Source organism: Eutrigla gurnardus, assembly GCF_963514095.1.
Source record: "Eutrigla gurnardus genome assembly, chromosome: 14".
Lineage (NCBI taxonomy): Eukaryota > Metazoa > Chordata > Actinopteri > Perciformes > Triglidae > Eutrigla > Eutrigla gurnardus.
The window spans coordinates 3701372-3772904 of record NC_139937.1 but is presented as its reverse complement, the minus strand read 5'-3'; the positions used below and the strand labels follow the sequence as shown (position 1 = coordinate 3772904).

Sequence of the window (71533 nt, the reverse complement as noted above, 5' to 3'; positions counted from 1 at the left end):
CGGGTTATCCTATCTCACTGCTGCGTGTCAGCGTCCACGCTTCCTTTGTCTGCTAATTCAATAAGGAGGCCTGAATTGGAGACGTCGTCCCCGCTCGCCGCCCGTACAATCGCCGACGTGCACGTGTGCACCGGGGAAGGGAGAGATGGAGAGATCAGGGCGGAGGCAGGTCCACCGAGATGGTCCTTTAATTAACCACAGTCTTTCAGAGAAGACACACACTGAGGCTCACGCTGCCGGGGAGGAGAATACTCTGCTCGGGGATGAGAGGCGTGTCGGCGGCGAGCGGTGTGCAGAGGGCCGCGGGGCTCTGCGGTGCTCCTGGACAGTCAGGTTAAAGGTGACTATCAGACCAAATGGGCCGCGGCTTTACTTTAACTTTACACACAGGCTGAGTATACGGCAAAAAGCAGCCGACAAATGACTTCATTATAAACATCTCGCCAAGGGCGCTGCTGCTGGTGTTACTGCCAGCTGATTGCACCGAGGTCCCAGGTTCACTTCTTCCCTTTGTGCCTTTGAGCGTTTTTCTCACTACCCCCCCCCACACACACACACACACACACACATTTTATCTAAATCAACTTCTGTCTCTGATATGGAAAGCCAAGGTGGAATTTCATTAGCATTTATTATCAAATTGTTACAGAGGAGGAAAAAAAGTAGAGAAATTGAAAATGGGCACCCTCCACTCGGAGAGAAGAATATCAGCTCAAATGCATTCGGAGCAACCGTGCACGCAATATTAGTTTATCTAAAATGAGCGGGAAAATAATTTTCTCACATGCAAGGGAAAAGTAATATTGTTTACAGTATTGCACCACAACCAAATAACCTGATGTTTTCCGCTCCCATTACTTTATGCTACTTCACGTGTAGTAATTCTGTCTGAGGCATAAATTCACTTGACTCTCACGGTTATTATTTCACACTGTAAACTTAAATCGTTGGCCTGGAGTTTTTATCGGCGAAACACAATCATTGATCCTCCTCCTGCGAAAAACAACAGTGTGTTTTCCTGAGTTTTCATTTTGTTTACGTCTTTAATAAGTGCAGTCGTAAAAATGCGAGTCCCTGCATTTGCGGCTGCTCGTCTTAGGGGCCAAGTAAATTCTGCTGAAGGGATAGATCACGAAATGAGATGTTTTTAAGGGCCGTCTGGTAGCCAAATGTAGCTTCCACACAGACAGGATCCACTGCAAGATGGAGAGCGAGAGAGGGAAGGTGTGCGTGACTGTGACATGCGCTCTCGTGCACCTAAAATGTGGGTTGATTGGTGCGTTATTTTCTAACATTAATGAGAAAATCTAAACACGCTTGCCGAATTGCTCGTTAAAAGGAAATCTTGAAAAGGCAAATGCAAATAAACAGAGATTTATCTGCAGAAGAGCAGCGACGTGGATGTGCAGATTCGGAGGCATGTGGAGACGCAGCTAAGGCAACACAAACGTACAAGGTCTCCCTGTGAATGGTAGGAAGAGGGATAAGCCCACAGTGTGTTGCAGCAGACTGACACTACATTCTTAAGGATCCAGCAGCAGAGCCATGGACCCGTGAGGACAGAATTAAAAAAAGGCAGCCTTCAAAAAAAAAAAGAAAAGCGGAGGAGGGGGCGAATTTTCACTTGAATCGAGATAGAGGCGAGGAGTGAGGGATTAGGAGGATAACAAAAAGGCCAGCGGACTGTGTGTAAACAAGAAAGGGGGTTAGAGAAGGATAGAGGGAGAGAGCCAGTTGGGAGAGTGAGCGAGAAGGAGAGATTGAATGGTGACACTGCTACAACACAATGGGGTCAGGATGAAGAAGTGCTCCTAATTGAACCAGATAGAGGAGAAGACAGAGACGGAGCTCTGGGAAGACCGAGGGAGGACAGAGACGGAGAATCCTCGGCCGTGCAAGGCTCGAAGGTAGAGGAGAGAAATGGAGAGCAGACAGCGGTACGCTGGACGGAGGAAGAGGAACTAAATATGTCCGACAAGTTGTGCAAGCAAAGGTGTCGAAAAGATGGGTTTCGGAGCCACCTTGACTTCACGGTAGGGGTCTGATGGGGGGCTCAGAAATACATTCACCACATACTGAGAAACATGAGAGGCCTGTTGAAATAGCTTTTGTGGACATAAATAGTTTTTTTCCACTTAAAAAAAAAAGCTGAGCGGTGGCTGCTCCCAGTATGAGAAAGAACACCATCAGGCAAAGCTCAAAGCAGCAACACACCACCTATGAGGTGAAACCCTGAGGAGCCTCACATTTTAACAGGTGGAGAATTAAGAGATCAGAAGAAATTACCACACACACACACACACACCGACCAGCACGGAGGAAGGAGGTCTTACTGTATGTTGGTGCTGTTCCAGTACACGGAGTGCCTGTTGGCTGACACCGGGACCACGTCCGCCCAGGTGAGACTCGTTAGCACCCAGAGAGACAGCACCACCAGAGCCATGCTCCCGGCTCCTCTCTCGGCCTCCGTCCCCTCGCTGTCTCCGGCCTCTCTCTCGGTCCCTTCACCCCACCAAGCAACGCGACTCAAACATCCCAGCAAACGCCTAACAGACGGGAGAGGGGAGAACACAGAGCTTCATGCATGCACACAAACGGACACGTTCAAAGACCATAAGACTTGCTCGGGTTTTTAAACTGTTGTAAAAGTCTATTGTGGTGTGACTGAGGTCCCCCCGCCCCCATAAACCAGACTACGAAACCCCCTTCCAACAAATCCTGGGGGGCTTCAAACAAGGGGGTATGTGGAAGTCCTTATTGTGCGGGTCCCCTTTAATGATCCAGCTGGTCCTCTCTTCTCACCGGGAACTGCTGCTTCTGAGCCCGCCAGGGGAGTGCAGGAGGCCGGTACGGGGTCCAAGCTGGAGGTCGGTCTCCCCGCGGGCATGAAACGATCCTGTCCGCCGCGGGAAAGAGTTACTGCTGACGTGAGGAGGGGAATTAAAGAGTGGGGGAATGAAAGATATAAAGCAAGTCCTCTTCTTCTCCTTCTTCTTCTTTTTAAACACTGTTCTGTATCTGCGTTGCTGCAGCTTTTTTCTTCTTCCAAGGATTCGCGAGGTGCAACGCACGCGCGCGTAACTCAGCTCTCCAATGTGCGCAAACAAGAAGGAGCCAGCTTCATGAGGTCTCCAAGACTCTATCCGACAACCATCGTTTACGGTGAGCAGCCTGCCCACCCGTCTCCCCCCTCACTCTCTTTCTCTCTCTCTCTCTCTCTCTCTCTCTCTCTCTCTCTCTCTCTCTCTATCTCTCTCTCTCCTCCCTCTGCTCTCTGTTTGGTAGGCAGCGCTCGTTCACTTCTTAACTCCGCCCCCCCGTGAGCGACAAAAGCGCATTCCTCCAATATTGTGGCCGAGTCGCAGCACATCAGGCATCACTGCGACTTGAAGTTCTCTCTCTCTCTCTCTCTCTCTCTCTCTCTCTCTCTCTCTCTCTCTCTCTCTCTCTCTCTCCTCTCTCTCACTCTCTCTCTCTCTCTCACTCTCTCTCTCTCTCTCTCTCTCTCTCTCTCTCTCTCTCTCTCTCTCCGACCTCCACTGCCGGTGTAAAAGTAGAAAGCTTTGAATCCCCCCCATCTGCCAGATACGTCTGCAGCCACCATCTGCAGCCTATTTTTCAACGCAACACCCCCTCCTCCTCCCCAGCTACACGCACGCGCGCACACACACACTTTTGGCATTTTTGTTACAAACACATAAACTCTCGCATGCACATCCATCCACCACACACACTCACTCAGTGCAATACAGTACTATTATCATGTCCAATCCTCTTATTGCTGCAGCACGGCGACACGCATGCTCACGCGCGCGCACACACGCGCATGTCCATCCACCGTAAAGGAAATATACAACCCGCAGCCAAGGTTCACGGTAATGTAGTGAAGTTTTGATGAAGCAGACGTGACTTGCTTGGTTTATTTTTGCAAACCGCCCCATGAATTAAATTTCACTTGGAGTTGGAGTTACGTTATGAAAACAGAGTTATGCGCGTGCACGCGTGACGTGGTTCGTCTTATTCCTGTGGTTCTGCAGAACGAAGAGAGGAAAAAACAAGCTCAGTAATTTGCCCCCCCTGTCACCTCCACTGCCACAAACTGTGCATCTGAAGTGTGTGTGTGTGTGTGTGTGTGTGTGTGTGTGTGTGTGTGTGTGTGTGTGTGTGTGTGTGTGTGTGTGTGTGTTTAACAGGCCAGACAGGGAAAGAGACAGGAGGAGGGAGTGAGAAAAAGAGAGAGATAGCAGAAAGGAGAAAGATTGTTACAGTTTTCTTGCCGCCTGCTGGGAATGAGTTGGTTAAGGAGAAGTCAGAATGATTTATTGGGGGAAAAGGAGGGGAATGGGGAGAAGGAGAGCAAGAAAGAGAGTGAGATGAGATGCCATCGGGGAATCCCTCTGTCTTCTCCAGTCCTTCCACCTCTCTCATGAGCTGTCCATTTAGTTCCCCCTCTGTCTCTCTTCTTCCTCTTCTCCTCACTCTATTTCCAATCCAAACTTTTCCCCCACTCTTTGATTCCTGCTACCCCGGCTCTCGCTCTGTCTTTTGTTAGCTTTGTCTCTGGTGGTCTACCTGTCTGCTCTCTCTCTCTCTCTCTCTCTCTCTCTCTCTCTCTCTCTCTCTCTCTCTCTCTCTCTCTCTCTCTCTCTGTCTCTCTCTCTCTCTCTGTCCGTTACAGCAGGCATGCAACTTTTTAATGAGCAAGTCCTCCTTTGCCTCCTCTCTTGGCTCCTCTGTCTATCATCTTTCCTCGGCCCCTCTGTTGCTGTTGTTGTATCTCTGTTTATCACACACTGCATTGTGTTGTATGAGCTGCACTGTTAAACACCTGGTACCACTAAATATACAGATATAAGCACGTAGAAAGGTACATGCATATTTTATGATTCAGCCAGAGTGGTATCCATGAAGACTGGATCTGTCCCAAAACGATGTCATGAATGTAATATCACTTTTCACAACATTATAAAAGATGAATAAATAAAATGCAGAAGGAATAGTTTGACATTTTACTCTGCTGGTGCTTTTAAACTTGCATACAAAATGCCAAACTGGAGGCTTCATCACCGGAACCAATGGTGACGTCATGATGACCACGTCTTACATCTCACAGTATGTGGTGACATCACTCTTATATGTGTCCATTAAATAGGAAGCTCCTTAGCTAAGCTTAGCTTAGCATAAAGAATCAGCTAGCCGGCTCATTGCTGTTAAATGATTCCTTATAGAGAAACATCACTTTCATAATCAACCGTCTTCATGGAAGTGAACGAGGAGGTTCCTTCATGACCTTTGATAAAATGCTCCAAACTCAAGCTTCACTTACATTTACTGGGCCTTTCGATCACATCCCACAGTCATCGTCGGACAATGGAACTTGTGCAGGTGTCATGTGACCATGTCACATGATGAAACTGGACCACTACTCTTACCATAGACCATTCTTTTATCATGCAACCAAAGTTGTGTACTTCAAGTGTTCAATAGTCACAAAATATGATGAAAATCTCCAGAATTAGTGAGAAGGTGCAACTATTTGATCACACAACTATTTACAGAGTGTTATGTGGCTTGTCAAACAACAAGGAAACAAGATGTTTAAATGTCTTTTAATGAATTCATAATTACTGGTATTATTCCTGAGTACCACGGACATAATCCCATTCACCTCCACGTGTTCACCTCTATGGTAGCGGGGAGGCAGTGGGAATCACTCATCTATATCTACATACCCGTAAAATGAAGTGAGGAAATGTCTTTTTGCCATTCAGGTGAAGTGACCCTTCTAGTCCCAGCCTACAGAGCACGGATGACTGACTGCACGGTGTCTACAGGGGGCCGGTTGTAAATATAACGTACGGCCACATTTGAAAGGAAACTGTAAATCATGTGCAGGAAGACAGCGCTGTAAATCAAGAGATTTATTTTTGAATAACCAAAATTCCACTTCTCACTTTCCCATTCGGTGTCTTTGAAACAGGCGCTGACACGTTGGCTTCCAGCAAAGGCTCCTGTCAATTCTAATCACCCAGGTTGGATTTTGCCAGCGTGGGTCGCCGTGCTATTGGATTACTTTTGTATTGGGGTTATTATGAGAAACGACCTCGGAGCTGACTGCATGCGGTGACACCAGGGCTCTTATGACATTTCCAACACAGAGCCAGCCAACAACACATCTGTCAAGTGCTCCTTTCTGCAACCCCGAAATCTAATCGGAGCTTTCTCATCGCACTGATAATTGGATATTAGGCCCCTATAGGATCCCGCGGCCCTCTCCGGGGGCCTGGGAAGGAAACAATGCACGTGTGAATTTAACAGGACCCTTGCATGGACGCAAACATCATGTAAGTATACAGTAAACAATTTAGATTTCTTTGGTACGCTTGTGTGTGTGTGCTGCATTTCAATGGCATTCTTGAACCGGGAGTCTCTTTCTCACTCCGCCTCCCGCTCGCTCTGTGTCTTGGCCTGCTTCGCTGTTCACTGTTGTGTTAGTAAATTGTACTGACACTCCCCCCGCCTCCTCTCACTCCCTCACCACCTCTGCCGCTCTCCCTCCCTCCCCGTCCCTCTCTCACCCGACTGACTGACACGAATTTTCAATCTCTCTGTTTACCTTTCACTGCTGTGCCTAAAACAACACTGGTACAGGCTAAGAGCAAGGAGGAGAATGGGGGGAGGGAGGGGGAGGGATGTAGATGGAGCTGAGTAGAGCGTCGGAGGAGGGAAGAAAGAGGGAGGAGGAGAGGTGCCACTAAGATTGGATGGGAGAAGGAGAACGGCGAGGGGAGGGGGGGATGCACGAAAACGAAAAGAGGTGCAAAAAGAGAGAACAGGGCTTTCTCTGTGTTTTGGTTGGAGAGGAATCCGAGGGGGAAAGAGGAGAGAGGAGCGAGGGGTTAAGGGAAGGAGAAGAGGAGCTGATGCTTTTGAACAGTCACGCAAACGGAGCCAGCGGAGGGGACGGGGGGGGGGAGGACACGGGAGGGGGGGGAGGAAATGAAAGTGTGGAAGGGAATGTAAGTCAGAGTTGGGAGAAAGAGTTAGATGGGGCACAGAACATTAGGAGTGCAATGAGATATAGAGAGCGAGGGGGAGAGAGAGATTTATAGAGGTGCAGAAGGAGAGAGAGGACAGCAAGAGTGATGTGGAAAGAGAGGGCTTTTTTTAAGAAGACAGGAGGGATGGAGGAAGAGAAAGAGAGAGAGAGAGAGAGAGAGAGAGCTCAGAATAGATACGCTCTCAACGGTATGAAATATTGAACGAAGGAGGCCGAACACAAGGAGGGGCGAGGAAAATGGAGGGACTGATAAAGACAAATACAATCGTTTTGTGTGTGTGTGTGTGTGTGTGTGTGTGTGTGTGTGTGTGTGTGTGTGTGTGTGTTTTGGAGACGGAGAGGAAGATGAGAGAGAAGAAGAGTAGGTGACAGGAATATGAAGAATAGTTGCTCCTGGCTGGAGACGAACACACACTAAGGTTGCTTTGACTTTAGATTACTCCCATGTGTGGAGGAGATGGAGCGGGATCTGGTGGCGTCGGAAGATATCACACCGCCGAGTACGTTTCATCACTACTCGCACCACACACACACACACACACACACACGCACACACACACACACACACCCCTCCTCCTTTGATCTCACTCCTCACTGATCTTCTCTCCTTCCATGTCAAATATTTAGGCTGCATTTGGCAGGTTTGACGAAAATTACCATGGAGAAATGATTTTATTTATTTAACTTCCACATCAGAAGTCAGTGTCAGTAGCTGCGAGAGGACGATCCCAAATTTCAAGAGGCCGGCCGGCACTGATCCAAAAAAAGGGGGAGGGGGGGATGGAATCTGCTGACTTTGCCATTTCAGACATTATTTTTAATTCGGGAGAGCACTGTTGATTGATCTTTGAAAGGAATGTGTGCACATGAGCGATTTGTTTGAAAAACGAAATGGGGAGGTACAGAAAAGTTTAGATGGTTGAAGAAGACGCTCCACACACACACACACACACACACACACACACACACACAGAGACACACACACACACACGGCTCCAGGTGGTGAGTCAACACTCTCTCTGCCTCCGTAATTTGCTATTAAAACATCAAGATGATGTTTTATGTCTCTTTTTGGATAAATAAATGCATTTTTGTAATTAATTCAGTCCTGCAGGGATTCCTTATCTCCAGCTACGCCCGAGGGCTGTATCGTTTCCTCGTGGCATTGATAGAAATATCCGACTAGCATCGCACACAGAGGATGAGGCACAATTGCAAATCTCTCCATTTAGCCGTCTCTCTCTCTGTCACTATCACACTCTCACACAAAGACCTGTATTCACTTACTCTGCATTTTTTTAACCAAAGATCTTGACATAAATCAGATAGAGTGCACCAGTGAAGGGAGAGATGAGTTTACAGTGGCTGGATAGGAGAGAAAATGAGGGCTGCAGCAATATCTGGTATAGGCCTCCTCTGCTAAAGCATTCAAATTCTGAAAGGCAAATACGAGTTTACAGACCCTTAAAAATATTATAAATCTACTTTTACCACATAAATACGGTATATTAGGCCGATTAAACATACATGAGAGCATTCTCTAAAATACTGTGTTTACTGAGGTGATTATTCACCTACAGAAAGTGACATCATGTCCTAGATCAGGGTCGGCACTTTTAATTTACCACTACGATACCTGGACTAACATTACTCACTGAAGGAAAGCATCCTCTCACATGGAGTTATGCTCTTGCAGAGGAGAAACTTTCCCAGATCACACCATATGCAACACGTATGGACTCATGGGTGACAAGTTAAAGGGGGAAACATAACAACACAGTGTCTTAGTTAGGTGTCACCAGAGCTGCAAAAATGCTGCCGGGCTTCGAAGAAAAGGCAACAAGTGACTTATTGATCTAATTAAATGAGACTAACTACAACATATCTAGACAGAGAGTCTATATAGAGTTTTATATGAACTATGGAAACAACTTTACACTTGCAAAACTGAACTGAGTTGAACTTATTATTAAATCATTTCAGAGATTTTCATTTGAATATATGTCTACAACACATAAGCTAAATGAGGGAGCAAGGGAAAATTAAATGAATGTCTTCAGATTAGTCTTCAGTGACCCTACATTCCTCGTGAATGCCGGCGTTGTCGCCCTGGAGGAGACCACATCATCTCGTCATATCACAGCACGACAGCATGTTAATTGTGTTGTGCAGTTATACTTGTTGTGTGCTTTTATTACTTTTATTTTTATTTTGTGTACCTAATTACAGACCAAGGATGTAAGAAGTGGAGGCCACTTAAGAAGGTAGTTCGTGAGTGTGTGTGTGTGTGTGTGTGTGTGTGTGTGTGTGTGTGTGTGTGTGTGTGTGTGTGTGTGTGTGAGTGTGTGTGAGTGTGTGAGTGTGTGCATTGCTGCAAGCGTGTGTATATGAGTGGTGAGGCTTTGGGGCTGTTTAGACAAATGTTCCTGACGCCTCATATATCCCGAGTCTCAGTCCTGTATCAGCCCCCGCGAGTGTACTTCTGCAGACGGCACAGAAACACTGAAGACAGCAGGAATACACCGAGAGCCCCCCCCCCCCATGTGGAAAAGGAACGAGTGTGCAGCTGCCACTCGTTCTTTGTAACATCTACATTTCATCAGCATCAGGGGCGGCACAGGTGACGCCGAGCCCAGTGGGCGGCGAGATTAGGAGAGTGGGGAAAAGGTTTAACTTACACTGTCATCTAAGGTCAGATTTGCATTTTCCTTTTATTGTTAAAGGTTAGGCATTCCAGTGGCTAAGCTGATCTGAGATCAGTGCCTAAAGACACCTTCCACCCTCCAGGACGGCTCCTCGGAGCGTCCGACGGTGACATCACATCTGTGAAGAAAGTCGACAGTGGGGCGTTTTTTGTCCAATCTGGGCAATGATTGGTCGACAGCCGGCGTCCTCTACAGCCGTATCTCCGTTGCATCTTCTTTCTTTGCCTCTCGCCTGTAGCTTCCTCTTTGTCATTCTATCTCAATCCCCTTATTTCTGCCTCTGCTGCTATCTCTGTCGCCCTACTGCTCCCTCTTCCTCCTTCCTTCCTCATCTCTATCTGCCCGCCGCCTCTCTTCCTTCTGCTCGGCCGCCGCGAGGAAGTGCTGTCAGGTGAAACCCTGGTAGATTAACCTCTGACCCTCAGCAGGAGGTGAGACCGATTGGTTTGTAATTGCTATCAATGCAGCGTGCGCGCGCGTGTGTGTGTATTTTCTCCATTTGGCCAGTATGATGGCTACCTCGGTCAGCACAGGCAGCCGACAAATTTTCAGGGTGAAATGCATTCTGGGATGTGATGGTGCGTTCCGCGTGTAAGTGTAGTAAGTGGTGTCCGTACCAAAGAGGATGAGAAACCATTTTCTGCTGCTCTCAGCAAACAGGCGCTTACTGCTGTGTCCGGCGCATCAGCACGTATACACAAACATGTTAACACACACACACACACACACACACACACACACACACACACACACACACACACACACACGTAGAACACAAAACATAAATACAAATAAAACATTTTCTCTTATACCAATGTTGAATGGCACCTGATCAGTGGACCTCCCCTGCAGCTCGTGTGATTGGCTGCATGTGTGTCCATGTGTGTCTGCCTGTGTATGTGTGTGTATACGTGTGTATGTGTGTATGTGTGTGTCCATGTGTATGCATGTGTGTCTGTGTGTGTTTGTGTGTATGAATGTGTATGCATGTGTGTATGTGTGTATGCATGTGTGTCCGTGTGTATGCATGTGTATGTGTATACATGTGCATGGATGGGTGTTGTGAATCTGGGGCTCTGACTCCCTGCAGTCCTTTGTCACATTGACTGACTGCTGAAAGGCTGGAAGCGGGTCTAAATGACGGCAGGTCCTCCATCCATCTGCAGCTCGCTACAATAACACAGTACAGACGGCTCATCAGCAGCTCCGATCTGTAAATGCACTTCACACAGCCCCCCTCCATCCCCCCCTCCTCCTCTGACTGCCATTCAAACGACGCCTGAACTCCAATCGGTCCTCATGTAGCCGAAGTACAGCCAGATTTAGTGACACCCCCCCTTCCTTGTTTTGTTTGCCTCGTGTCGTCCTCAATTTGTTTGAGATTTACCGCCGCATTTATCGCCTTGCTGTTCTGGAGAGATGGGGAAATGTCACTTGGCCCTAATGTATGACTAACACGGAGTGGCCAAGTATTTCCGGCGGTGTCGCAGCCACTTCATGAGCCTATTGATGAAATTAATGACCAGAATGACTAAATGGGCCATCACAATACATGGCTCGGGAGACTCCAGGGGTGGGCGGGCTTTTTACGCCAGACAAGCACTAACACAGTCAGCTGCAAGAGAGACAGAGCGGGGAGTTTTTTCAAGGTGACGCGGGGAAGAAAACAGGAAGGGAGAGGAATGCACACGGCGAACGGATGGAGAGAGAAAAGGGGGAGCAAAAGCGAGTGGCAGGGAGGAAGGGGAGGGGAGAGGGGGATCGTGAGTAAGTAAAAGCAGGTCTGGTCCAGGTGGGGTTCACACAGTCAGTGTGTTATTTTAGGAGGGCAGAGGGAGGGAGGGGCGAGAGAAAGGGATGGATGGAGGGAGGGGAAGATGAATGTAGTTAATTAAGACGAGCAGGCGGAGGAGACAGTGTGGAATTACACAAACACTAATTAGAGTCTTCGTTAGGGGGCACGAAACGAGAGCAGCACATCCATCATAGCAACCCTCCATCCCTCTTTTCTTCCCTCCCTTCTTCACCTCCCTTTTTTCCTGCTGCTCTCGCCTTTTGCACGGCAACCGCATCCTCTCTCTCACGATCCTCCCCAAATGCCCACCGTCTCCACTCCTCCTCTGCCACTTTCCATCCCACACTTCCCTCCCTCCATCTTTCCCTTCTCAATTTCCCCCCATCGATCCCATCAGCAGTTAACTAAATAGGTGTGATTTAACATGGAGGATTGAAATCGAAGCAACCTGTGCTCTCCCCTTCCTTCACTTTGATTTCGTCTCTTTATTGACACATAATTCCATCTGTTTTTATCGCAGCTCCGGGAAGGATTTCATCGCCCCTCTCCCACCTCCCTCTATATGTGCTGACACACACACACACACACACTGACTGTACTATGTCAGCACTATTTTTATTGTTTCACCAAGCCAGTCAATGCCTCTTCTAGTCTGGCTGCTCCACTCCTCCAACATACAGTATACACAGCACTGTAAACCACTTACCTCTTCTTATCTTGCTTTCTCTCTCTTTTTCCCTTTTACACACAGGCTCTGAGCACTACTCTTGTCCTCTTTATGGCTTCACTGTCCTCCTCTGGCTCATCCCTCATTCCCCGCTCTTTCCGAGGAGCAGATCAGCCTGTCACTGTTGCCGTCTGCATCCCTCTCCCCTCAGGAGACCACCAGGGATGGAGGGAATGATGGTGGATATGTTTGGACGGAGCTGAGGGTGGTCCACGCATGTTCTTGTTTCCTGGCGTACATTTAGCAGAAACACCACCATACTGATTTTACATGTTAGCCTATTATCTATACGTTGCTACTGGATACAGGATCCGAAATGACGAGTTAAATGTTTTAATCAGCTAAAATGATCAGTAAATAAAACTCTTTTTAAATCACAGTTGTATTTTTTATATTTTTGGGGGACATTGTTCCTCTACCGGGGACTGGACATGGAGACGACAGAAACCGAGGGAGCGGAGACAGAGATGAGATGGGGGAACGAAATGCAACACAGGTGCTTTGTCGGATTGGAAGTGAGGATGTTGCAGTTCATGGTCAGATGAACGCAGCATCACATTGTTTTTCTCTAAAGCAACGTTGTGTTTTTACCTCTAACTTTCTTTATGTCGGGTCAGACATGGTGGCTATTTGTATGCTAAGGAGCATTTTTAAAGATCCTCTCCAGACATATTTTAATACTCACACAAATGAAGAAATTAATCTGAATTTCATGGAGGTTTCTCCCCACAAAATTACTTAGTTCAAATTATTTCAAGGGACATTTATTCCTTCTCCCTCATTGAAAAATCCATAAAAATGCAAATAGTTTTCATTTTGAACATTCGACAAGATGTCCACTGAAGAGTTCATTCTAAGTGCACTGGATGCTTCCAGTCTCCACATTACACTTGACTCCCAACGTAGTTGTAATGTCACAAAAGCAGATGTGACATTTGTGAGCGGAGTGGGACTTTAAAGTTTGCATCTTCTGCAAGTTATTTATCTTGTGATGCAAAGGGCAGAAAAGTGAGTGCCTTGGTCTCTCGCTGCGTCCTCCCTGAAAGCAAAAGAGCACGGTAACAAGCTGAGGGTGTTCATTTGCAGGAAGAGGTCTGATCTGATAACAGCGGCCACATGTCATGACTCAAGGGATCTGTAGTTTCTCATGACATCAGAGAGGGGGAACTACAGCGGAACATACAGGTTGATTTAAAGTGAATGAGGTGCTACATCTGTTTAACCAATAGCAGCTGTGGGCTAATAGCAGTCAACATAGCATAACCAAATACATCAATATTGTGAAAGTAAATTTACTATTTGACCCCTTCTGCTGAGCCAGAAGAGTCAATTTAACTGAGTTTGCTTAATGACATGTTTACAATATTAATGTTCTGAGGCAGGAAGAGTGGAGGAGGACTCCCCACAGCCTGCAGCTCCAGACTCAGGTCAAAGGTCACAGTGCGCTCACAGTCGGAGCCCACTAACAAGCTACTGTTTAGCAGCCTGTCATGTCTCAGTGACCCCCGAGCATCTACTGTACAGCATGGGGATGCACTCAGAACATAAACAAAACAGAAGCTGCCGGAGAAATGGAAGTGATGTCAAGCTGATTCAACGGAAGGAAGACTTACAGAAACACTATTACAATTAAATTCCAGTACCATATATACTTGGTCCCTGAGGAGGAGACGCTTCATCATCTAGTGTCATCGTGTCTTCAATTTCTCTTTTTCTTTCTTTTGGTTAATGATGAAACGTATGTGCTCACTAAGAAGGTGAGCATATTAAACGCACCTGCTGAAAATCAGCATGTTAGCGCTGTCATTGTGATACTGCGGTGAGCGTTTAGCTCAGAGCGGCGCCGTGCTTAAGTACAGCCTTAGAGAGCTTAGGAATGGCTTAAATCACATTGGGATCAGTGTAATATAAATGTGCTTGAGTGACACGTACATGAGGATTTCCTTCTGCAGCCACACTAAATAACATTCCCAGAGTAAAACCAACTAAATCGTTAGGTTTCATTGGCTAAAAAAAGCTTGCATTGCTGTTGAACATGTCCTCGGGCACTTTGAACGCCCTTCACAGGTTAGCTTCTATTATTTATGCGCCCCCAGGTCGCCAAGGTTGAAATCCCCTGTTATCCACAGTCAGCGGGGACGCTGCAGCGGATCACCCAGGAAAACCAGCAGCTTGAGCGTCTCCTGCCTTCTATCAGGCACAACGGCAGCATGCTGATCTAGTGTGAGACCGGCGTAGTGTGGTCCATCGCTGCACCTCCTGGAATCCCTGCAGGTGAGAACCAGGGAGAGACGGATTCCTGAGCATTTGATTGAGCAGCAAACAAGATGAATAATTGATATGTCGGTCCTCACACAGTACACACACAGTACACATGCAGTACACACACACAGTACACACACAGTACACACACAGTACACACACAGACGCCGAGCAGCGACTTGTCTTACAGCTGCGTGCAGTCACCAGCCTCCCAGGCTAAACTAATCCTCCAGGAAATGTAATACGTGATTCAATTAGATTCAATTAGCGGCGGTGCCAGCTTCCTCCTGTGTACGACATGGTGGTGGTGTTAGTGTGTGTGTGTGTGTGTGTGTGTGTTTGGGGAGGGGGGAGCAGTCTAACTACAGAGCTGAACTAAGCCCCAAACCGTTTACCAATATCAGGTAACCTCACTCACATCTCCTTCCTCCAGCGTAGAAAAGTGTCCCCGCTGAAGAGAAAAGACCAGAGATGCATGCAGTCAAATGTCAAATAAAAGTGGTAAATTAAGATTCTGATGGCGTTGAATCAAAAATCATGGGAGCTTTGCATTTTAAAAAACACAACCACAAAAATTAGAAGCACGGGTCTAACGTCGTGCCCTTTCCATTATTCATCGTCCCGTTTGCTCACTGTTGTTTTCGGCGCTCACAGCGGTTTCTACGGGTTTCTACAGGTCTCGCCTCAGAGCCTGAAGTCTCAACACACAAACAGGAGGCGGGGAAAGAGCCCTGTAATCCAATCGGAGGGGACGAGCAGGTGAGTGTTCCCCCTCATTTGAATCGCCACTCAGGCGTTCAGTTAGAAAGAATGAGCATTAATGATTCATTGAGTCAGTTTAGGTACGATTCCTCACTAAGTACATAGTGTTCTCTGCGACTGAAGTCTAATTTGGGACTACTGCAGAGAATGAAATTATCATAATAATCATGTCAGCCGCAAATTGCAGGCAAGAAAAACATTTTGTAAGTACTTAAAGGAGACAAGCTGTCACATTTGTGACTTCTGACCGTCTTCAGACAAGTTGAGTCTTGATCAGCTGGTTTCTTTTTCTTTAACCGTACCTCAAATTACCTCTCAGCGGGGACATAACTAAATTCTATTTTCATACATTATAAAGTCAAACACTGACAAAATACTAAACACTGTCCTCGGAGGAAGCTTGTTAAAAATGACATAATTATTCTCAGACATGGCAAATCATAATTGCTTTCTTTTTAAGATGCATGGAGTGAAATAAAGCCCATCTCATGTTCCAGTGGGGGAGAGACGGAGGAGAGAGAGAGAGAGAGAGAGAGAGAGAAAACAAGAGTGTTACTCTTACTCTCTTTATTGCTCCATCTCTCTTTCACGCTTCCCGAGTCTGTCTTTGCCCTGAAAGTCTCACACCCAGGCACCGGATCATGAACACGGCGTAATACACAACATGTGGATGGGAATAATGAGTGTGTGAGTGTGTAATGATTGATGTATCTCTTCTCAAATTAGGCATTTAAAGATGAATGGGGTAGAGAGAGGGAGCATGCATGAAGGAGAGAAACTTAAGACCTAAACCATTTAACCCTCTAACCTGAAGCCATCTCACTGTCACGCTCATGTGTGTCTCTATGTTGCTGTTGTCTCTAGTTCAGTGCCATGGTCAGTGTATATATATATATATATATATATATATATATGATTATGGTGATATTGATAATAATAAACATTGAGTAACCTGTATGTTCTAGACTACTGAGCAGCCTCTATTGGTATTATAAATCTATCAATTGTTGTTTTTGATTCATCTTTTTGTACATTAAAATTGTGGAAATTTGAATTCAATTCGATTCACAAAGGAGGAGAAAACCCTCACTTTCTTTTCGTCGATTATTAAAAAAAACTTCTGTAGACTGACTGATTTTTCTTTGGCATAAAATAATCTTTCAACTCTCAAGATTAAAATGATGAACATCTACAGTTCCATGTAAACTACATCTGCTCGGGAAACCCCTGTGATACGATTAAGAGCTGCAGAACAACGTACCTTGTATGTATTAATGTATTACATATATTAATCAAATATACAGCTATTCATACACAACTTGGCATACCATACTGAAAGATAAGAAGATCACTGAGCAAATGATAAAAAACATCAGAATATAGGTGAGGATGAGATATATTCTTTAATAGGATGAAAAGGTTTCTGGGATTCTGAGACACAGCTCGTTCCAACTACAGAAACAGAGATGAGGTTTGGTCTGAGAGTGGGACCAACCATGCAGGTTTAAGTGAAGCTGCACGTATTCCTCCACCTCCACCTCATGTCGTTGACACAAGTGACACAATGAAGTCTCAAACCCATAACCTAAACGTATCCTAAGCAGGTATAGAGCATGTTCACACATGAAACGTGACAAAGTGACATCAACCCAGAATAGGAGTGTCTGATCTGTGAGTGTGCTGCAGATGCTGCACAAAGAACCAGAGGAGCTGATCACAGCTGTGCAACTTGAAAAGAGATTACAGATAGGAGGTGAGACAGCCTCGGAAAGATCTGTAAAAACAAACTAACAAACAACAACAAAAACACACTCACACACTTTGGTTCCTTTTATAGAAGTTAAACTGGCAAGTCACAGTTTCATGCAGTAAAAGATTCATATATAGTCCATATTCCATTAGTGTGTGAAATTGGGGCGTAGCATCTGTTTTCTCTGGGCTGTCTGCTTCCACCGGACAGATTTTTATCTTTTTTTTAACTTAATTTTCAGCTTTTCGCAGTAGATGTTCATGTATTTGTGTTTTTCTTTGGCTATAAATCTCCTGGTCCAGATGGTGAGGGTAATGCTGAGGCTTCATATCCAGCTCCTCGCTGATCATCTGTCTCACCATCATCACGCCGACATCCTGACATCCATCAGTCCAATCGCCAACTGTCTGCTCTCCATCTTTCTTTAGCTGAAGCCACAAACTGTTGGGGAAACGTTGCATCGTTGCCTTGACGATTGATTTGCAGTGATGGCGAATTAACCCTGATTGGCCGGCCTGTCTCTTGGTGATCAACGTGGACGAGGCCAGGCGTCAGAGCGGCCTGATGAGTCTCTCATTATTTCCCCTCGCCACTTTCTTCTCCTCTCATCCTCCACATCAATATATAATGCCTCTCATTGCATCTCCTCTCCCTCTTTCCCTTCTGCTCATCAAATCCCCACTTTCCATTCCCTGCTTTCCATTTCCATGCTCTCTCTCTCTCTCTCCCCTCTTCTGTCTCTCTTCTTTCTCTCTCTCTCTCTTACTCTCTCTCCCCTGGATATTTAGTTTGATTTATTGCCTCTTGTTGGAAAGGTTGGCGTTTTAATAACTCAGCTCCTCTTCACCCCGAATGAAGAGAGAGAGAGAAGAAGAAGAACTTTAGTAAGCACAAAAATGAACGCGCGGACAGACAGCGAGGTTTTTCTAGTGCTTTTCTTCTTTTTTTTTTTATCTCCCCCAGCACTCTCTCTCTCTCTCTCTCCGACTCTTTCAAGTCTTCCGGTTTCCTCACACAGCGTTCACTCCGGCTGAGGATATAAAAGCTGAACGTGCAGCCGGAATGGATGTCAATGTGAGCTCCTCTCTGATCTGTGTGGAGAGGAAAAAAACACACAGACACGCCACGCACAAGCCAACAGCTGTAATGGACCGGGGGATGAGAAAACTGACAAGCACATAAAAGATGGACCATCTGGTTTGAGGGAGAGGAAAGCAGGAGACCAACAAAAAGAAAACTTTAAGTGGAAGATCAATGATGAGAAGAGGGGCAGCACTCTGGCCAGGAGACAGTGATTATAAGGGAAAGTGGAGGTAGAGGTGTGAAATCAACAGAAACAGGCTGGAGAAATATGTTCATTGGGCCCAGAGAGCATGAGGAAGATGGTGAGAGGCACACTGGGAGATTTCCAGCACTGAAGCGAGCCTTTATTTAGCCGGCGATTATTCACGCTGGTCGTTAGAGAACCATATCACTTTCCCTCATTTACTGAAAGACAGCGAGGAGGGAGAATGAGAGGCCGATCATTAGGAGAGATCACTTTTCACCCCTCTTCTGCAGACAGATACAGTCTCAGAGTCCACATCCTCCAGCGATAAGACAATAACCGGCAATTAATAATTCAAATCACGAGCCGCCATATTGAAGCATGGGAGTTAACAAAACCCGTCGACGGAAACTTTACACTCACGTTCATTCGGTTTTCCGCGTCTGCAATGGGAGATAAATCTTACCTGATCAAGGTAATGACGCCGCCTCAGCAATAGGTCGAGCACATCGTCTGCTCTTTTCCAGCATGTCTCCTCTTACAGCCATTCAATTAAAGTGAATGCAGAGTTAATTACAGAGCATGAAGTGGGATTATTGGAAAACATGCACGCAGTTTCCCATTTAATTAAATGTTTGCAGATATTCGTAGTAAAACTGTCAAACATTGTGATGGAAGAACAGCAGAAGAGAGGCAGGGTTTTATGACACACAGATCCACAAACACACACACACACACACACACACACACATACACACACACACACACAGTGTTAGTGTCCGCAGTAATAACTCACAGGAAAAATCGTTGATGGGGGGAGAAAAAATTCATTGACATGGAAAAAAAAGAAGAAAATCTGCATTTTTACCATCAGCCCATAATTCGAAGTGGTCCAGCCTGTTTTGAATGTTTCCTGGGGGAACAATTAACTTGCTTTTAGTTGCTTCCACATAAGCACGTCTGCCAAGTCCCCGTCAGATCGCTGCCCACAGAAACACACACTGACAGTCAAAAGATTACACACACAATCCCGAACGCATGCACTTAGTGAAGAAGGCTACGAGCACTGCGGCGGCGAGGCAGGAACACGGCGTGCAGGGGGGTTAAAACCACCAAAAATGTAATGGAGTTCTGTTTGTACGACACTTGTACCTGCCAACTTTGATGCTCCCGCTACAGTGGATCCACTTAATGTAGATATCTACTGTCACGACTTCACATCAAACGCTTCACTGTCACCGCTTTAGCTTTTCTATATCGCCATCTAAAGCAAGCGTTTAGAATTAAAACACACAAAGTGACTCGTCTGCGTTGGCCTCTCCTGTCAAAGCACACAGCTGATATTCATTTATTCTCTTATCTCATTCAGAGCCACATGACTGTGCAGGTGAGGAATTTCTCCTCAAAAGGCTCTTTGATGAGGTTCAACCCTCGATGTGACGGACAGTCACTTCCACCACGAGACTGCCCCGCCTGCCTGCCTGCCTGCCTGCCTGCCTGCCCCGGCTGCCTGCCTGCCCCGCCTGCCTGCCCCGGCTGCCTGCCCCGGCTGCCTGCCTGCCTGCCTGCGCTTATGCATGTAAATGGAGATCTCATTTTTTTGGCACCGACAAATGGAATTGTTTCTTTGTCGACACCGGAGCGTAGAGAAGTCACAAAAAAGTGGAGTGCCTTGGCAGTAAATGGATCAAGACATAACCTTCACTGCATATTTGGCAGAATATCAAACTGCATGCGCAAACAGCCGAAGCCTCGTTCATCTCAAAGTTAATTTTACTACAGAGGGTTCACTCGGTGCATCGGGGATGGATGGGAGGAGTGAAGGGACAGACGATACAGAAGGGGATAGAAAGGTAGAGGAGAGGGGATAAATGGTGGAGGTGTTCATGGGGGGGGGGGGGGCTTAGAGAGGATGGCAGCGAAGAAACAATAGAAAGAACAGAAGGACAGATGAATATGCAGAGCAGGCGGCATGTCCTCCTCTTCTTCCATCTGACTCTACTAATCATGCACAAATGCTGTGAGGGCAGGGGAGGAGAGACAGGAAGTAGTTGACAGTCAGTCTGACAACCATCCTGAAATGATTTAATCATCTTATATCTTATTATCTTGGGCAATAAAGTTGATTCTGATACTTTGATGTCAAAATTGGGATTTTAAGCAACATGATGTATCTTTGGAAGGAAGAAATACCACATTCTCTCTCTCACCAATTAAAAATCCTACAAAGGGAGTGTTGCTCTGTTCATTCCGTTTCCACTTGGTCTGACATAAAATACTTCTGTTGGCAAAGTTAGATAAACATCTCTGTGACCTGACATCATTTAGTCAATTTGCCATCTTTTCACCTCCTCTCTGCTAGAACTACTCTTCCACTTCTTTGCAGCATTGAATATTATCTGGTAATTGTCATTTTTGGCCACAGTGGGCCCTCTCCAGCAAAACAGAAACATATTTCTATGCACATTTTGATGTTATGCATTGGAAACGTGCCTCTTTCGCATTCATTCTTTTGGCGACATTTCAAAAGATTTGCTGAACATTTGCCCGACAATTGACTGGAAACGCGATTTCCTCACATTCAGGTAACTGTCTCGTCAAAGAAGATGAGAAACTATGCAAGCATATGAAGCCAGCTTTGTGTACATGCCAGTTGCAGTCAGCACCAACAGAGTATTGAAGTTTGATTCCCGCCTCCATCAAAGACAGACTCAGACAAGGAGAACAGAGTCAGTGGCTTTGAAAGACGGACGAACAAACAGGAAAAAAGAGAGAAAAGCCAATAGAGAAAGACAGAAAAGTAGATTGGACACCGTGTCTGCGATGATGAGGAGAAAGAAGAGACACAGTCAGTTTGATCACATCTCGGAGTGTTGTATTGTGAGGTACCACTTACACAGTCAATAGTAATGGATAGCACACGGCGTAGCAGAGGCCTGGCCTTCTTTATCTGCTTACATGTACGTGGCCTCAACAAAAGCCCCGATAGCTGCATTGAAAAGCTGTCCGACACACTCGACTCTCATCTATCCTTTACAAGTGGCAGCTATTAGTCATCAATGAAGTCGAAGTGGCTCCTCAGACAACAAAAGAGAGAAATAAAATGAGGGGAAAAGACACAGATGACCATCAATACACAGGAGTGAGAGAAAAACAGTAAACACATAGAAGAGAGGCAAAGGGGCTGTGAGGGGGGAGAAAGAGAGTGTGGCGAAAAGCATTCAATAAACACGTCTCTATAGTAACCAAGATGTAATTTGCTTGGTGAGAAAAGGAGAAAGATGGAGATTGAGGGGGAGTGATGGAGAGAAGGGAATAGAAAAGCATTTACCATCACTGCTTGAGTCCAAAGCTGTAATTACGGAACTGAGACGCAGCGAGGGGGGGGGGACGAGAGCCGCACACAATGTACTTTCACAAAAAGGGAAAAGGTGGGAATGAAAAATACACACAACTAAAAAGTGATGACCTCATAAAATTGGCACTGTTGCAAGTGGTACATAGTGGTGGGCGTGCAGAGGAAAGGCAAATGGGGGGAAAGCGGCTTCAGAAAGTGCAAAATGACAAAGAGAAAGGAAATGAGAAAAAAAGTGTTTCTTTTGTAAGTGAGTGTGTGGGAAGGGAGCAAGTTTCTTTTTTCTTTTGAAACTAATAATCCTGGCTGATCATTAGGCTAAAGAAAAGAAATGAACAGCTGTCTGATTAAGTGGAGATAAGTGTTCGTGTTGCAGAGACCAAAGGGGGGATACAGTGTAAAGAGAAGGAGAGGAGGTAAAAGTGAGGAGGGGGAAGAGTGACGGGTGAAGAGGAGATGTCTTATGGCAAGCAGAGGTTCTCCAGTGACGAGTGATGGACAGGCAGAGATGTGCATGAAACACTCAAAAATATCAAAATAGTAAGAGACCAGAAAGAAATTGTAGGATTACAGAAGGGACGGAGAACGTAGCAGTCCTGCTCTCTCTCTCTGTGTGTGTGTGTGTGTGTGTGTGTGTGTGTGTGTGTGTGTGTGTGTGTGTGTGTGTGTATAGGGTAGTTGATTACAGCTCTGGCGAGTGGCTTGGTGTCAGCCTGTATATGTGGAGATAACAGGATTAAGAGGCCACTGACACTACTGTACAAGAGAGAGAGAGAGGGAGAGAGAGAGAAGGAGAGAGAGAGAGAGAGTGTGTGTGTGTGTGTGTGTGTGTGTGTGTGTGTGTGTGTGTGTGTGTGTGTGTGTGTGTGTGTGTGTGTGTGTGTGTGAGATGGTGAGGAGAGCAAGAGAGAAGGAAGGGAAAAGGAAAAGGTCTTAAAGGAAAATTCCCCTTGAATTCTGAAAACCTGACTAACCCGCGCCGACATATAAGATATCGCTCTCCATTATTTAAACATTTATTGAAGGAATATCTTTTTGAAGAACAACGTTTATTTATCACGAAGCCGTTCTGGAGGCGTGTGGGAGGTCAACACCTGACTTTCTTTAGTTTGTCTGTGCAGATATAAAACAACAACAGCTGACCCTGCCGGACGTCATGACAACAACAGCACCAAAAATATACATATCAACTATTCAAAATGACTTTTAAACCATGTTCAAGCCTGGAGCGATGATGGCCGTTTCTAGCTTCCACCATGTTACAGAGAACTGGAACATATTCAGCGCTTCCAGTGGGTTTTTAAAAGGCCCTGAAAACCTATTTTCTTGAGCTGTGCGGTCTTATAAAACACATAAAGAGCAGTTTTGGTCACTTCACAAGAAATGTTCTGTATTGAGCTTTTCTCACCGGTCTGAAGCGGGAAGGCTCACATGGAAAACAATTCATGTCACATACTTGTGTGGTTTGGGAATATTTAAATCCGGCTCCTCCAGTCTGCATGCCCAAGTATCTTTGAGCAAGACGCTGAACCCCCAACTGCCCCCGATGCTGATAATATTAGATCCTGATGTGACATGACCAAATGGGATGACAGTTGTGGGGCTTTTTGATTACGTTGCCCGGCAACTGTCTACACAGTCCTGATTAAGCATATTGGTCGTTTTCTAAACTTAAATTGTTGCATGTTAAGTCAGAGATAGTCAATGCAATACAGACCTAGTATTAGGTTCATATCTTACATGAACAAGGGATGGGCTGAAGGATGGAGAGAACAGAAAATGGTTGCTGAGATAAACTGAGCCGGGAGATGTGGAGAGGGAAAACATATTTGACCCGTAATGAGAAGATCAATGAGAAGGAAGATTAGGATGATGGATAGAGATTGAAGACAAAAAGAGGGAAAAGATTTTTGGAAAGAGTGCTGATAATGATGAATAGCAGACACACATGAGTTGAAACAAATATCAAAAGAGGAGGAGAAAGGGACAGTTTCAGGGTGCGAGGAGGAGAGTTAGCGCTCTTCTTTTTCTGCTTGTTTAGTTAGAACGGCCATTAGCACGCACACAATCCATCAGCTCTGCAATCAACGCGGCTCTTAATTGAGTGCATCATAACCGCAGATTTCAATCGGTGCTCCCATGAGGTAAATGAGAGCACTTTTCTCTCCAATCTAATCTGAGTCGAGGGGGAAACCGGTCAATTTATAGTCTGAGACAGAAGAATTAGCTGCAGGGCCGGAGCAGACTTAAAACTGTTACGTTCTCAGACGATTCCAAATGGAAAGTTGGAAAGTTTTCCAGTGGAGAAAGAGAATGAAATGACATTTTCACAGAGTATTATTAACCTTTGGCAAAATGATAGGCTCCGTCTGGTCCTATAGATCAATCAAACAGAGAGAGAGAGAGAGAGAGAGAGAGAGAGAGAGAGAGAGAGAGAGAGAGAGACCCCTGCAGAGTGAGTCACTCCTCTGTGGTCTGCTCCATGTCTGCTGAGGGAGAGCTAGCTCACTAGGGACAAATTAGCCACACAGGAGCACTGAGGCATCATGGGAAATTAATGATCAGGACCTCCAGGAAGTGAGCTAATGAGTCCTGGTGCCACACGGAAATGTGGTGCCCCACACACACACACACACACACACACATAAAAGAGAAAGGAAGAGAAGGAGGGGGTCCGTCTGCAGAAAGGAAATAGCCAAACATGCTGTTGCAGCAGCTAATAACACAAAGCTATCAATGTAACTTTGTCTGGATGAGTGATAGTGTTGGTGCTATAGTGATCTGTCTCTCTCTCTCACACACACACACACACACACACACACACACACACACACACACACACACACACACACACACACACACTAAAGAGAATGAGATAATTAGAGAGGACCACCAGTGGCTTTCACCCATGGAGGCGTAGTGATTACTGTCACTACACCCTCCCCTGGGGCGGCTGACAACAACCAGTGAATTAATACTTTAAACACACACACACACACACACACACACACACACACACACACACACACACACACACACACACCTCATGCAGCCAAATGTAGCTGAACTAAATGTGGATCTTGCAGGCGACTCAGAGGGGTGGCGTGACTCCCTGCCGTTTGATTAGCTTGTGTGTTGGGTACCTGAACGCACCGTTTCACAACGTGACCCAACTCAGAGCTATACAGCTATACAGTGACTAGCCTAGAAGCTAACGCTGGCAGTACGTTTAGGAGGGAGGAGGAAGTAGCAATGTAACTGATGGAGTACTTATGGCAAATACCCTGCAGAAGAGCTGCCTGTGGACTTCTCTCTGTCCTGGCAGAAGTTCAGATGAGTCTCACTGTCCAGCTCCAGGTGAGACAGGACTGGGCGTCCCTCAAAGACTGGAACAGTGACAGGCTGTCTCCCCACACCAGTCGGCGCACCTCTCCAGGATTTCACCTCGCACTGCACCATCGCACATCACCACACCCTTGTGCGCTGATTGGCCCAAAGTTTCCCCGGCACCGCCCTCGGTTCAGCGGATCCGCCCTTCCAGCGCCGCTCAGCCTGTTGCTGCCAAACCAGCTGGCAGTCTCACATCCTGACCCAGGACCGTGGACCCGAAGCCCCGACCTTTAAACTCAGGTTTGGTATCTTTTTTAAGTGCTTTTCAGGAAGAGCTCAAGAGCTCAAAAACCGACATGCGGACCTCGGGGGAACCCTCGAGAACTTTCACACCTCCGGCCCCGCATCCTGTGATTCAACCTGCTTTTTGAGTGACTTTTCAAACCCGTTTCCTTCCCTGCATCATGCGACCCCGCAGCAGCAGCACATGAGTGGGTGAAGCCCGGGGGAAAGTCGTCCACCAAGCCCCTCCGTCGGGGGTCACCCCTCCTCACCTGACCGCCCCTCCCCGCCGCCAGCATGGCGACAGCGGGACCTCTGCCCGCCTGGAAAGCCACGATTTTCTTCTTCAACTTAATCTCAGCCGCCGTGGCCAAACGACACGTCGTGTACTGGAACTCTACAAACACCAGGTGAGACCACACGATGACGGCGGGTTTATTTTATTTATTTATTTTTAGATTTGGTTCATTCCAGCATAGCGAGCGCAGCTGGTCTGAACTTGCTATTGCACAACGAGCAACGATGATTCCTGCTTAATGAGTCAAAGCTGCTGTTGGTTTAAAGAATCTGTGCTATGCGACCCAGATGGACGAGGAGCGGGTGTGATTCCCTGGAACTGTGCTCACCCAGAAAGCCAGGCCTGGACAGGTATTCAGATAAACGAGAAACCTGAGTGGCCTGAACTCACCTTTTAATCCTTCTATTGTTTTTTTCACTTTGTTGTATGATGTGAAGCACTCTGAGTCTTGTGTATGAAATGTGCTATACAAATAAAGTTGCCTTGCCTTGCCTTGCCTCGGCTTGGCCTCCTGCCGTTTATTATTCTGGTGTAACTGGCAGACGTAAAGGGTTGCTTCATGAGTGTTTGTCCCAGATCGCATTCTGAGGACACAGGCGTATATTATAGTCTAGTGTGTGTGTGTTGTGTGTGTGTGTGTGTGTGTGTGTGTGGAAAGAGCTGATCGGGCCATTAGCGAGGCAGTGAGGCTCACCTGCTGATCCAGGTGTTCCAGTCTGGCTAATTGAAGGGTTGAGGTGGGAGACCTGCAGTGCCGGTAGGGCTACCGCCCGAAATAACTCTCTCTCTTTCTTTCTTTCTTTCTTTCTCTCTCTCTCTCTCTCTCTCTCTCTCTCTCACCCACTTATTAAGGGACTCTTGCTCCCATAAGGCCTGAATCTCCAAACACTCTTTTAGATGAATGACCTTTTCTTTTTCTTTTTTTTAGTTAATAGCCGTTTGGCCACAGAGACCACTCCGTCAGTGCTGGTTTTGTCTTGAATTTTACATTTTGTGGACGCACGACTGTACAGATACGACTCCCGGCGGATGATTTGGCCCCAAAGGGCTCCTTTTGTCAGTTCTGCAGGACTCATCCCGTTCTGGACTCAGCTGAGGTTGTATCCGGTGTGTCCAGGCGGGTAAAAGCCCAGTCCTGTAATTGGGATCCGACAGAAATGTATTGGGGAGGGAAACCGAGGATTAGGAAGCACCTTCTTGTTTCCGAGGGATTCAAGGATGAATGGTCCTAGCCTGTGGCAGGGCCACACAGTCGGCTGCAACACCACACAATCACAATGCCATCAGCATCACGACGGAGGGTAACCCACTGTGGCAGAGAATCACTCTCATCAGCAACACCACCCAATCACAAAGCTATCAGCGGAGCCGTGATGTTGCACCCGCTCCACAGCCCCTTGGGTTTTACCGCTAGGACTCTTTTTCATTCCTCTCCTCTCCTCTCCTCACTCTTCATTACCTCCCTTGTTACATCCCGCTCTCCTTTTTTTTTTTTTTTTGTCTGCTCCCCCCCTCCTTCGCCCCCTTTATCTCTCACGGCTCCCTCATGGCCAGTGATGGATATTGGCAGTGTGATTAGTTGAGCCTCAGTCATTTTCCCATACCATATTTTCTATTAGCTATCAGCCAGCCAGGTTGTGCTGAGGCCTGTAAATGTGGCTTGGCGAGGGAAAAGGAGCACAGGGATATGAGAGCGAAGCTTCTGTTGGCGCCATGCTGCACTGCAGCGTCCAGTCTGGCCGATGCAGAGATTTTCAATATTACAGTATATTTGAGCAAATTTACTCAATATTGCGATGATATATTTACACAATGAGATTTATGATAATCCTACACAATAACTTGTGTTTTATTACAATATTTGGATATCCGAAATCTGAGTCTCATGTCACAATAACAATATAATATGTATGTGTTACGATATAACCTCTTCGGTCATTCATCCACAATATTATCAGTTTAACGTTTAGCGGTTTATTTTCTTAAAGCTGCTCCAATCTGTGTTGTTGTATAAACATGAGAACCGAACACTGGGTGATATGTGAACCCTCGCAGTGAATTATAATCTAACTTCCTGTCAGGGTTTTAGCATCTTTGAGCTCATTGTTTTGGTTTCAGAGTCAGCAGCTTTACCGATTTGATCCATAATCTACCTGGTCAACAACAAATGGCAGTTAGCAACTTGTGGAGCATCTAGCAGATAAAGAGCCCGATATTTCGGAGCAAATATTGTCTTCGTACAGAGTGAATTTTGAGCATCAGCTTGCCAGAAGCACTACCTTTAATGCTAATGAGGTTGTCTGCTAGGTGGGTAAACGGGCAACAATTAGCTGTAAGTTTACAAGCTAACATGCGGATGTTGTGTTTTTCCCTGTTCTCTGACACTGGAGAACCAGCTCACGACGTCGCACCAGAGCCTCAGCTCGTATATAACTCCACTGTAGCTGGTGACCAAAGCGGCGCCTCTTTAATACAGATGACTGAAGACATTCTCTGGCCATCACCTTTCTGTCGACGTCTAGATTTATGGTTTTAATGAAGCAGGGGCAGCCGAGTGGAGACTGAAGGGCCTTGTTGCTCCGCTCCTCACCGGCTAATGCGGCGGTAACAAAGGCTCGGTGAAGCACTTAAACTGGCACACATTTAGCACCCTCCAGATTGAGAAATGGAGCTCTGAAATGGAAGTGAGAGGCCGACCGCAGGGTCAGCGCTGGGCATCGTGGAATCAAGATACCCTGGCCTCTTCCATTGTGGGGCTCAAGTGGGTCCATTGCCCTTTTTTATAAATTATTTTATGAACAGCGCTTTACGATCGTTCTCTGTTTTATAACGGAGCGATAGTTCCTTTAGTAGAGGGGATATATTCTTTTTTGCTTCCCGGAGCAGTTAGAGGTTAGTAAAATATTAGAAGCAATGACTGTGTGTGTGTGTGTGTGTGTGTGTGTGTGTGTGTGTGTGTGTGTGTGTGTGTGTGTGTGTGTGTGTGTGCTGACGGTAAACCTCAGTTCTCCCGTGAGTCGCAAGCTCAGACTCGTTTATTGGTATATTCAGCCCCCTCCTCTGGACCAGGGTGTGCTTTAAAACCTGTTGGGCCAAATAAGTTGACCAGCCTATTTGCTGATACGACTGTCTGCGTTCACCCTCATGAATCTTAGAACCTGTCAGGAAGTTTACTCAGAGCGCCTCAACTTTTAAGGATTGAATCGCCTATTTTTCGTTGTTTTGCTAGAGATGGCTCAAAGAGACTTTCCCCACACATTCATGTGTTGCTCATACATCTTCAACAAGAATAAATGTCACCCAAACCTGTTCCTGGCTCACACCTCTACCATTCCCTCTTACATGGCAGCAGGCAAACTTGTTGCAACAGTTCCTCTGGATCACAGCTCAGGACTCTGCTGCCTCCTCTTCTCTTTCTTTCTTTTGCAGAGCGGCAGATTAGCCGGATGTCAATTACAGAAAAGGGTTTTACCTTTTTACACAGGCAGACGCTGTTAATAGGAATATTAAAAACTCCATTTCTCTCACCTGCGTCCCTATCTCGCTCACTCTGGTGCTCTGCAAGTTTGGGCACGGACCTTTTTAAAGCATTTAAACCGACACCAGAGCCCTCCGATCTCTCTCTCTCTCTCTCTCTCTCTCTCTCTCTCTCTCTCTCTCTCTCTCTCTCTCTCTCTCTCTCTCTCTCTCTTCCCCCGTCTGACAGAAGCTCAGGGCGAGCTCCGAGCCAGTGAAGCATGTTTAAACGGTGCGTGAGGAGATGAATATTTGTATTGGTTTTCTGTATCTTTATTGAAAGCAGCCCTCATAAGTCTTCTGTGTAATCTCTGCTCTGTTTATGCATCATTTCCCTTTGTGTGCACTCATGAATGATCTAGTTTAAATACCAGAGTAAATCACATTGTGCACACCATACCTTCACACACACACACACACACACATCTGATCTGGGAGCAGACACACATGCATTGTACAGTAAAGTGAAAGCAGACCGTGTTTGTAATTGCGTCTTGTCAGAGGAGATGATTGCACTTTGAGACTGATTTCATTTTTTATTTCTTTTTTATTATTCCTTCAGCAGCCGCTGTGTCTCTGTCCCTCCTCTGTGTGTGTGTGTGTGTGTGTGTGTGTGTGTGTGTGTGTGTGTGTGTGTGTGTGTGTGTGTGTGTGTGTGTGTGTGTGTGTGTGTGTGTGTGTGTATCTCTCCTCACTGTGTCTGTCTCGGTACTAATCTCTGTCTTCCCCTGGTAAATGATTAACATGGAGAACCTGGCTGAACTATAATCAACAAACCCACAGTGAGGTAATTACCACTTTATTCCCTGTCCTGCTAACAAAGCAATCTCTCTCTCCCTCCATGTCTCTATGTCTCTCTCTCTCTCCTCATCTGTCATCTAACTGTATCAGTGTCTCCTTTCGCTGTGTCAATGCCTATTGTCTCGCCCGCTGCTGTGCTGTGGTCTGCTGGTAGTTTGTGGGTGAGATTGTGTATCTTATCTGTCTCCTGTAAATGCTCTCTGTGTGCCTGTTTGTGGTATTGAGCGTATTATCTGGGAGGTAAACAGCGGACGAGTTAACTCTGTGTACATTCCAGCTTCTTCATCTCTGCCTGCAAACAGTGCAAGACCGTGATTCTTTTTTTTTTTTGATGTATGTGTGCCTGTGAGTTGACATTTTGGTGACATTGTTGTCAAGTTCACTGTGGAACAATGACTGTGTGTGTGTGTGTGTGTGTGTGTGTGTGTGTGTGTGTGTGTGTGTGTGTGTGTGTGTGTCCCGCTGGTCGGCGTTAAAGGGAACTCTTGTGTTTCCTTGAGAAGTACATGGAGTGTGATAAACTTCCGTTCTGGAAAAACAAACCCCAGAAAGGCAGCAGGAAGCCCCACCCTATTAAAACACACGTTTCAATTCATTTGTGATCTTGCACATGATTTGTGTGTTTTACAAGTTTTTCCCCCTCTGCGAGTAGTGAAAGTGGCTTTGACTGGGAAAAAAAGCTCTGAGTTCCGGCCAGCGGCGTGCGTCTGTGGGAACCTTCACCCACCGCGCTGCCGGCCTCCCGTCTAAATAGGTCATTGTTTGGTTTCCACTCGCTGGTTGAGTTTAGGTGTGACTGAAGTGTTCGAGGGAAAAAGGCGTGTTATTGCCCTTGGACCCCCCCCCCCCCCCCCCCCCTTTTCCCCTTTTTTTTTAAGGTGGGGCATGCAGATCGAGAGTTATGCAACTACGTCTTTTGCTCCAAAGTGTCACCCGGCCTCGTTATGTGAACTGAATGTTTGGAGATGAAGGCGACTGCAAACCGTGTGTGTGCATCTGTGTGAAATCACTAATCCTCCGTTTCACTGTTTAGCGTTATATCGTACCCAGGAGTGAAACCGACATAAAAGTTTTGTTGCAACAGAAATAATCTCTGCAACTGAATTGAAAGCAGAGCTGCACACACACATACACACACACACACACACACACACACACACACACACACACACACACACACACACACACACACACATACAGAGGGAGATTCAAGCACACTGTGTTGAAAATGAGGCTCGGGCGGAGGCCTAGCGGTGAGGATGTCTGTATTAAAATGGATCAGATAGTCACAGTGCAGCTCGGAGCCGTCGGAGCAGACATCGGTGTACAAGCATGAAAGGACGGCCGCTCTCTCCTCCTGGTCAGGATATTTAGTCAATCGATACCAATTTAACACCCAGATATTATCGCCGGCTCCTCGCATTATCGCCAGACTGCATATGGACCCGTCTCTTTTCCCAATTTCTCTCCCCGCGCCGCCCCCGTCGTCTCCCCGTACACACATGCATCAGTATCAGGCTGCATTACGCCGTAATAAGTTGCATCGTACGAAATGTTTCCAAGTGGCACGAACAGCTGCGGCATGAAATGAGTTTCGGCGTTTGCCTGCCGTTCAGGTTGGCACGGCGCAGCCTGGCCTTGGCACAAAATGGCTGCTGTGTGCCGTGTGTGTGAAGAGGGCGGTTTGGTGGTTTGGGGGTGGGGGTGTGGGGGTGCATTCATTCATCCATCCGTGGCACACAAAGAGCTGGCATTGTTGTAGGTGTCGGGCCAACCGGGTATTTCTCTTCGATGCACAAAACGGCAATTAAATTTGTGGCGTGAGAATATGTTCACTCAAAATGTGGGAAATACTGCCGACATAACCTTGACCAAAACAACACAATCTGCTGGTTGTTTAGCCAATCCGTGCGTTTAAGTAGTTCACTCTCACGCACAGGCAGGCAGGCAGACACACACACACACACACACACGCACACACACACAAGAGTACATAGAACCTCACACAATGCTCCTCCACTCGGCTCAGAAATCCTGCCAAGAGGCAACCTGGGAATTCCCTGAGACAGAAATTGAATTAGTATTGACCCAGGCGGAGCGAAAGGCTGCAGCAGCAACGTGGATTATTGTGCCATACATGTTCCTCCCTGCCAGGAGGACATGAGACCGCTTTGCCATCATACCACACAATGTTCAGGGGTGCTGCAGTCGCTCTGAAAGCTCTTTTCACTGTTGTTGTCCAAAGATAATGTTCACCTGCACAATAGTTTCATCTCAGAGAACTTGTACTGATTCCATGTGTCTGGATGTGAAGGACTCGAGGAGACCTGTGTAGCGACACGATGCATGAAGGTCTGCCTACGTGCAATAATTCACTCAAGTTTTGGTCACGACGCGAGTCCCGTCGTTGGCAGTCAGGAAGGACAGCAGTCTTCTACATTTTCTTTTTTTTAAAGCAAAACCCTCAAGGAGCTGGTCATGAATCTTTAAAAATCTGATTTCCATCCACGAGCCTCGGATTTGGAGACGCAGTGCTGAGGTGTCCATGTGAGAGACATAATTTCAGATGGTGTTTTATATCCGTATCTGGAAGTCTTTAAATGATGCAGCTCACCAGGACGTCTGATTGCAGTTTTAACCGTTCTTTATTCCAAATAGTGTCATTAATATCTAAAACTGTAGAGAATTAGTTGGATGATTTTTTTTTAAAGATTTGGCATTCTGCCATGGAGAATCGTATTGAAGGAGAAAGTATTTTGCTTTTAAAATCACTCAGAGGAGGAAAAGGAAACATCCATCTTCATTGATTATTGCCCCGGCGTCATGCTAGCACATATGTTGCCCCGCCATGTGCTCGTTGCAGTACAGCGTATCTGGACCGAGGTGGTGTTCAAGGCGTAGAGGACAGATGGGGGAGGCCGTCTTTACACCAGGACAAACTTTATGGACTAATAAACCTGCTCAAAGCACAGCTCCACTACACTTTATCTAGACATAACAAAGGGTTAGATAAAAATACGTGTGTGTGTGTGTGTGTGTGTGTGTGTGTGTGTGTGTGTGTGTGTGTGTGTGTGTGTGTGTGTGTGTGTTAGGGGTTGTATAACGTTTGCGTACGGCACCTTTTTTAGAAATGATCCTGCTGATCAGAATTGCCTTCTCATAAAAAGAGCTTCAAGTAACATTTTCTGTCAGCTATATTCCCAGTTCCTTAAAAAACAACAAAAAAACACCTTTCATCTGATGCTTTTGTGATTCCAGAGGAGGTGGATCACATGACATATGTGGAGGTATTGAAACTACCGTACGATTTTGCGGAGACTTTTCCACTGTGGAACGAAAACTAATATTATTTTGCCATTGCCTCCCAGAAGTATGGCGGCAAGGCCTACTTCCCAGCCCCCCAGTGATGTGAAACACACACACGCACATTCCTCTGTGTTTCTTTTTGGGCTGGCATACACGTTCCACACACACCACATGTGAATGCACACACTCCGTGCTTCCTTTTTCTCGTCGGCCCCCAGAGATTGTAAAAACATTAGGCCTGCAGTGGAGGGAGCCGGGGATGGAGAATACGTTAAGGAGAGGATGGTAGGGAAAGAGTCAACAGATTTCAACTCCCAAAACAGCTCAGGAAGGCCCCCAGGGATGGAGGGATGAGGTGAGAGGGAGAGAGGGAAGAAAGGATGTCAGCAGGAATTACTATCACTGTCACAAGCAGGCGTGAGGAGCAAGCCTCCCCCTCCTCCCCTCCCGCTGTAGCAACACACACACTCTGTGACGCAAGCTTGTATACAGGTGTGGTACAGAGACACACACTCTCTACCAATAGTAGCATCGCACGCGGCTGCTCGGACTCTGGGGAGAGTCAGAGTAGGAATCACACCCCATTTAGACCTGACACTGCTTTCTGCTGTGTGTGTGTGTGTGTGTGTGTGTGTGTGTGTGTGTGTGTGTGTGTGTGTGTGTGTGTGTGTGTGTGTGTGTGTGTGTGTGTGTGTGTGTGTGTGTGTGTGTGTGTGTGTGTGTGTGTGTGTGTGTGGACTGAGCATATTGTGTGTGGTATGCATGTTGTATAATAACAGAAGAGTCTCTTTACCTGAATGTAAGAAGAACAAATTATGAATGGAATGTGGTATCTTATTCAAACATGCCTGAGCTCAGATTTTTCAGAGGCTTACAGTAAGACGGTGAGGTGTGTGTGTGGGTGTGCGTGCTAGCGTAGTTGGATGTGTTATTTTAGTAGCAATAACCAGTACCACATGATGTGCAGTAATGCGCAGCGTGATCCCTGTCTCCTGGTAATCTCATGCTATTTTTTTCTTTCTGCTTCCTTGTTCTTTTTTTTTTTTGCCCTTCCTCCTCTTTTCTTTTTTTTCCCTCAACATTTTGTTTCAATCAAATCTTTTATTTATGAGTTCAAGGAATGTGTAGTTTTTGTTGTTCAGAAGTATAGTTCTTTGATCAACCGGGCAGCGGGTTGATTGCATGTGGTATTGCTTTGTGGGATGCTCAGATTGGCCGAGTACCATCTACTGACAATGTGCTGACATGCTAGTATGCAGAGAAGAACTACAAAAACCTACCTTTTATTTGGGGCTAACTTGATTAAATTGTGTTTTAAGTTCATTTTTTACAAATTCTTTTTAATGCAAGCTGTCAGTTTTTGATGAATTGCTCCCTGTCACTGTGTGTTTTGTTACATTCATCATAAATGATCAGATGGCTGTAATTCGCAGTCTGAGAGCATCCGTAGCGGTGCGAGTTCTGTTTGGCTGAATGGAAGAGGGGAAATAGCCTCGTCCCAAATCTCCATAGCTGTGGCCTTGTAGCGGGGGAACTCATGAATCTCATTGCTCTCCCATTCAGCTCCAAATAGAGTTCTCGTACGCGGCGCGCTTCTCAAAAACACTGGAGCAGAAAACTGCGTGTTTATGATTGTGGAATTAATCTGCGCCTTCTCCCAAAACGCCGTCCGGTGACAAACACCCAGTCATGAAAGTCAGAGAATACCTTACTCGCTACATTTTCTTTTCTCTTTTTTCCTTTGAGGAGGTTCCCTGATGGATTTTCTTTGAGAAAAGGAATATTGTTCAGAGCGGTGTTGTTCCTCATCAGAGCGAGATACTGAATACGTAAACCAGTGTTTCTTTTGTGGTATCTGCTCACTTTACTGTGACTTTGTGTTACTATGAAGAGAAAAGAAACGGCCCGCCCACGCCCTCCTGCCTGCACCGTCTGTGTGTCACCCTTGTGGTTTCGGGTCATTGTGGTTCACTACTTAAAGTCGCGACCAGTCATTTCTAATCCCAAATTAATCAGTTAATCCCGGTCCAGCGTCAGGCTGCCGTCTGCACCTCTCCTCTTGACCCTCACCACTTCCTTCACCTCTGCTCTTAACCCCCCCACTTCCCTCTTATCGGGTCTAAACCCTTCATCGGTGTTGTGGAACTCAAACGCTCTTTCTATGAAATCCAGTGGCATCCGGCCTTGAGGCAGAGACTGGCATCCAGTCACATCAGCCCAAATGTTAAAAACATGAATTTAATTTCACACACTGTAAAGCAATGGATAAACGAATGTACTGGAGCTGAATATGCTGTATTGAGTTTATAAATAATACACTTCTGGTAGCCTCAGAGCCAAATGGATAGATTTTTGTTCAAATGTCTCGATAATGTCCTCTCTAGTCTCTTTTTAACTGTTAGTTATTAGGCGTTAGTGTAAGTGTCCCACCTCGGGGTTGGAGGCGGGCAGGCGCCTGTGCGTGACTAGAACAGGACAAAGCTGGCTGCCCAGAGGGGGAATAAGGGGGACCTTCCATAGCCCCCGATGCACCCAGCGATATGAATCTGAACCGTTGTGACGGAGAAAGATGGAGAGGGAGAGAGAAGCATGGATCGGGCTGCGAGGGAGGGAGCGGGGGCCAGTTCAGGCTCCTGGGATTCCAAAGCAGTGACCGTGAAAGTGCTTGGATAAACAGAGAAAAAGACGGAGACGGGGGAGGGAGGGTGAGCGAAGTGGGTGAAACGGTGGAGGAAGAAGCAACGGAGGAAAGAGAGGACGAGAAGGTGTCGGCATGCTGATGGGGGAGGGGGAGGGGGTGAGACATGCTGGAGATGGGTGAAAGAAAGCAGATGGGAGTGAAACCAAGTCTGGAAGTTTTTTTAAATAACTTCACTGGGAGTCGGAGGGACGGAGAGCAGTCAGCTGACTCTATTTACTCCTTAACTCGTGTGCTTCTCCCATCTCTCTCCATCTTCTCCTTTCCTCTCCTTCCCTCTGTTTAAATAATTCAGGTCTGTTGGCTGTATTGGAGTAGGTTTCCTTGACACGTGTGTGTGTGTGTGTGTGTGTGTGTGTGTGTGTGTGTGTGTGTGTGTGTGTGTGTGTGTGTGTGTGTGTGTGTGTGTGTGTGTGTGTGTGTGTGTGTGTGTGTGTGTGAGACTCACCTAAGGACAGCTCCAGCCTCCAACTGGCCACCTCTCCACTAACAACCCGGCAAATAATCAGACGCAGAGGGAAAACTTTAGGAAAAGCACACCTGGGATGAATCCCGTATGTTGCCTATCCAGCATCGACCTTCACAACGTGGAGGGAGACAAGAAAACCAAGTGCAGAATGTGGGAAAGAGAGTGTCTACGGCATCAGAAGTGTGACCCACTTAGTAAATGATGGATTCTCAAAGCCAAGTCTGATTTATTGGCCGAGCGTGTTTGCCTTGTGAGCACCCTTTTCACTACAGCCAAGGGCTCTTTAACCCACTTACACAGGTGGGCCTTTAGACATAAGTGTTAAGTATAGTTAATATAATGGATGAGGGGCCTCTGTAAAATAAGGAATGAGAACATACAATATATATTTTTAAAAGAAATCAAGACAAAACTACATTGTGCTATGTTTAAGAGTTTTTATTATGTGTCTCGCGGAAACAGAACTTCACATCATAATTACAAGCGCTGCTAAAAAGACGGCTCCTCTTTGGATGCCAATTAGCAGCGTTTGTTGTGTATCAAAGAAGTCTGGCGAGCCGCACTTTAATTTGGGTTTGTTAAGCTTTGTAATGGAAAGTGCCGGATTCGTCTTTGCACAACATTGTAAAAAAAAGAAAACTATGCGTGATTTGACGGGAAAATAAAACTGGAAATCCACAACAACATGCAGACGCAGACATAAACACATGAGCTGTACCAAAAAGACCAGAGATGACGAGCCAAAATAAACCAACGCAGGTTGGCAATTTATAATTATTTTTATTTTTGATTAATCTGATTGTTTGGCATATGATAGGGATGCTTTTAATTAACCGTTAGCAGACAATATGTATTTAATTCATATTAAATTAATTAAATTAAAAATATATATTTTTTTTAAATGATAGCCAGTCCACCTGAAAGTTGAGCCCACCTTGAATGGGCCTGGGCCTGTTGTGCTGCTAGCTTCGGGGCTAACCCCCTTCACTTTAATCAGCAGGCAGCAAGCAAGACGGATAGCATGATCATACCTGGAAACTAGTCACCTTTCGGCGAAATTTGCCATTTTTAACCAAAAGTAGGTCATCTATGTGAATCGTGTAGATCCGAAGAGGGTTTTTTTGCACAGAAAATGGCGGCCAGTCGAGTCAAAATATGCCGTGAACCGGATCGTTTATGTAGAACTTTGTTTGCCCAACAGTGTCTGCGTTTAGATAGCACCTCGGCTTTGTGAAAGGAGTGAGACGTCCCTTGCCATGTGACATAATCAATGTGCGTCGGAAATCCTCGGCGGTTCGGAGCATTTACAAAGTACGAGGAGACGGAGGTAACGTTAAACCTTTTGACTTGTCCAGGCCAAAAGGTTGAAAAAAGCCAGCCACAGCTCCCCACTAGACCAGTTTGAAGTTAATTTTAAGTTTCATACACTCCAGGCACACTTAAACCATTTCAAAACTAGTGTTAAAAAATGTGTCCTTTTCCACCTGAAGAAAATTTTGTCTTTTCCCTTCATTTTTTTCTTGGAGTTCACCAGAATGTTTAATTTACATGTTAAAATCACAAAATTTGGCTTGGGGTGGGGAGATGCTCCAGACCCCCTACAACGGTTTAGTTTGTCACCTATTTCAGCCCTCATGAGTTTGCAGGTATGTATTATATTGAGCAACACACAGGAAGTTGGCAGGGAGTTGTAGCATTAATTCACCAACAAATAAACTGTACTGTACCTTCACTTACTAACGTTACTCCGGACTTGCAGTACACGGTCTTAAACCCTGACTGTAATGTTGTACCAGGCAGACACACAGCTGTCAACCTTGCAGCTAAATTAATTGATGCGGTGGAGACGTACAGGGAAAGCGGCTACATGTGTCCATGACAACGCATGCAACAATGCTGCTAACGTAACGGCTGCTAACGTAACGGCTGCTAACGTAACTCTAAATTAGCTTCCCGTGTGTATGAAATGACCCAGAACCCAAGGTGACATCTTTGTGAACTTTTTATATTGTCATTAGTGTACATCCCAAAAATATTCAATCGCAACGGATATGAAACAGAAAAAAACTGTAACTAAAATATTTTTTTATTATATATTTTTTCCATTGAGCAAAAACAACAGATTCAGTGTTAAACGTACAGATACAGTAAATGATTCTACGGTCTAAAAACCAATAGTCTAATACTCCTGTCTCAGTTTTTTATATTTTGTAATATTATATTTTTTTCCCAGTACCCCTTCGGCCGTACATCACCTGGACCATTGGCATAAACCCAGTATGAGCAACCTTCATGTAAGTGTTATTGACAAAGTTACCATTAATTTGACAACACCCTTTATTTAGCCAGACTTATCTGCTCCGACACTGTGCAAAGCTGAAGGGCCCAAACAGCAGAGTTGGCACATAAACAGGAGATAAATGATGTTGACACAGTGGATCAGCCCAGCTGCCACTTGGTAGCAACACGCTTTGATAGATTTCATAAATAGTTTGAATCATGGCTTTTTGTGTCCACCCATCACCGCTGTCCCCCCCCCCCCCCCCCCCTCCTCCGTCTGTCCTGTCAGTGTCTGAGCGCTGAGGTACTGTGGCTATATTCAGGTTTATGTATCCCAGCCTGGCACCTGTACAGATCAGCCCTGTATTTACTCTGCAGCTCCATTTAGACTGCAGAAACATGGAGAGCACTCATTACTCTGAGGTTTAGACTGTCCGACGAGGGATGCAGGGGGAAAAAAAGACGCATGGAGCGAAGGATGGATGGGTGGGGCCATTGGTTTGGCATCAATCCCAGCTCCGGATTGGTTGTTGTCCCGGCAACGGCACGACTGACCTTATTTACCCCCTTCGCACACCCCTCGCCGTACGTGCGCTCCACTCGCCCGTGCTCAATTCTTTTGCTGTGCACATTCCCCGTCACTCTCCTCCGTGTGAAGCCGAAACTCTTCTTCTCGTGCCCTTTTCTTCCCCTCCCGCTCCACTTAGGAGAGTGGCTACCTCCAGGCGGAGCAGGTGAGAGAGAGTCGGGTCCGAACACTTATAGCTGCTGCCGTGCTAGTAGCCATGGTGAGGCAACATTTTCCAGTGTTTTTGGTCAAACGGCGAATAAGGGAAAGGGGAAAAAAAGGAGCCGTAGACTGCGAGACTGCACTCTTGTCCATTTATATTGTGGACGGTAATTTCATACCTCGCCAGAAAAGTCGCTGGAAAGCTTATTTTTAGGATCAGACTAGACCACACATGGAGAGCACTGCCTATGCATGACAGCGCTCCTCCGTCACGAAGGGGGGCGACGGCTTCTGCAGACCTGCAGCCGTATCAAAGCGGTTCCGATGGATTGGTTTCCATACTGATGGGTCCTGAATCATGCGATTTTCCTCAGCTCTGACTGGCCGTGAGCCAAACATCCTGTTTTGGTGCTGAGTCCCACAGAAAGGACACACACACACAGACACAGCGGAGGGCCGGTGCCGTAACAGGCAGAAAATAGGGTCTGTCTTTACCTGAGGCTGAAAACCCCTCAGGGCCTGAAGCAGCAGGTGTGCGTGTTTGAGGGTCCATGAGGCGGCCTGCTGATCCACACAGTTTGAACGCCTGGTGCCTCGTGGTCATTTAATGGGGCCTGCAGGGTAAAAAAAGTGCAACCAATCACTTCATCTAGGCTATTGTATACACCCACAGTCGCCAATGCCTATGCACCAAATTCATATTGATGTAAAATACTGTGCAATGCATCTGTGCATTTGTGAGCTTGTCCTAGAGGAAGCGCTTCCCCTAAGCCACCCAGATCTTAATGCATGTCAATATAATGTGTGTGTGTGTGTGTGTGTGTGTGTGTGTGTGTGTGTGTGTGTGTGTGTGTGTGTGTGTGTGTGTGTGTGTGTGTGTGTGTGCTGGAAAGCAAAAGGTCTGGCATAGCGGGGAGGAACACTTCCTGTTGACCTTGGAGGAAACACACACACAAAAACACTCTCTCTCACACACACACACACACACACACACACACACACACACATGCTCATGTAGGCGTACCAAACAGGAAGGAGTAGACAAGAGCAATAGCTTGCTCCCCTTAAGTCCCTCTTTCCTCTCGGCCCCAGTTTGATGACGCAAACAATCCGAAGAGGCGGTGTCTTCAGAGCGTTGTGGGTGCAAGGTTGGAGGGGGGAGATTTTCCTGCCAGCTGGGCAGGCAGGATGGGGGGGGGGGGGGGGGCAGATGGTCAGAGATGGGGGGTGAAGTCCTTGTTTGTGCGCGTTGAGGGGAGTAAGCACCAGGTTAGACACAACATTGGTGTTTAGGCTTTGGACACAGCGTGGCTTTGTGTGGGGGAGTAGAGGGGGGGCGGCTCATAGAGGGGGAGGATTGTCCTGATTCTGCTCGGCTTTCATCCACACGGAGAAAAGCAGCAGAGGAGAAAAACGTTTGAGTAGATGAAGCACTACAGGTGTAACGACTCCTTCTCTTTCTTCTCCTGATGATGGGCTGGCCCGCGGAGCCGGAGGTCACCCAGGCCTCGGAGACTTCAAGAGAGAATTCTCTCTTTGGTCTTGCCTTGTTACCTCTTTCCTTCTCTTCTGTCTTTGGGCTCTTTTTGTCATAAACTTCTCTCATACTTCCCATCAATTATTCCCCCACATTACAACGCTGTTTTGTTTTTCCACCATGAAAGACTTAGTCTGGTTTTATTCACCTGCCCAGCATGGACATGTTTAGGTGTGTTAGTATTTCTCCTGTTCCTCTCTAGTCAGACCTGTGTGGAGAAATGTTACCTCAATAAGTTACCTGTTGTTACCAAAAGGTGGCTCTGTAGAAATCCTTAGTTAAGCTATGGCTGGTCGTGTAACGTGTTTGCCACTATACCAGTTAACTCTGTTGTTAACGGACAATCATTTTAAATGAAAAAGGTTCTCCCTCCTCTTAAAGGTAAGCCGGGACCTTTTGTGTCAAAGTTCACCAGAATTAAACTCCATAGAAGAGCTCTGCACAGATTTACTTTGTCTCAGCAACCAAAGCCACTAATCGCAGCAATCCCTTTTACATGAATATATTTCAGTCTTATGTTCGGACATCAAAAACACTGGTGTGGCTGGTCCACTGTGATGGTTTAACCAAACACAACCGTGACACCCAGAACAAGGTGTGTGTCCAAATTGACATTGTGTATCACATGTTCAGAACTGAACAAAACAACGCCGTTTCACAAAGTCATCCTCCGAGACTGCACCAAAGACATGTTGCTCCAGCGCCCGCCGTCGAGGCTGCAGCTGCGTCATGCTAGTGACCACAGCGTGCTGTGCCCAGTCAGCACAGTTGGCCATCGCCCCGCTGTGATCCACCACGGAGGAACCGAGGCTCCACGAGCTCTTCGGCCTCCCGTCGTCACTCCGAGACACCAGCAGACTTTTACTTGTTCCATCAGGGCGTCAAAGTGTTTATTAGAAGTCCGACACCTACACGTACAGCGTGAGTATGTTATCAGCTTTTTCATTGTAGGGTATGTGTAGCGCCTGTGTTGATGTGCGGCACATGCGTTAAGTGCTGCGTGTCTTCAGTATGCATAGTACACAGCTGCTCTGCGTGATCGAGGATCTGCTCTGTATTCCTGAAGCTGTGTTGTGGGATTGTTGCTCCTTTAATTATTCTCTCATATTAAAGGATCAAAGATCTCTGCCACAGACAACCCCCTGCATTTCATTATGGCTGCACACACACACTCACCTACACACACACGTGTGTGTGTGTGAGAGAGAGAGAGTGTGTTTTAACGTGGACACACTGGGAGGACTCAGTTATCTTCAATTTTTGAATTTTGAATGTGATTTCCTGTAATTATAAAAAGGATAAATGCTCTCCTTTTCAAGTTCTCCATTGAAGAGCGCAGCGTGTTGCGTTTGATTCGGCTCCTCGGTGAGACTTTTCTTTATCAACCAAGAGCTTGCACCATTCCTCAGAAGGCTGTCGCCAATCGCCCTCCGGCGTGAGGGATGTTTTATTCTCCTGAAGTACTTTCATGTGTGTGTGTGTGTGTGTGTGTGTGTGTGTGTGTGTGTGTGTGTGTGTGTGTGTGTGTGTGTGTGTGTGTGTGTGTGTGTGTGTGTGTGTGTGTGTGTGTGTGTGTGTGTGTGTGTGTGTGTGTGTGTGTGTGTGTGTGCTGCTCTGTGTCTTTGCCCTCTCCCCTCTGCTCCAGGACCAAACCCATCCTCTCCTCCTCCTTCCAGAGGAGTCTCTCCCGCTGATAGGCTGCTCCAGCACTTACACCCACGGCCCTTGGGTGCTCCCATGATGCCCCTGCACTGTCACAGTGGCTGCATGGTGGCTGGCAGGGCGGCAGGATGCTGGGTGCAATTATGGCGTACTGAAGAAGCCTAGCAGGGCCAGAGAGAGGGAACGGGGAGGAAGGAGGGGAAGAGGATAGAAAGACTGACAGTTTGACGTCAGTAGAGCACACCGTCTCTGTAATTGCTGGCGTGCGTAGGGTGCAGGCCAAGGTTTGAGGTGTGTGTGTGTGTGTGTGTGTGTGTGTGTGTGTGGTAATGTAGGATAGAGGGGGGAGATTAGGAGGGAGGACAGGGTGAGATTCAACCTCTAAAGCAATAGATGGGGAATGAGTGCCTGTCATCCAAAGTGGGGAAAGACGAGGGAAGGAGAGGAAGAGGGTGAGGAGGAATGCAGATGGGCGGATGGGGGGGGGGGCTTGAGGTGAATGACATGTATAGCGGGGGGTGCAGCGTGTTGATACAGCACACATCTATTATTACATACACACTGCACATACGCCCGCTCAGTCTCACACACACACACACACAAACCACAGCTGGTGCACCTAAGTAAACATGTCTTCGCCTCGGAGAAGCCTCAGAAAGCACCACAGGTAGTATGAAGAGTAAACGGGCTGGTGTGTGTGTTGTGTGTTGTGTGTGTGTGTGTGTGTGTGTGTGTGTGTGTGTGCACCCTAACACACTGGCTTATGTGCTTTTGTGTTCCCTTAAGCAGACAATCAAGTTCCTTTGTTGGGCTGTAATTAGCACACACAGGTAATAGAGCTATCGGGACGTGGCCACACACACACGCTCACACACACGCTCACACACGGGGGGGATATTGATCAGAGTGTGTGTGTGTGTGTGTGTCCTGAGCGAGGGATCCCGATCGATGGTGTCCTGTCACGTTGATAGATCGCCAATTTTGCGTGCTAGCTATTGAGCAGGAAGCAGCTTTCAGTGGGACCTGCCTCCCGGGTCACACCTGCATCCCCACACACACAGACACACACACAGACACACACAGACACACACACAGACAGACACACACACACACACTTTCCTGCTCTATTATCTCACATAAATATGCAGCATGGCTTCAAAGGCAACAGAAAACATGTTTTTCTGCCGTGCTATATGACCCCCTTCTCTCAGACGCGCTCATGTCATTTCCATCCGTCTTTGACAGCTTCTGCCGATTTGCTGCTCCATCTCGGCCTCCCGCTTCATGTCATGTCTATCCGTTTCATTTCAGTTTTTCATCAGCGCTGCCTCCTCCTCCTCCTCCTCTCTGCTCTCATTCTTCCTCTCATTTATTCTTTTGGTCTCTTTCCTGTCCGCCTACTTAACTTAAGACTACTCTGCCGTCCACCGCCATCCCCCCCCTCCCCGTCCCATTCCCCCCCTCCCCATGTTCCCCTTGGCTGACTCCCAGCACTCCTTTCCTCTCTCCTCCGCTCTGTCACCCCTCTATAAAGACTCCCACTGATGGACCTGCACCTTCTGCCCAAGCCAAATTCTGGCCCTCATTCTATTTCTCCTGCGAAGAGGAGCCCAATTAAAGTCCGTCTCGTCTCGTTCTTCCACTCCGTTGTTTCCCTCTGTGTCTCTGCACTCACATCCTCCGGGGTCGCTAATTAAAACACTTTACTTTCTTTTCTCTTTCCTGCACTTTTTTTGTTTCACCTGTTCATGCAACTTTGCTCTCATTTTGCCTTTCTTACTCATTTATTTCCTGTGTGTTCCCTCTCTCCTCTCTAACCTGTCTCAACAGCTCTCTTGTCATCACTTTCTCCAGCCGTCTTCCTCTGGGCCTCGTCTCATGTCACTCCCATTGCTCACATGTCTCCTCTTCATTTCTCACACACATTTTCCTGCTCATTTATTGTCTCCTGTTTTGTCCTCTCGTGCCGTTATGATCCACACACAGTCTTCAGATTCCTCCCGTTGAACTCACCCCTCTAACTTTGTCCTACATGGACTTCCCTCAATCTGTCTCACATCACCTCCTTCCCCGTATTAGTTTGTACACGGGGAACTCTTTATACTGTAGTTGACAGGAAGTCAGGAGCCGCAGTCTAAAGGAGCCAGCATTATGCAGCTCTAATGATGCTGTCTTGTCCAGAGTTGTTGTAGTGCCTAAAGCCAGTCAACCTTGACTGAAGACGCTGGTCGTGCATGCACATGCACGTCTGCATAAGTTTGCACGCGCCCCGCGGTCGCAGAGTGAGCTTTATTTTCCCGCTGAACTCCCTTCAGTGGACTTCATTAGCATATGAGGAATTGTTGCTCCCGCTCCACACGGCTCCCTTCGCTGGTCTGGAAGCCAAATGCAGTCGTGTCATTGTGATATATATCAAATTGTAAAACATTCTTTTTAAGACCTGCACAACTTTGGCTTTATCCCCCCGTGTTATCGTTATGTGTAATATTGATGAAGTATCCATCGGCTGACACTATCCACGTTCCTCCGGGCACAAAGGAATTATGGAATACCTGTCATCTCTCTCCTGTGTGTGTGTGTGTGTGTGTGTGTGTGTGTGTGTGTGTGTGTGTCATGTATTACTCCATACTCTGTAATCGCTAGGTGAAATATTAATGCCGTTGTCGTTCTTGCTTCCAGGTTAACAGCAGGAGATCTGTCCGTCCAGGTGAGTCTGAATGACTATCTGGACATTTATTGCCCCCACTACCCCCTCCACGGGAACCAGGGCAGCGGGCAGCCGGAGACGCTGGCCCTCTACCTGGTGGGAGAGGCTTCGTTCCGGGGCTGCGTGGGGACCAGAGGGGCCATCAAGAGGTGGGAGTGTAACACCCCTCACGCTCCGTTTGGACCGGTGCGCTTCTCCGAGAAGATCCAACGGTTCACCCCCTTCTCACTGGGGTTTGAGTTCCTGCCAGGGCACCACTACTACTACAGCTGTGAGTAAGATGTGTGTGTGGGGGAGGATTTCATTTTATTATCGCATAACGCAAAGAAACATGGCATATCCTTAAAACTGAAAGGCTGACAAAATTACTTCAAGCCCTTGAAAACATAAAATAGAAATATTTCAGATTTACACAAAAAAGGAACCGTGTGTAGCACTTATATATAATATATTGGCAGAATTGGAATATAACATTAAGTAGTATGTTTTCTTTCGTGTATTTTTATAGTAACACAGAACGGACAAACCAAACACTGGCTCTGGATAGATCTTTTCACGTCGGCCATCTTGGTTCTCCTACATGCTTGGCATACAGGAGAAGTTTCAGTTAGTTGCAATCTTCAACCTCACCCCTAGGTGTCGTCAAATCCTACACGCTAGACCTTCAAATATTCATGACTCGATAAGCAAAAAACCAAGTTCAAGCTTTGAGAACAGCTACTATTATGTACCATCCCGACCTTACATAGCCCTAAAAACTCAGATATTCACTGCATCAGGATCTCTTAATCATTTATCAATTCATATTTATTTTCCTGTCATATCTCAAACCCAATTGGAGATTCAATACATGGATAAAAGGTGTGTGTTATTAATATGCGAAGTGCGTTACCACTCTGAGAGGTTTCTATTCTACCAGGCGATGAATATTTGCTTCAGGCTAAATACACTGGAAGCCAAATAAAACGGCCAAAAAGAGAAAGGATGTTAATATTTGATGCTTCAATTCGGTCGACTGTGCGTAGACACCGTGTTGGAGGACGCGTGGCGGCCCAGAAGCCCGCCATGTTTTTACGGGTCGAAGAGGTCGAGCGTGTATTTATTTATTTATTTATTTGATGAGGCTCCGAGTGTCGGCGAACTGCAGCTTATAGCATTAATGTTTTTCATAAATTCCCACTGATTTTATGTTTTCCTAAATCTCGTAGGCTGTTACACACTTTTAGTGCTGGTTTCTTCTTCGGTGCTCCTCTCCCCTCACTCATTCATCTCCAACCAATGGAGGGAGGAAAAGGGGGAGGGAGAGACGCAGATGATTGCTTGGTGGCTGTAAAAAAATCAGTTGACTGTTTTTTCTCATACTTTTTTTACAACTTCTGGTATCGGTCCAACCGAGAGGGGGAGGGCATGAAACAAGGCGGAGAGTGAAAGAGTCAAGTGAATGTATGGGAGGGTGACAACAAAGAGACGGAGGGGGCCGCAACGTGTAGGAGGAAGAGATGGAGATCAATACGGGACGACAGGGAGGAGGAGGAGGAGAAGCAGACGGAGGTAGAGGAGCGTGGAGGAGTGACAGAGGGAGAGAAAGAGCAAAAGATGGACACAGTCTGACAGTACAGGATGGGAGTATGAGGGGGAGGAGGGGGGAGACGGGGACGAGAGAGGCCGGATGAAGGGAATCCACACTGGAGGAAGAAAAGAGCGCAACAAAAGCGACGGAGAAAAGGGATGGATGAGACGAGAAGAGAGAGAAAGAATCTTTACATAAATTACTGTTGCGGTCCGAAGGACAATGGAGCATTGTGAGGGCATGAGAGAGTCCCACACACACACATGTATATATGTACACACACACACACACAGGGCTATTGTGGTTGTTCAGGCCAGTTCAGAGAAAAGCAACAATGGGTGTCTCCCCCCCGGCCGGGCCACATCGGGCTCTGAGCGATTGTGTGTGTTTTGTCCACATCAAAGATAAGGCGTAAAGTTGGTCCAAATGTCTGGCTCGGGGGTCTGCGTGCTGAATGGGCCCGCTGCACTGGAGACACTATAATGGCATTAGCCCGGGAGGACACTACAATAGTATTAGTACTAATGGCATTAGTTGGCTCAGTCTGAGCCGGGCTCAGCTGCTCTCTACGGCTCCCACAGACTACCACTCTGACAACACGCGTCTCCGTGACCGGGTCTCCGGGAACAGGTCTCTGTGACCGCGTCTCCGAGACCGCATCTCCGTGATCGGGTCCCCACGAACAGGGAACGCCTCGACAACCTGTGATGGTCATCTCAGGGGAGAGCAACGTCTCTAGGGGACGCTTCAAACGGAAGAAGGCCCTAGTAATCAAATAACGTTCATCTACTACTTCTTTCATGTGTAAATAAAAAATAATATATAGAGCGAGATTCTCTGAAGATCCACACAGATGCCTCCGACCTTCATTCTCAGCGTGTGTGCACTGAAGGTTTCTAGTTTCCACACCACGCTTGTGAGAGTTGTACGTTGGATTCAAACGAGCTGCGATGTCCCACAGTCCCAAAAAGCTTTCAGCAGACGGCCGGCACATTCACACCGAGAAGCTCAAACACCTGAGTGGAGTAACCACACGCAAAACAGATTTCTGAACGGACATTGTGTGAAAAAGCTATTTATTTAGTCTTTCGAGGCATTGTCATTGGTTTTTAAGTTCCCCCCGGTTGTGTTGCATGTGACTTGCAGCATTTCTACATTTGCCCTCATTCTCCCGTTGGGTTGGGCCCTCCCAGCCACCGTAGACGTTTCTAGCGTCTCATCAGTTGAGATCGCAGCAGCAAAGTGAGACAGACTGTCAGCGATCACACTCGGCTTGCATGTTGGGTCCCCGTTGAGTTAGCAGCTGTCTGTGAGTCATTTAAATATAAAGCCCTTTAACGGCCGTTTCCACGCAGATTTGTTCGGTAAAGGCGAGGCTCAACCGACAGCTGATGCGGCTGATGTTTTATGCTCACACGCACATGTATTTTATTGTTTTTATTTGGCCGTGCAGATGAGTGTAAAGTGTGTTCTGTTCACCGATATGGTGTGTTTTATTGACGTGGTAGAAACAGGAACGCCACCTCGCCGCTCTTCATGTCAGGAGAATTCATCCAAATTACCAAGAGAGCTCTCAGAGAGCCGACTCGATGAGAAGATGTCGCTCTGCATCACCAGAATCTCTCTCTTTATTTGGCACGTTAGCGTTCGTGGATACTAACGGGGTTTATTAGGTGAGCAGCGTATTTACGTCCTTTGTCCCCCGTTGTTCTCCAGCGCTCCCCGCAGACGAAGGCCCTCCTCTGCCATGTATGAAGCTGCGCGTCACCGTGTGCTGCGAGCCCAGTGAGTACACTCCTCTTCATCTCTTCCTCCTTTCATGCTCCCCCCTTTGTACACCAAGAGACTCCTCTCTCTGCCTCTCTCATCTCTGCTACCAGGGCACGATCCCCACCCCACCCCCCAACTGTCTCTCCGAACAACTGCGATGCTCTAATTCTCCACTTTTATCCAGGAAGCTAAATTCATCTTCACCCTTCACCATCCTGTGTTATCTGTTAACCTTGTAAGATGAGATTCACTCTGCTCTCCACTCCACGTTGGCTTTTAAACCTAATTGTATTGAAGTTTTTTTTTTTCAACATTAGTTCCTCTCGCTCTCTTTTCCTCCCCCCAGCCCTCCCTCCGTCCTCTCCTTCTTTTTACCTCCTTGTCGCCCTCATTCTCCATCTCCGTGTCCCAGTGTGAAATTCCCAGTGTTGATCTAATCCAGAGCACGCCTGGAGTAATGTTAGTCTTCCAGTCCAGTGGGCTGCCCATTCCGGTTGGGAATGTCGCCCAGTCACTGTGGGAATGTGTGTGTGTGTGTGTGTGTGTGTGTGTGTGTGTGTCTCCTCATATGCGGGTACTGAGACGTCTGTCCCAGTTCCCATCCCAGTGCTATCTGCAGGGGGCTGGTGCTGCCGTCCCAGGCTGAACTAACACACACAGAAAGCTGGTTACAAGCTTGTGTCTCACTGCGTCCTAAATTCCTTCATGTCGTCTAATGAACGCTTCCAAATTTGCTCCGCCTTGATTAAATTCATGTCACTTTTGTGCGAAGGGAAGAAAAAAAATGTAAAATTAAAAACCGGAATAAAAAGCGCCCGATCCGTCTCGAATGAATTCTTAAATGCCATCACTATTCCGGCGCGAGACGGGAGTAATTCACTGCGTTATTACCAGTGAAGGCTGATGACTCTTTTTCTTTTTTTTTAAATGTTAATTATCCTGCTGTCATTAATTAGAAATACCACAGATAGTTGTTCAGTGAGGAAATGGTAATGTCGTCTTGTGACCTTCTGCCAGTATTCCCCGATTGGCCTATCTGAGCCGGAAATAATCAAAATATTTGGAATCACCTGGATTACGCACACTGGGAGACTCACACACACTTGACTTTCCTGTTAAAGCCCATTACTTTACATCAGAAAGACTTCCACCCAACAATGATGCACATACTTCCATCTAGTGTTCCCTTTTTTCCCATTTCTCTTTCTCTCCCTCTCATCCTGTCCCTTAACCAAAACTAATCCTGACTAAATGTCAGGATCTCCCCCCTCCTCGTCTTCCACTCCTCCCGCTCTTTCTTTCTACTCTTCTGTCATTCCTGAAGTGGCACTAATCCTCCCCTTCTCTCTGTCTCCTCAGCTCTCTCCTCCCTTCCTCATTTTTTATGATCTTTCGCTACTGGAGCAAAACTAATCTAGGCACCGTCCATGGCAAGTCTCTCACACTTCCTCCTTCCCTCCCCCTTGACTCCGCCCCACCCTCGCCCCGATCCCTCCTCACCCCACCCTCCCCACGTCTCCTCTATCTCTTTGTTGTATCGCCCATATCTGCCGCGCGTTTATTCGCCGACAGCCTCTCTCCTCCCCGTTTCTCGGCTTCGTGGCGTGCTGCCGCGGCGAGAGAGAGCGTGAGGCCGGAGAGAGAGAGGAGAGCGAGTGAGATGGATGAGGGAGGAGATGAAGGAGAGTTGGAGGGTCGCTCTCTCTCTTTGACTGTCCATTAGTGGCGGTTTACCACAGCTGTTGTTGTGTTGTTCCCCGTGGTAACACCTTACAGACCCTTTGGTTCCTTCCTGCTCAGGTTCCCTTTTATCTGACAGGTAGCAGGGTGTGTGTGTGTGTGTGCGCGTGTGTGTGTGTTGTCCTCCAGCTACAGCTCGAGCCACATCTCTTATCTGATCATCAAGCCTCCTTCTCTCCCCAAACTTTTTGTTCTCAGAGAGAGCATGTGATTACAGCCGGTATTTCCATGCGGGGATGCCCTGTTGTGGGTGTTTGGTTGTGGGTGTTTGGCTTAATTATCATCGTGCACACACACACACACACACACACACACACACACACCTACCTGCCTCACACTGGTCTGAAGGACAGAGTGATGACAGTGAAAGGGTCCGTCAGGTACGCTGTCATTGCTCCAAGGTCACCCCCCCCCCACCAGTCCCTCTCTCTCCTCTCAGGTGTATGAGTGTGTGTGTTTATCGCCTTAATTTAACCCAAGAACACAACGAACCAGGCAGGACAGATCCAGTGGCACAGGGAGCTGCTAATGACATCTCCTGTGTGTGTGTGTGTGTGTGTGTGTGTGTGTGTGTGTGTGTGTGTGTGTGTGTGTGTGTTAGTGTGTGTGTGTGTGTGTTAGTGTGTGTGTGTGTGTGTGTGTGTGTGTGTGAGAGAGAGATGTTTCCTCATCCTGGTTGTTGCTTGCAGCATTGTAAAGTATGTTTTTGGCTTTTTAGGTTTATGGCTCTGTTTTTCATCGTCGCAACGTGTTCGTGTGTGTATTTGTGTGTGCATGTGTGTGTGTGTGTGTGATGATGTTTGTTTGAACACAACGCTGTCACGACCCGTGCCGGAGAAAGTGCTTTGCTGAAAGGTGCTTGAGCCGGCGTTGCGTCAGAAAACAAGGCTCTGAATTGGCATCAGCAGACGGGTGTCATGTGTAATCTCTGGCACCCTGCAGCCCTCCATTGCATCTTTCACCCACTCGCCTCGCCTCTCACTCCATACTTACCTTTTTTTTCACTTTCTATTTTTTGCCGCAACTTCTCTGTGAAACTCCTACTGTTTTGTTTGTCTCTCTCTCTCGCTCTCTCTCTCTCTCTCTCTCTCCTCCTTTTCTCCACCTTTCTCTTTGCTGCCTTCCCACTGTGAGAAACCATTACAGACCAACTTCTCTCTCTCTCTCTCTCTCTCTCTCTCTCTCTCTCTCTCTCTCTCTCTCTCTCTCTCTCTCTCTCTCTCTCTCTCTCTCTCTAATTGATTCCCGTTCTCTCTCCTCTCTTTTCTGTCGTTCTCCCGCTGTGACCAGTCCATTGCATTCATTTCAGTTTGCAGAGCTTTCACCGGTTTCCCCACTTTCTTTCTTTCTCTTTTTTTTCCTGATTTTTTTTTTTTTTTTTCAAATTTCTTACATCGCTGCCCTCCTTCACACCCGCCCCTCTCTCTCCCCAATACCTTTGTACCCCCTGAACTCGAAACACACAAGGACACAACTCAAACACCGGCTCACACGCGCGCGCACACACACACACACACACACACACGCCGCTTGCCTTAGTCGAGCTCTCAGATCCCGAACTCGACTCTCAAAATCTGACTAAAACCGCTTTCGTCCATTTGCGCTTTTCGTTCGCCGTTTTTCACCTTTTGCATTTTTTTGTTTCCTTTTTTTCTAAAGTGCTAACGGTCAGGGTCGATTAGCATTAGCTCCTTGTGTGTAAAATGGCGGCATGTGAGGAGAGGTGGGATGGTGGAACAGTGTCTCTGCAGGGGCGTTCTGCCTACTGGAGACACACACACACACACACACACATTTAGCCATGGATGTGCATGTACAATCACACACGCTGCATGAGTCTGACTGCAGTGCAGAGACGACACTGTTTCTTTGCAGTCACGCCACCACGGACGCCATTTTGTGGCGGAGCCCACCATGACCGAGATTGTGATGTTGAGACGAACCCGCGGAGCTCGCCGTTCGGTTTTTGCGTAAATGATGTGATTACAGTCGGATCAAAACACACGTGTCACACACAGCCGGGTAAACACGAGGCATTCAACATTTTAGCGCGCACACACACACACACACAATGTCATTTTAAAACGGACTTGGACTAGTTATTTTTAAAGCTACGTTTGCCGCGTCCCAAAAAAAACTCACTCAAATTGAAACTTTATTTTAATTTTTTTTGCCGAGATTATAACCATTTTTCATCTGAAATAATTTTGTATGTTTTGTTAATTTATTTAAATGAATATGATGAATATTATACACTTCATGCTTCAGTTATATCAACGTTATTTAAGCGTTAAAGGACAGCTAATATTTATAAATATAAATATCCCCTCAGCGATAAATTGCATTGAAACGTGGCTTGACGGCAGAAAGGCTACATTTTTTTTCAATTAAAAAAAGGGGAACGATGGCGATGATGCTTATTCTATTTTGTGCAAGTATGGCAGTGTTTGACTATTGTGCTCTTTTTCTCCCTACAAACACACACACACACACACACACACACACACACACACACACACACCCAGCATGCTATTTAATGCTTCGTTAACCCCTGGATGGTCGTTAGTTGTAGAGGACCTGGGAGTAATTTAGTGTCTGGTGTCTGCCGGAGCGACGTGTTGCTGCGGAGACCTGTAGGTACGAGATGGATCCTCCAGACAAAAACACGGCGTTTCGACACGAAGCCCTCATTAATAAATCCCCTCGCCCTCCGTGTGACTGCAGAGCAGCTCCAGTGTCCCATTTCCTCCCTCATAATCTGTCAGACGCAGTGGGATGTGGATAGGTGGTAGTTTCCTGGAGACATCAATACACACTTTGTCTTCACGTGTGTGTGTGTGTGTGTGCGTGTCTTTGGGGTTGCGATGTCAGAGGTGGGTTCAAGGCCGTATCGATTTAATAACGGCTGTGATTGTGCTGCCTCATCCCCGGTTCCCTGACCTTTCCGTCCTCCCTCGCCGACGTTACGCAGCAGTTCCCTTTCTCCGAGGGCTTTTAACCGTTTCCTTTTTTTTCGTCTCACCACCTGTAGTTTTTTTTTCTCGTCCTTTTCCCCTTCTCCTCACAAGCTCTCCCACCCCTCCCTCCCCCTCCATCCTCACCATCCCTCCATCCTTTGCCTCCATTATTTCCTTTTAGTCCGCCCCCTGCTGAGAAAGTGACGTCCAGACACAATCACCCCCTCCCCCCTCTCTCTCCCCCCATCCCGTCTCTTTCTCTCCCTCCCTTTTCTCTCTGTCTGACCTTGTTTCAATCTTTCCAACCATCTTTTTTTCCTTTCGCCATACTTTCTCACTCGCGTCTCCTCCACTCTTCCTTTCATCTTCTGTCCAATTCTTGGATTCGCTCTGTCATTTTGAATTTTCGTGCCTTTTTTTTTTCTTTCCCCCCTTTTTCATTTCCTGTATCCTCTCTGTATAATCTCGATCATTCTCACTCGTCCTGATTTACATAACACTATCTTTTCCTGTTGCCGTGCTTCTCAAGCGCTTCTTTTTTTTTCTTCTTATCCGACCTTTAAGGGAATTTGCATAGGGGACATATTTAGGGTTGTGCAGCCAGTCAGTACTCATTTTTCATGGCGTAAGGCTTTGAGTAATGGTAAATACCTTTCCCCGGTCATTTGTCTGTTTCTGCTCCTTTTTTGTTCCAGAAAGCAGAAGCTTTATTGAAAAAGTTAAGCATGCAAAAATGACTAATCAGCAACTTGTTTCTTCGCCTAAACTTCATCTTCTCTCTCCTCTCTCTCTCCTGTTACAGCGTCAGAGGGTTCAAAACAAATACAAGGTGAGGCGCAACATTTTAAACCCAATTTATTCTGAAATATGGGCATCTTTACGATGCGCCTGTGCGGTTACAATATTTCTGTTGAAATGTGTTTTATTGGCAAGAATATGGCTAATTATCTGTATGAAAACAACGACAAAAGTATGTGGACGCCAAAGCACTAAACCATCTAGAAGTTTCTACACATTTCACGTTTTGGAGCTCGGCTGCAGGGATTCGGGTTAGTGATGCAACACAATCAGGCTGGTATCAGCCTCCGGACCTTCCACAATCTAGGGGTCATCGTTTTATTGTGATATTAGGATTTCCACAAACTCATTTAAGGCAGCGAGTTGTGGGAAAATGGTCGAAGTCAAAGTCTCGAGATCCATTCAGACGAGTGAATTCATGAAGTTTCCTTCTGTCTTTCAGAAACTGTAGATGTAAGGAGCGCCTGCTCGCTGAGGACAGCTTCACCTCCCCTTCTCCTCCTCCTCCTCCTCCTCCTCCTCACCACCTGACTTCCTCGTCCATCCTCGCCACTGACCTCGCACCCAAGGTCGGGAGATGTGACTCAGACCTTCAAGTACACAATGCACTCTACACTCAGACGGTGAAATGGCACGATGTGATCCGTGCCACGCTGCTGCAAACACGCGTTTCCTTGTGGTCGTTCACGTGTGAAATTCCAGAGAATCGGTGCGTCTTCTCCAGAACGGGGCCGCAGTGACTCAGGGGCCGACACGGCCAATCACAGTGATTCATTTCTTGTTATTTTCTTCTCCCAGCAGTTGTAGTAACACAGAATATTACACGTGGAGCTGGTTCCAGTCGTAAGACTCATATCCTACTCTGATGCCAGGAAGAACAATGAGTCTGTCGAGAACGGTTTCAACCAAGTTTTCTCACTTTTTCATCTCTGTTTCTCATTTTCCGCTTATTGCTTTGTATTTGACTTCTTTTTGAGAACCTGCCTCCTGTTGGAAAGTGGCCAGATAAATGCTACTGTACCGAGCGGCTCAGGGTGGAGGTCAGTCAGGGTTTTAATTTACTTCTTTACACGGTTAGACATCAATAACTGACTCGTCTTATTTGCATCTGATTTAAGATAAATGTTGACCTTTTTAACTGATTAGATTGTGGAAATAAGGGTATTTTGGGAGAAAATGTGGAATATTCTGGAGTAGTCAAGCAGGGCTGCTGCGCCCCCTACTGGGATTAAACTGGTTTAACTGGAGTTGTACTGGGTTGACCATAAACCCAGAGGCTGGACACTAGATTGTGAGGCTGTGTGGTAATAATGGGACCTGGGACGGAGCTCATCCTCCCTGATGGGACTGTCTGTTGTTCTGCATCCCCGCCTGTCTCTCTGCTTCACAATGAAGCACAGAACAGAGGGGTTTATGGGTAAACTGAGAGCGTGAGCAGACCACTGAAGACCACTGAGGAGGCTGATTGGACCAACCAGATGTGCAGTTATGCACAGAAGCTTTATTTTACTGTTTTAGTTGTTTTTTCTCTGTTTTTTTTTTTTTTTACAGGATTCTTGGTTTTAGGTTTAACTGTAAAGTTAATATATTCTGAAAAACTAGATATATTTTCCACATCATTCAATGTTTTCGTAGGAACTGATCTCTGATGTTTGGTGCAAAAGTCTGACATACAAACAATGATTTATGTTCTGGGTTTATATATCCATTTGATGGTATTTTCTCTGCTACAATGTAGTTTCAAAACTGAAATGATTTGATGATTATCTTGGCAAATATATTTTAAATAAATTGCTCAAATTGACTTTCGTCGTATATATAAAGAAAAAATATCCTAATGAATCAACAATTCATTTATTCTTTTATTGAAATTAGGGCGAATGTAGGTGAGTATTTTTCATTGAAATTAAATTAAGTTTATATATTTATAAAGTTAGATAATTATTTCCCCACAATATTGGAGTGACCTAAACTCAGAAAATCTAGTTTGTGTAATAAATTAAACTGTTAATTCTATCTAAAAAAAAAAACTACATTGTTAGCACTTAATATATTTCCCTCATGCTGTAAATCACCAGTCATGCCCTTGTTTTTATTTAGATTTTTTATTAATTTCCTAAATGGGTGATAAATCCGATGTTTGAACATAAAGAATCACTGATGTAGAATGTTTTTACAATCATGTTCTAGGAATCTGTTTTTCATTTCTGTGTGTAACGTGTCCTGCTTTCACATTTTAGTGAAGAATGTAGCTTCTTCTGTGAAGAGCCAACTGCAATCTGAGCCTCTTTTTTTTACACGGCAAGACAACAAAATAAATATGATTGCATTTAAACGCTTTCAGTCGATCGTCATTTCACTTTTGAAAGTATTGATGTTTTGTGTAAGCGCAGGTTTCTGTGATACCACACACACACACACACACACACACACACACACACACACACACACACACACGTCCAGTGTAATACACATGGGTGTGGAGATAAGGAGACTTCAGGGACTTGGAATGACCTTGTGGTGCAAGAGGCCATTGTAATGTGAGTAACTTAGAGAAATATTGAGCTGAGTTTTTATCTTTGGGCGGCCGAAGCCGATAAGACTCCAATAGACTCCCCGTATTAATAGACCCCGAAGCATCGTAGCCAATAAATCGACCTTAAAATAGCAACTATTTATTTTCAGTAAACGCAGAACAGAGGTTGAATACAAGAGCAAGAGGAGATGTGTTTTTAAATATAATATAGAAGTGTACATCCAGATAAGCTGTAAATGCATTTCCATTTATGTAGGCTGTAATGTAAAGCCTCTTGTGAAGCCAGAGAGGCAATTTCCTGGATAATGGGGCTAATGCTCCTATTTCATGGTTTATGATCTCTTCTGATGACATGTTTGTCACTGTTGAGGCATGTTATGAGCTTTGATTTTGACCTTCACGAAGACATTTCCCAACGCCCGTGTTTTCATCCTTTTGCCCGTCGTAAGTGCAGAAGCAAGCATTCTGAAGTGGCTGCGTATCTGCCGGCTGCCTGGGATGCACAAACCAGCTCCCATGCACAGACTGTGATTGATAATATCCAGACAGGAAACGCTTCAACAATGAGACCAAACGTTTCTGCATTTTTGAACAATGTTTTTAACTGCTGTGCACCAATAAACTAAAGCTGGAGCTGAATCCGCCCTCCAAAATAAACGTCATAATTATGGACAGATGTTATATGAATTTGGAATATCGTGGAAAAAATCCCACGTCAAAGCTTCCTCGGAGGCTTTCTGGGGCGACTGTGATCATAAACAATTTCTGGAATGCTAAATTTAGTTTTTAACTATCTGTCTGACAGAAAAACAACAAAAGGATTCTTGTGCACATCCATGCAGCGCTCCTTTCCCACCAGTGACACTGTAATTATATTGGATCACATTTCAACACACAGCAGGTTCTTGGGCCATATTTAATTGGACCTCAGTTGAATATTTAAGGCTCAGATTGTTGGGTTTGATTACATAGTGAGAAATACAAAACTCTGGCTATTAGCAAACAATGCTTATATCTTATTATGCCATTTTTAGGAGCATACTTGGGAGTCAACATATTTTAAGGTTTAGCCAAAAATATTATGAACTACTTGAAAGCAGAAAATGTACCTCGTGAAATAAATCCAAAGCTGCATTTTCTTCTGTATTTGTGAAATCCAGTCTGGCCTAGTTTGATCAGGGTAACGTGTTCCTCCTTTCTCCGGCGAGGAGTTCTTCTAAAGCCTCTCCTTGAATTCTGGAAGGATGTTTTCTCACTTAGGAGTTTCTCAGCATTCACCATCCGTGCTGTGAATCCGGACCTGTGTGTATTTCACATATTTCAGAATCAAGGTGAACTGAGGTGAGAGGGCATCCCTGCTGCAAGGAAGTGGCCCTCTAAAAACTTAAGAAAAGAAATGCCTCAAGGTCATGAGGAGCCTTGAGAAAAATGTGCTTCACATTTTGAATGCATTTGTTGGCTTTCTATTTGATGGAAGTCACGGCTTCCATGAACCTGAGCGTTGAAGCAAAGTTTAAACTAAAACAGTACCTTAAATATGTTATTCTAGACCTGCTTCATCTGGTTGAGATCTACTTTGAATGGAGTCATTCAATTAGTATTAGTATTATTGGGCTTTCACTGAGACGGGGATAAGAATATTATGGACGGGCCAGAGCCAGTTAGAGATTCAAAGGTGCCAAAGTCTTTCCAGCTCACCGTTTAGTTTTCATTTCTGCTCCTTCAACCTTTTTTGTTTGAGGAAATGGGACTAAATCCCAGTTTGAAGTCTCTTGACCTCCATCACTCCCACTCATCTGCAAGCGCCGAGTGTTATTTACCCCTCGAGGTAACGTCTCGGTGTTTGGGCGGTCCTGCCAGAGAGCTCTTAACACCATCAAGATCCAGGACTGTGTTAAAGTCTCCACGAATCAGCAAAATGTCACTTGACATCTCTTGCACATATTGCATCAACTTTTTCCAATACTTTATAATAAGATACAGTGTGTATTTCCCCCGGGTGAATATTTGACCCTCCATGCAGTGGAGAGTAAAAGACTGACTTAAGACGCGACAGTAAATCTGTGAAGCAGACCCTCCTTTAGAGTGGAATTCAGTTTAAGAATATTCCTTACAGGTTTCACTTCACTTGTTTTCCCAGTGACACAATATATGCCCTGCTGATCATATACCACACTGAATATATATATATATATATATATATATATATATATATATATACCGGTATATATATATACAGAAGTAAAACGCCAGTAGCCTGCAACCACAATTATAGAAAATATTGCCTTTTATAATACAGAATTCCAATGTGTCCGTAAAGCTTTGAAGCTGGAATAAAGTAAATATATTACTATGCTAGTTTAAAAGTTGAACTGTAATAATTACACTAGCCAGCCCAAACCTACAAAAACTGCATATTTGAAATAATTTATCATATTTTCAGATTCAAAATGTCACCTTAAAATCTATGGACTGCTATTGAAAATAAGACTTTGATTACTGAAGATGCCACATCACAACCACAACACACCATGTGGGTCGTGTGCTGCTGAATGTGTTTTATCTGAGAGCCTTAGGCTTGTAAACGCCTCTGAGGATTATCAATTGAGTAAACTTGCAGCCTTGATGAATCGGTGTGCTATTCAATTTCCAAGTAATGAATAATAATAAGGGCTTTTATTTCCTCCGAGTTTGTTTGTTCTAAATAAAATCTAAACTAGCCGTGTCTGCTCGGCCTCCTCACATTCACATCCTTTGCAGGTGTCAGGTAGTCAATAACAGGGTCATTATTTCTGCTGTGCGCTCACATAGCAGGCACATCCAGTGTGACACAAGCTGGGATGAATGTGCTGGTGACGAAGGACAGGACGCATGTAAACGGCCACGGTGTTGAGCTCAAGCTAGAAACACTCGGCAATAAATACATCAAACAAAATGCAACTTGTTTTGTGAATGTTTTCTCATTCAAATCCATTCATTTCACCTTTTGAGCATAAGAGAAACCCGAGGAACGACACAAACAAACTTTTTATGCTAAAAAGATGAACAAGATGTCATCTGGAAAGAGGGAACACATATACAAGTCCAGTTGTCTACGGCAACGCTCTTAGGGATCACTGGATAACTGAGAACCTTCCCAGACATTCATAAATATCATTTTCACGCCTGATTTGCGATATTTACATTGATTCATACATTACATTTGCCTCAGAAAAGTCCAGGCAGGACTTCCTGGACTTCCTAATCTTTAAAAACAGGCGTGGGTTGACATGGCTGGGCCTTTCTAGCGTTACACATCTCTCATCTTTGAAACATGTTTAACTTATGGCTGTTGAGTGCAAATGAGCTCCAGTGGAGTTGAGCTGAGCAGTTTCCAGCCTGCTGGTTGAAGCTTCACAGACTCCCTTCGCTTTACATTAAAGCAAGCTAACTGTGTGAAAGGCCTTTCCAAATGCATGCCATGTGTGCGGCTACAGGCAGGGGGTCTTGGTTTCGGTGTGTACCGGACTGCGAGCTGTGACAATTTGGGATTACGAGGCTGGCTTTTATTGGAACGCACCGAGACCAGACACAAACGAGCTGGAGTCAGTCACACTTCACGTGGCAGCAAAGCAGAGCAGCCTCCTCCCTCGTTCTCCCTTCCTTCCTTTCTTTCTCCCTCACTTTCATCCACTTTTAACGTGTGACACTTTGATACTGAACATCCTATTTTCCCGTGTTCTGGTCCGTTGGCTTTACATGCAGATGGGTTGATAATTTGCATAGACTCAAAGGTCTCCCTTCTCTCCTGATGCTTTCTGACAACGGAGTGTCTATTCATCCTCTGTGTTAAGCATCTCTCCGAGGACATCGCCTGAATTGCTGTCTCATGCTGCTTCAAGTCTCGTTTTACACCACAGGAACTGCTGAAGAATTGGATTAGGAACGTATTCCTTTAGAGGAAAAAGCATCACAGTCACCTTGGCAGACTCACATCTGTGCATCCGAAATGGATAATTCACCCCAGTATCAAAGCTTGTAGTTGTTTTTGTACAAACTCACACATTAAGACATGCTGAGATCACATAACACACTGATAACTCTGTGGATCCTCAGAGTCCGACCTGGGAGTTCTTCTTATCCTCACATCACCTTACACCCGCTGACCTCAAATCTCTCTTTGGAAAGCCAATTAGCTTGAAATATGCACAGGAAGGAACTAAGAAAAAGCCACTTTTAAAAAAAACCTCCTGCTTGTTTCACTTTGTCACAAATTACACTAAAGTTGCTGCATCGGAATTTCAGGAGTGTTTTGTTTGCACTTTCCTAGATTTCAAACAGACCGTGTTCCAAAAGCACAGCAGTGTGAAATTAAGAAAGAAGCAGCAGTGTTGAAAGTACGGGCATTCTGTACTCGAGTAGAAGTACAGATACCTGTTCCTGTTCAAATAGAAGTACTGATTCAACGTCTTTACTCAAGTAAAAGTGAAAAAGTACAGGCTCTGTAAAAAGTTTTGCAAGCTTAACTGAATCACGTCAAATTAATCATAAGAAAAAAAATTATAATTCCACTCAAATGCATTAAAACTAAAGTACTGAGTCTGTTTTGAAAATGTAAGAATCCAAAGTACAGATATTAGTTTTAAAATGTAAGGAGTTTATCTAAAATAAATACTCAAGAAAAGTACAGATACCTGGAAATTCTACTTAAAATAAAATATTGATAAATATGCATCTGAGGACCACACAGAAAAAATGTAGCATTGTTTTTAGGCCCCTCATCAGTACATATCCTCCCAACATGTTAGCCAAGATGTTTATCTGACTCAAGTCTTCTGGGTCAAATTCAAAACATCAGCTTGAAATTCATACGGGGGACTGAAGAGGAAACCAGAGGTAAAATAAAGACAGAAGGGAATGGTGTCGGGACTAAAGGTACTGAAGAGAAGACAGACATGAAGGAAGAAACAGCCAAGTGAGAGTGAGGGACGGAGGATGAAGATGGAACAAAGAGGTGGTTCACTTAAGAGACATATACAAATGTGTAAATACATTTAGCAGCCACGGTGTCCGTGTGTTGATAGCAATGGAGCCTTCAGATGGTTTTGTTGTATTTTACTGCTAGTAGGTCGCTGTGGATCTGGTTTTAACCAGCTTCTTTATATCCATCATGTTGAGCCCCACCAGAGGATCCTGTCAACATAAATGATTAGGATACAGGGAACAAATTAAAAATCTCTTTTTTTATGATGATGAAACGTTATTGTATTATTATGTATTGGGTATGAAAATGGATTTAAATTAAACCATATGAGAACATACACCACAATGTATTTCATATACATTGCGTTTTATAAGAAAATATTTTTTTATTTTAAATAAAATCTTGAAATTGAAGTGCTGGACACTGGAAACTGCTGGACAAATGTATTTCACTAAAAAGTCTGTTATTTTCCTCAATAGACATGATTTCAAATCGCCTCTGTGCTTTGACCAGGATTTATTGGCCACATATAATCCGATTTGAAACCATTTTTTAATCAATACATATTTAACATAAGCACTGCACACTGCATTTACAGTCTAACTTTATCTCACCAGGCAATGTAATGCCAAATGCACGTTTAATATATGTATTTAAGCACATTTAAAAAAAAAAATGTATATACATTTTATTATATTAGGACATCATTTGTAAAGCCGCATATAAAAGCTGTAAAATCGCTTATGCTCAAAAAAATCTGCAATTTGCGCAAATCTCAATAGTGTCAGCTTCTGACCAAGACGTTGTTTGGTTTTCTGCCCACCGACACTGACTGTCAAGGAGCGACCGATTTTAAAGGGTAACTCATTACATTTTGTTGCACATTAATGTACAATAATGTGTAAAATGAAATTGCTGATTGTCAAGTTGCATTGTTGCCGTGCTCCTGGTGTTTGAAGTGCACGTCGCCCAGCTAGCTACGTAGCGTTAGCTAGTTCACGATAGCGTTACCTTAATGGCTGCTGTTTGTCATGTGAAAGCACTCGGTTTTCCTGCGTTTGTTTTGCCTGGTTGTATTTTTCCAGCCACACATCTTTGATGTAATTTTGTTATACATTTCATTTGAAGAGATTTCCTTATTCCGGTGCATGGTTAAATTGTGTAATATAGTATATGTTTTTTAAATGCGTTTTCATTTTTCCAGATTTCCAAGTGGCTGAGAGAGTTAGCTTTAACTTGAGTGTTGGTGGTGTGCATAATAAGAGGGCTTTTAAAAGCACAGTCTTGTTCTCAGTCGTACCACGTAGGTTTTAAAACAAAGTTTCTTAACAGTTTTTTTAACTCACAAATTATATAAACAAGTAAGATGCAAGAACCAACTTTTTTCAAAAGAAATGTATGTATGACATATTGTATGTATTTCCTTGCATGTCTTCAAAGACAACAAAACGTGTCAACTCAACCACAAATAGTGTCATTTTGCACAATACAATAATGCTTAATTTATCCTTCTACAGAAAAGCTGTCAGATGCACCACACGCCTGCAGAATAATGTGACCAGGCATCGCAGAATGCATCACCTCCAAGCCTCATGAGTATAAATCATCTACAAGTGTGAAGTGAAACTTTACACACAATTTGAGAAAATCCAAGAAAGACGTTAACATATACACACGACTGGCTATTCAAGCATGTGGGCCCAGTGTTACTCGTCTCCCATCTATCATACGCTATGACAATGATAACGTCCAGCCCTTCCATCATTTACATTAAATATCTGCCCTGCTGTCTAGTTGCCACAGATGTAGTTAAATGTCTATAATCCTGTTGATTAACAACTTATTTTTTGCTCTTTTTGAGAACAGAAAAGAGCTTCCACACTCCTCCAGACTGAAGTCAGACATGACAAGGTGACGCCCTGGATAAAGGTTTATGCTCAGTACTTTTTATTTGTGAAATGCACTTATCGGCCATTCAAAGTTGTGTTCTTTTTTTTTAAGGGGAGGTCACCTGAGTCATCATGTTGGCGACTTTATGGCAACAACCAAAGGTTCAAAGATCCTAATGATATTGTGATGTTCCACATGTTATTGCATAACACATGGTTTGTTTAACATTTTCCTGTTATCCAATGATTTTTGTGTATTTTCTAATAATTGCATCTTGTGTTGAATTGAATATTATGTTTTTTATAATGTATGTGTATTATCTACATACATTTCAAATAAAAGACTTCACTATAATAGACCACCAATATTCTATATTCAGTGTCTAAAAGAGGTAGGTTGAATAAATGTAAGTAGAAAAGTGATGTCTATTATATTTTATTGATCATCTGATAGACCTCCACCTCAACTGTAATTTATTCAATTAACTAATTTACTGAATGTCTAGCAGACATTTAGATGTATAATATTAATCATACATCCATTAATCATATAAGGACATAGGTAGCTGCAAACTAGTGTCGGCCTAAAGTACTAACTTTCAACAAATAAGCAGATGCAGGAAGTGACCTGCCTACTTGGAGGGAAAATACAGTCCGTAGCATAGTCGGTGTTTAGTCAATCAAATCAACCACAGCAATAATCATAGAGCCTACAATCTATAATCCACTACAAACTGACCTGTGACCAGCAGGTAGGACAGTTTGGTCCCATACGGAGACACTACTGTGTCTAGGATCATTTTCTTCCACACACACATCCTCCAGACAACGTCCCGGTTTGATTTCAGCGCGCCGCCAGAACACACACCATCTCATTTCTGCTGCGATTATGAAGCCTCTGCTCATTGCCTCTTTTATTACTGTTATTATTAATAAATCAAGTAAGCCGTGAAGCCCGGACCGATAAGTGAGGGGGGGCTGGAGGAGGGGGGCGCCGGGCTGGAGGTGGTAATTGCTGGTGTAACAGTGTGCGCTACCCCGCGGTGGCCTCGTAAGCGACCCGCTTTATTAGATCGGCCGGTATCGATCGTCGCTGCGCGGCGTTGACTAATCTCCAGGCGGGGAGGGAGGGAGGGAGAGCGGATCGATGGGCCTGGATTCAATCATGTCTGGAAACGGAGAAGGTAATTCATTGTAATCACGTGCGCTAAATGGAGAAAAAAAACGTGAGAACAACGCGCCCGTGAGGAGCCCGAGGAGAACTGCAGCATCAGGGTGGAGGGTGTTTCAGTGGAGGATGCTCCATTAAATCAGCTGCTGCAGTCTGCAGATATAGATATTCAGTGAGACACAGTCAGTATGAAGCTGACCTTCAGCAGTCTGCCCATGCAGCTGCACACACAACTAGATATTCTCACCTCCAGACAAAACGCTTTCACATTATTTACTAATAACATTTTGACAGAGGCTGTCTTTGCTCTCACTGGATATAGAATAAGACAAATGGCTTCATGAATAAAATAAATCTCAAGCAGTATTTAAAGCCCGGCACGCTGCCATCCTGTATGCGAAACGCCTTAAAATAGTAACATGACAATGGAGAAAGATGACAGAGATTGATGTTTTATTCAACAGAACAGAGAGCCATTACTTCGTCTATAAACCAATGGTACACTCACAGACTTCCTCCACAATCTCATCCTGCAGATATTCCAGAAATATTCACATGGAGACGTGATCATAAAAATAAATCCAATCAAGCGCGGGAGTTTCTCTCCTCTTCTTCATTCTCCAGGAGGTAGGCCGCCTTGTATCGCGTCACCCCGCTCCCATCCACCGTCTGGAGGGAAGTGTTTCGGAAGGTGTTGTCCATGCTGCCCAGCGACGTGTACCTGCGGGGGGACAGACGTGTTCCGACTTCAGCCTTGGTGTTGTGAACAGACAGTGTTAAAGATGGAATGGCATTCTTACCCTTTATCATAGAGAATACAGTAAGGCACATATAACGTCCTCAGGAACGACCAGATGTCATGATACGTCCAGTCCTGTAGAGTGTTGGATGACATCACATTTCATTGGTTTGTAATTGATTCATGATAAGTTCAATGTAGGGGAACTCATCTTGTGTGGCTCCCACTGAGATACACCATATCAACGTCCTGTATGCATCAAAAGTACCACTGCAGCTGCCACAGTAGGATTACTAATAGCCAGGAGTATTTGTCCATTTTAAAATAGATTAGCTAATCTGAAATAATGCAAAACATTTATTCTTCAATAAACGTGAGCAGATGAAAGAGCGATAGTAAGAGTCATAAAAGTGAAATTCAATCCTGCAATAACTTCCATCATGAGAAGCTTTTTCAATATTTGTTGATTTTTTCACAGAGTTGCTGACTTGCAACGCCAATTTGTTTTGGGATTATATCGAATACCATTATATTGTACAGGTGTAATTGGTATTTGTGTGTGAGAGTGGGATTCATAATGTCTTTTCAAGCCATTACGCAGGGCTGTTGAATTGCATTAAACTGTGCAGGTGCTGTGATATTTCGTTCGCACCTTGAAGATCTGCACTTCAGTCAAGATGACACATAACATTAAGTGTAACAAGAGGAAATTGCCTGACTGGAACAGTGAAAACACATTTGTATTCTCAGTCAAAAGGCAGTTTTTTCCTGCAGCACTATATATATATATATATATATATATATATATATATATATATATATATATATATATATATATATACACATACACGCTAAATTTAAAAACATAGGGACACTGAATGACCACTTGGTTTTTATTTGTATTATTATATTATTTATAATTGTCTAAAAGCCCTCTTAAGATTAAGGTTACATTTATTTTTCACTTCATTGGTTGATTTTGTTTTGATAGGACGTTGTACCACCAAAGAAAGGAAAAACAGACATAATAACAGTATATCTATGTGATGCACGTGTGTCTCACTAGTAATGGGTTGACCCTCATGTAGTCGGGCCAGCCGGGGTCAGTGGGACACATGGCTGTGAGCGTGTGCGAGTAGGGGTCACTCCTCCTGGTCCCCATCAAGACAGCTTTCAGCTCCGGTCTCCTCTCATGCACCTCAATCAGTGCCTGCCGTATACTGCCCTCCACAGAGAATATCTCCAGGTCATATCTACAGGAGACACATGCCAAATAATAAGTTGCCTTACTGAAACACGGGGGATTAGGACACGTAAGAGAACCGTGATGCACGATTATTGGGCTGGTCACAGCTGCTGCTGTTAAGTTAAATATATAAAAAAGTAATCTGCAAAAAGCAATCAGCTGGAATGTGTAGTATCACTATTGGACAGTATCCAATAGGCCGGACTGGTGATTCACCTTTTAATGGTATCCTGAAGGAATCTCTCCATTTCTGGGAACGGAGACACAATACGGATATACAGGGCTTTCACATGGTCTTTACCCTCTGGATATCGCCTGAGAGGGGCAGAAGGAGAGAAATTAAAGATTTAAAAAATAAATAAATAAAAGTCAAACAACAGGGGCACAGCAAAAAGATTGGCTGTTTACCCTCATCACTATCTCCCACTGTCTGTCCAATACAGGTCAAGAAAAGTCCAAACAGCAGTCTGTCTCAGTCTAATTGCTGCTCCCTTTCTTCTTAATTTACTTCTTAAAGCGATGGCCCACTGTGCAGTTGTGGTACCATTACGTTTTTAATTTGACTCCCTCTTTCATCTCTTCTCTCAGGTCATTTGTTTTGTCCTGATTAAATCACCCAAACCCTTAAATGTTCTAATTGTCTCACCCACCCTCTCCCCTCCCGTTACCGTTTCACTGCTGCATAGTAGAGATGGAGCAGCGCCGTGCAGTCTTTGCCTCCGTTGAAGCCGATGCAGACTTCCGCTGTGGAATACTGATCCAGTGCAGCCTCTATCGTTTTGAGAGCAGACATAACCTTCTCACCCAGCGGTGTGCCTGTGGAACATGAAATCAACAGCCGGAGAACGTTTTACAATCAATGTAGTCAAATTTTGTTGATTATAATTGAACGCATCCCTCATCATATTGTCAAATTCACAGCACAAATAATCTTGATTCTACTCTCTGTTCAGTCTCATGCCGGTTGTATTCTTTTTTTTAAACTCACTATAATTTTACAGCAATAATTACTTTAATCTTTCTGCCTCCTTTATTGGTCCCAATGCCTGTGTAAAAGATAAGCGTTCTCTGCAATATTCACTTTATATAAAGTTGACTTTAAAGTTGAACTACCACCTCCCACTACCCTCCGTCTCCCCCTCACCGGTGTTGGCCAGTGTGTACACCTCAGCAGTGGCGATGGACACGGCGTCGGTGACCAACGGTACCACGCTACCCTTGGGCAGCTCGTCCAGCAGCTGCGCCCGGGCTTTGTCCACCTCCTCCTGGCTATCCGAGTCCAGGACCAGCCGGACTCGGTGATAGTTGCTCAACCAGTCAGGATAGGAGCCAAGAGCCACCTTCCGGCCCCAAACGGCCTGCAGGCTGGTCAGCACAGGGGCGATCTCTGCTTCATCTGCATCCACAAACACCTAATGCAAGGATCTTGTGTCAGCAATACACAGTATTCCAGTGGATTTGCAAATGATAGCTATGGTCATGGTCTGACCTCACGAGTGTGAAAAGTAGTCCCTGAACCAGCAAAGAGGTGCTCCAGCCCACTGAAGGCCCGCTCCATCAGAGAGGGAATCCCAGGAAAGATATACACGTTATGAACACTGACCTGGGAGAAGATAGTGGATACATCAGATACTGAAAGAATCTTTCTATCAATCAATCAATCAATCAATCAATCTATCCATCCATCTATATAACAGCTAACTGCAACACATAGTTGCAGGCGTGTATTCCTTGCACTGCTGATTTCTGTAAATGTTCAATATAATTGTGCCAACGTTTCAGTCCTGCAGTCTCTGCTAAGCAGTTTGTGCTGCAATCAGTCGTCTGAAATAAGCCCAGAACCGGATAGAACAGAGAGAGCATTATGTGACTGTGAGTGAACATCTTCCTGAAAGTCGTCTCAGCTAAACAAATGTTGTTGAACAAGGTAATACACTGCAGAGCGGTGGGACATCAGATTTATACAGTACAGTACAGTTATACAGTAGGTACTGGTCATTTATATCTACTTTAGTGTTTTATGACAACATGATGCAACATTTAAATAAACTAATCGCCTCTCCATGCTGCAGTCACTCACCAGTGGGTAGCGGAGCAGCTTTCCAGTCTGAGGGTCAGTTCCGTAGTTGAGGCTGGCTGAGCGAGGCACCATGGCCAGCTTCATAGCAGCCTTGTTCTTATCCGCCACCCCAAAGAATTTCTCGACTAACTGGGCGAGCTCCGGGTGAGGATATAACTCCTCTTGGAATGCCAAAGCAACGCTCTCAAAGGTGACGTCGTCATGGGTGGGGCCTATGCCTCCTGAAGTGATGACGTGTGTATACTGGGGAGATAGGAGGGCCACCTCTTTGGAAATGACCTCCTGTACATCTGGGATCACCGTTATCCGCTGCACAGACACCCCAAGTTTCCTCAGCGCCCGTGTCAGAAAGGCACTGTTTGTGTCCAGCGTGTGACCCTGGGAGACAAAGGACGAGAAGAGACACTCAGTTGAAATAGGGATGATGTCATCCACTCTCAAATGAACACCACGTTCAAAGGCTTAACAATGAGTCCAAGGTCTGGTTCGATGAAATTCACTGACTCGCAGTGAGCATGTTTTGAGGCTGAGACGTGACATTGGATAAAAGCAAAGCCTTCGTGTCAAGTCAAAAATGAGTGGTGATCATTTGAATGCCGAGCCAAATAACCATCACAGGGTTTTTTTTTCCTGGGGGGAATCATATATATACTGAACTGCATAGCGGTTCAGAGAGCTGAGGCATACTGATGAACTTAGGATCATGTTAGAATGTATAATCAAACTGTCAAGTGCACAGATTTAGTGGAAAAGTTTATCACCTTGAGTATCTCATCTCCAATGATGAGGATGGCTGCCGTGGGAGTATCCCTGTTGGCTGCAGAGGACGGACTAGAGCCGTGGTCGCTCGTGGACATGGTTGCTTTGGAGAGTTGAGCCGCCACTTTCCTCACACGCACCACTGCTCTACTGAGTTTGGGGAAAGCAAGGCTAGAAGACAAAAAAGAGGAAACCATCATGCATGTATGTTTTGCTCGCTGTGCTCTCTGGATAAAGCCACAAATCTCCCTGGAGAATAGCAACTCCAGCTTGATACACGATACAAGTTTAAATTTTCTTTACAAGTGTGATCTCCATGCACGCCTTGTGTGATGACCCATGATGCTATAAGTACAGTCCGTTCTGAATCTTACGTCAACATGGAGCCTCCATACGGACTTTTCCACAAAGTTTCATTACAGTTCAGGCCTCCCTCTCCTTCATAACTTTTCTCCTAGCAGGGGGCGTCTTGGGGGAGATGCGTGAAGAGGCAGATTGGAGAAAGAAAAGAAAGAAAGGCGACAGAAGAAGAAACCGTGAGCAACTTGAGCACTTCGGCAGCACAGACAGACAGTGGATCAACTACCAACGACTTCTTGACTGGCGGTGAAATGCAGAGAAGGCTTATCAAGATATAAATAGTGAACTTAACATCATGCTCATTCATAAAAACTACGACTACTAGCTTACTGCACATTTGGCAAGCTCCTCGCTAACGTTATGGTTACTTAACACGTAGTTAGAGGCACTTAGCAACAAGCAAGCACTAGCATCTCAGTACACATGCATGCTAGCTTATGTCCCACCGTTCTGCTGTTCACTGCTTCCTCTCCACTACCACACACAGCGACGGAGACACAATAGATGATTTCTCTAGTTGGTACCCACACGGAGGTGACTTACTCCTGAGCCACATATGACCTCGTTACGTAACCAACCGTTTGCGGCTTCATGTAGCTCACAACGTCTAGCGCTGGCGGTCCAATCACAAATAAGAACGGGGTTCCCAGGGATCCAAGAGCCAATCAGGTTCGCGCGGGTTCAGTCATCCTTTTATGTACACGGAAGTAACTGAACGGTCCAGGTGAGCTAGAATTAGAAATACGACACGGAGCATATGTCGTTTGGACAAAGTAAATACAATGTGTAGGCTGATAGCTACACGAACGGTAAGGACAACTCGTCTATCTGCTCGTTGGCTCGTTGCCTTCACCGTAGATGTCGGATAGCAGGGTGCTAGCCGGCACTAACAGCTGCTAAGACTTCTTCTCTTCTACAAAGAGCAAAATACATGACTGTAACTCGGGCGCCTCTGCTGGCCGGAGGAGCGAACAGCCGATGAAACCAGCACCGCCACCTAAACTACATGCTGCTGGTCGTTTTCTCGTCTATAGGTGGCGCATGTTGGCGAGTCTGGCTCCGCTTAATCATGCCAAGAAACTCACAGTACCAAACAGTCCTTTCAAACAATGAAATAATATATATAATATATATATATATGAGAACCTGCGTACTTATTGTAAGTCACAGTGGGTCTGCTGTTTACCTTGTTGGTATCTGTATTAAAACTGTACTGATGGCAATGTGGAGACTAAAGTAACTAACTAGTGACTGTTACAAACAAGCTGTATGGTTTGAATCGTTTTGTCTTTATGCAAGGGCGTAGAATTGGGTAGGGACGCTAGGGACACGTCCCTACCAATATTCAGCCGTCGTAGTCACTATCAATACAACCGCTGTCCGTAGTGTTTATGATTATGGCACACAAAGGGTTATGTCGGTCTCTGCTAGAAGTCCCGCCTCTAACCTAAATACCGCTCCCTGATCGGCTGCCGGTTTCTCGCTAACTTACATGTGATTGGCTGTCCCCACTGTCACTCCTTCTGCTTGTTAAAACTACCTGCAATCTGCTAGTTGGACCGGACAAGAGGCAGTGCATGTTATCTGCAGGTTGTCAACATGTTCGGCATTTGTTCTTCCTGGGTCACGTCAGCTAGATGGATTTTAATATCAGTG

General features: G+C 45.5%; 3 protein-coding genes across 6 annotated transcripts in view; 1 reads left to right on the top strand and 2 right to left on the bottom strand.

The window, feature by feature from the left end:
• The window catches only part of efna3b (ephrin-A3b), a 52678-nt gene extending 49674 nt beyond the window's left edge, over positions 1-3004 (bottom strand). Inside the window, exons 1-2 of the mRNA XM_084027133.1 lie at positions 2803-3004; positions 2334-2546 (exon numbers count right to left, since the gene is read on the bottom strand). Of these exons, the coding sequence (XP_083883259.1) occupies positions 2334-2443 (110 nt within the window). The 5' untranslated portion in view covers positions 2444-2546; positions 2803-3004. The remainder of the gene's footprint in view (positions 1-2333; positions 2547-2802) is intronic.
• Positions 3005-25240: 22236 nt separating this feature from the next.
• efna4 (ephrin A4) lies at positions 25241-56469 on the top strand. 3 transcript variants are annotated; one of them, XM_084027134.1, is made up of 5 exons: positions 25242-25705; positions 45272-45570; positions 48586-48654; positions 54139-54165; positions 54577-56469. In XM_084027134.1, the coding sequence occupies exons 1-5, from the start codon at positions 25593-25595 to the stop codon at positions 54663-54665; spliced, it is 597 nt and encodes a 198-aa protein (XP_083883260.1). In that variant the 5' UTR covers positions 25242-25592; the 3' UTR covers positions 54666-56469. The 3 variants fall into 3 exon arrangements, with proteins under 3 accessions (XP_083883261.1, XP_083883260.1, XP_083883262.1); XM_084027136.1 differs by lacking the exon at positions 25242-25705 and adding an exon at positions 38639-38677; XM_084027135.1 differs by lacking the exon at positions 54139-54165 and having other exon boundaries at positions 25241-25705.
• An 8655-nt stretch (positions 56470-65124) lies between these two features.
• Positions 65125-70568, bottom strand: flad1 (flavin adenine dinucleotide synthetase 1). 2 transcript variants are annotated; one of them, XM_084027128.1, is made up of 11 exons: positions 70324-70568; positions 69892-69985; positions 69520-69688; positions 68759-69136; positions 68168-68281; positions 67823-68090; positions 67347-67494; positions 66895-66993; positions 66496-66685; positions 65494-65567; positions 65125-65414 (listed from the first exon to the last, which is right to left on the bottom strand). In XM_084027128.1, the coding sequence occupies exons 2-11, from the start codon at positions 69897-69899 to the stop codon at positions 65279-65281; spliced, it is 1584 nt and encodes a 527-aa protein (XP_083883254.1). In that variant the 5' UTR covers positions 69900-69985; positions 70324-70568; the 3' UTR covers positions 65125-65278. The 2 variants fall into 2 exon arrangements, with proteins under 2 accessions (XP_083883254.1, XP_083883255.1); XM_084027129.1 differs by having other exon boundaries at positions 70406-70427.
• Positions 70569-71533: the final 965 nt, after the last annotated feature.

Bases quoted from the DNA above. Each gene is read 5' to 3' on its own strand.
- efna4 (XM_084027134.1), top strand. From the start codon at position 25,593: ATGGCGACAGCGGGACCTCTGCCCGCCTGGAAAGCCACGATTTTCTTC. The intron at 45,571-48,585 runs GTGAGTAAGATG...GTTGTTCTCCAG, and splicing joins GCACCACTACTACTACAGCT to CGCTCCCCGCAGACGAAGGC. The intron at 54,166-54,576 runs GTGAGGCGCAAC...TCTGTCTTTCAG, and splicing joins GGGTTCAAAACAAATACAAG to AAACTGTAGATGTAAGGAGC.
- flad1 (XM_084027128.1), bottom strand. The intron at 68,282-68,758 runs GTGAGTGACTGC...ATCTTCTCCCAG, and splicing joins AGCTGCTCCGCTACCCACTG to GTCAGTGTTCATAACGTGTA. The intron at 65,415-65,493 runs GTAAGAATGCCA...GTCCCCCCGCAG, and splicing joins TGTATTCTCTATGATAAAGG to GTACACGTCGCTGGGCAGCA.